This window comes from Lipophrys pholis (assembly GCF_963383615.2).
Source record: "Lipophrys pholis genome assembly, chromosome: 6".
In the NCBI taxonomy this organism is placed as follows: Eukaryota; Metazoa; Chordata; class Actinopteri; order Blenniiformes; family Blenniidae; genus Lipophrys; species Lipophrys pholis.
This window is the reverse complement of record NC_137629.1, coordinates 8,079,755-8,151,843: the sequence shown is the minus strand read 5'-3', so window position 1 is coordinate 8,151,843 and position 72,089 is coordinate 8,079,755. Positions and strand designations below refer to the sequence as shown.

Here is a 72,089-nt window from a genome sequence, read left to right as displayed (position 1 = left end):
TGAATAAGGTCCAGGAGGACGATAAATGATTACACTCTGGTGCGTCAGGATGGAGGAGCTAAGCTTTTAACTATGTTTCTAGATAAGAGGTACGCTCCATCCAACGTGGGATGGATGCCGTCCCTCCTGATGAGACCAGGCTTGCCCCAGAAGGACTTCCAATTATTAATGAAGCCTACCGAGTTACTGGGACACCACCCTGACAGCCAGCGGTTAAAAGATGACGTGCGGCTAAACATCTCGTCACTGATGAGATTTGGGAGGGGGCCAGAGAAAACTACTTCGTTTGAAATGGTCCGCGCGTATGTGCACACTGACTCTACGTTAGCTTTGAGGACCTCAGACTTCTTCAGGCGAATGTCGTTTCCACCGCAGTGGATTACAATCCGTTTAAATCTCCGTTTACTCTTGGTCATTAGCTTTAGCTGGGACTCAATGTCGCCTGCTCTGGCCCCAGGCAGGCAGCTAACTGTGGCCGCTGGTTGTCCTAGGTTAACGTGTCTCACTATTGAGGAGCCAATAACCAGCGTGTCCTTCTCAACCAGCGTGCTGCTGAGTGGGGCAAACATATTGGAGACACTGACGGAGGCCTGCGGGGTGTAGCGGGGGTGTCCGGTAGACTTCTTGCTGCTACGTTTACCCCTGGCAGTCACCCAACCGCCCTGTTCCCCCGGCTGCTCGGGGGCCGCTGAGGGGGGGCTAGAGTTAGCAGCTACCTGCGCTGCTAAGCTAGAACGCTCCGCTCCAGCTAAACCTGGCGGCTACTTACTAGCTACAGGGCTAGCCCTAAGCTCGACAGAAAGGAGACGTTCCTCAAGCTGACTCAGCCTCACCTCAAGTGCTACAATAAAGCTACACTTTTCACAGGTCCCTGAGTCAGTAACTGAGGTCGAGGTGTAGCTAAACATCTGACATTTGGAGCAGGAAAAAATAGGAGGAGAGGAGGGGGAAGCCATGGCTAAACAGGTGCTAATAGGAGCTAGAACAGAGCACAAACAGAGAGAAACTGGAAGGCAATCACCTTTTCGGTTTAGGAATCCGGTTCTTTCCGTGCGGTTCTTTCCGTTCAGTAGTTGGGTTTAGCCGCTCACCTGCTCTGAGCACCGCTCACCTGCTCTGAGCACCGCTCACCTGCTCTGAGCACCGCTCACCTGCTCTGAGCACCGCTCACCTGCTCTGAGCACCGCTCACCTGCTCTGAGCACCGCTCACCTGCTCTGAGCACAAACCTCCCCCCGGTGCGAGTCCCCACTGATCCAAAGGCAACGCCATCCTTTGTACACCAGTACAGATCTTTTCTAGCTGCATACGTGGGAACGCGGTTCTGGACCACGAAGGTGGACCCCGCTAACCAGTACCAGCTAGCTTCTTCCTTTGGCAACCGCCAGCCCGCCTGGAACCGCTGCCAGTTCGGCTACTTAGACCCACCATCGGCGTCTACCATCCTTCTCCACACAACGATGAGCAACACTGCCGCTCACGGCAATCTCATCTATGTGGACGACTTCCTCATGCGTCTCTGCACCTTTGAGGAATGTTTAGCCGAAACACGACACGTCCTTTATCAACTCCTGGTAGCTGGAACCAAACTTGCCCTCAGCAAAGTGCAGGGGTGCCGCACCAGAGTTGAACACATCGGGCTCATAGGTGGCACTGATGGGACTGAACCCCGAGCAGGGAGAGTTCACGCCATTCAAAACCTCAGAGCCCCGACTAACGTGTCAGGACTTAGAAGCCTCCATGTGGTCTGCAGCCACTCCTCACAGTCCACCAGGGACTGTGCAGTGAGTGCTGGACCCCCCAGAGAACTCCTTAGTGAAGACAAGCCCTTCGCCACGACTCAGACTGTTCCATCCAGTCATCATGATCATGATGAAAATGTCTGGCAGGGCCCGCTTAACATTTATGTCGACGACTTCCAGCTCCACCTTGACACAGCCACCATGGCTGCTGTCCTCCTTCTGAACCAAGCGTTCAGCCACTGGAGCCTCCCACCTTCCGTCGACTCAGACAGAAGCACTCATGTCACACCCAGTGTCATGGCTGCTCTGTACGACATTTTGGTAATGGAGACCAACCTCCATTCACCAAAACCACTCCCAGTCATCTTCTCAGGTTGACCAAGTCAACCACAGCACCACCAACATACTCAGGTATGGCAACAGCAGTGGTACAGATGAAGAGGTGAACCTCCAACAGGTGCTGGTGACCATTCGGTCCACCGTGCACCACCCCACAGGTTTCACTCCCATCAAAAGAATGACTGGTAGAGAAATGACCTTTCACTGCACCTTCTGGACCAACCAGAAGAGGGCAGTGTTGTCACGGCCTGCACAGCAGAGCCACTCAATCCATTTACTCCCTCGGAGTAAGGTTAACTCCTCCCATAGCGAGGGGGGAGAACCTCCACACCAGGAGCAGAGGAGATTTTTTTATCAGTAGGGTTTAGTGACATCATGCTCAGATCCCGTCAGGTGCATGTACTAACCCTGCCACCATCAGAAATCTAACTCCGCCTCCTTAGACAACCTGAGCAGTTACAAAGCTTGAGTTGAACCGTTCAGGGAAATATAGTCACTGTAAACTCATATCCAGCTCTATTAACACCACTTAGCATGGCTTAGCCTCTGTCGAGTATTGTTTAGGAGAAATAACCCCTGTGCCTAGTCAGAGATCTCTCAGGAGATCGTAGGGAGATGAGCTCCTCCGTTAGCAGCTTCAGTACAGGTAGAACCACCTTACTTAGCTCCACTAACCCGGGTTAAGCAATTTCTCAAGACTAACACCACCACGGTTATAAACCTTCACAGACACATCTGACGTTGTCTCTAAAGTGCTATTTTAACCTCTGTGAACCCACAGAGCCAAGAGTTGTGATTTCTTCAGAACTTAGCCATTATTGAAATAATGTGTACAGTTTGAAGTCTCGGTAGTGAATGTTGGGTTTTGGAAGGGAACACACACGTACACCTCCACACACCACACTTCACTCTCTCACTCCTAGCCGGAGCAGGTGCACCAAGACCCCCCAGACGGCTGGTGGCTCTTGGACGCTTGCTCACTGGTAAACCATCGCTGATGTCGTCGCACACGCCAAGTGCAACCACCTCCAAATTTTACAGATCAGACTCGACTCCCTGCATCCGGTACCTCCGCTTTTGTAAACTGGTCCACAAACAGGTCGCGAGCTAATCCCTATCCTCCGGGAGGTGTGGGAGGAGCCTACTAACTATTTTCTAACCACCTGTCCCAGTTTCCTTTCTTCAACTCTGGTACTTCAATTTCATTCATGATTGGCGAACTGTACGAAATGAGTATTGTGGTTGTAGGTAGTTAGAAAATAAGTTAAAAGTCTGCCCAGACTGGTCTCTCTGTCTGCCCAGACATTAGCCTCGCACATGAACTGTATGAACTGTTGGACTGTTGTGGACATGATGTTTTCCAGGACATTCGGACGTTCACATGGACTCCACGATCATATGGACGATATGGCCCAGGTTTGCTCCAAAGACTGCAATTAGCATCCCACTCTTCGGAACAAAGGGGGGATGTTGGGGCCGTAGATTCAGTGAACTGTTTCTCCAGGTTTCTCCCCCGAAAGGAAAACACCAGCGACAATGGATAGGCCATAAAACAGCAGGGGAGCGAGCCAGACCCCGGAAGTGGCCAATGAGGATGCTTGAATCCGACCCGAACACACCACAGGGGTCCAAACCCAAGTTGGTGAGACTCATTTTCTATCAAAGCTCTCGGCTGTTCACTCCGACCATCGAGGGAGAAACATCTTTCAGTCATCAGGATGGTATTAGAGAGCACCAAGCAGAAACAAAGAGACACCAGCACCAACCAACACCAGCCCGCTGGACGAGCAGGACCCAGTTTGGACTACATCTTCTGTTTTCTGCTATTTTTCCTGTTTTTGGGAGATTCTGGAGACCAGAGACATCGTCTCCTCCCCAAGATCATCCTCTCAGTTGCACTCCTGCAGCTGGAGCCAGGCCTCTGAACTCAGGACGCTGGATTAAGACCCGGTAACAACCAGTTACCACCGCCTCCCAGAACCAACAGCACCACGGACGGTGCTGCCCAGAACCGGAGGGTGAGAGCTTTTGTCTGGGCAGAGAATAGTTAGAATGATGTTCTGTTGAAAATGCAATATGTTTCCATGTGCCGCTCAGAAGGCCGCAGTATCTCATATGTTTGTGTAGGCGCATTCACGCGCACCAAGTCCAGAACTCTGGTTTTCCACCTCAGAACCAGAGGTCCAAGTGAGCTCCGGGCCCACTGGGAGCTCTGTGTGGAGGAACCAGGGTTCAGAACCGAGCCTCACAGAATTCTCTGTCTTTCTCTTGAACTTCATTCTCTCTCATCTCTCCCCCCTCTTTCACTAACCCGCAGATATGCGCCCCCCTTTCTCCATTCACTGCATGTAACACCTACATGTCAGCTGCTTCAGGGCAGATCTGCCGTGATCACAAGAGCCCTAACTGCCGGTCCCGACCTCCACTTAGGTGCTCAGAACCGGGCCAACGGAACCGCCCGTTCGTTACGCCCTCGGTAGACTAACTCACTCCGAGACCGCCCTCGCGCACGCGCGCTCGACAGACGTCTTGTATCTGGCCGCTAAGCAACCGCCGCGTCCCCAGAAAGAGCGAGTCAAACGCCTCTAGTGGTCGCGTGGGTCATCGCAATCCCTCTTGACATCCACCTGGTGGACACATCAAGTCATTGCGCTCTCCCTCTGCGCGCCGCCACACGCCCCTAGTGGTCGTCACAGTCACCGCATTGACCCGCCGACGTCTGCCTCCACCTGGTGGACGTTCGAGGTCATTACACCATCACCCTCATCTCTCCAGACCACCCACACACCCACACCCACACACACACTCTTTGTACATAGTGTTTGCTGTTTAATAGATTAGATCTCCGTGTTAGATGTCGTTTGCTATTTGAATGTGTTGATTTATGAGATGATTTCCGAATTATTTATGAATTAATACATTTTTATTAATAAACGCCTGTTAGCTGAATTGTACGCTTCTTGGTGATTATTGTGTATTTATTGTTGACAATTCACTGGTTTGTAACAGTCTGTGCTCGGATCTCACACCTTCCATTCTATTTAAGATTGTTATATTTTATGCAGAAATATTAACTCAATTAAATAAACTTTTTACAAACGAGACTGATATTTTGGTATTAGCTATTTCCAGTTTATCTGGTGGTGCCCCGATTTATTATTAATACATAAATAAGAAATTTATGCAAATTAATAATTTTTTTATTAAAAATTTTTTTTGATAGTTTTTCATTTTTTTTGTTTTTAAAGTAATTATTCAATTACTTTAGGAGTTTTTAATGAGTAAATGACCGTTTACTTCCATTAATAATTAAAATTTTTCATAAATTACTTCCAGTGATTTATTACTTTTAGTAATCTATTACTTACAGTAATTATATGCTAATAACCAACCATAAACCCCAACACACATAACCAAAAAACATCAGCCAATGGGCTCAAGCCACGATTCAGGGCTGGCACCAGATGTTGAGCTATCAGCTGCGAACCATTCATGATATGCATGTAAGTTCTTTCCTGTACTATTTGTCCGCATTGTAATTTGGATTTATTGGTTGTATTACAAATTCGAACAGTATTATTGTCACTAATGAGTATCAGATCTGATACCAGCACTTCCACCTCTCCATCTTCACATCTAATCCTATCATCTATACCATTACTGTGTATTACCTGTATTATGCCTGGATCTGCAGTAAAGCAGAAAGGATACACCGTGTCCTCAGCTCTCTCCACTACCGGAGGTATCCAAATACTTGATTCATCCATTACGGGAAGTGGGACATATCGCACGGGTCCTACTCCAGCCTCTATGTCCTGCTGCCATAAGTATAGTACAGTAAGCAAAACAGTTTGAAGAGATTTCACACGCATTAGCGTCAGTTCCTGGTACTGGGTACACTTGGGGTTTCTTCCTAGCATTGTAACAAGTCACGCAAGATCGTGTGCTCACCTGCTTGGCTGAGTACTCCATCCACTGATAAAACATGCTCTTTCCTGGCGTCGTTACACCAACCACAGATTGTTGGCTTCGTTTAATGCGGGTTTTGTCTAGACGCAATATCTCGTTTGCATACTTATCTGTAATTTGTATTCCGAATTCATCTTCAATACATTTGTTTGGTGTGCAACTGAGCTTTACTGTAACTATTCCATCAAAATTACATTTGGCAGTCTGAGCTTTGTATTTTGTTTTAGCATTATCCAGTCCTTTAGTAAACATTACATTATGTTCTGCAGACTTGACGTACATTAGCTCTACTTTAGTATTTAGTGGTATCATTCCTTGTTGGGCTGCTATCACTCCAGCAGCTGTCGCACATCGTTTTAGTTGTACTTTTGAATCAATCTCTATTCCCTGTGATACTCCTCCTCCCGCCAATAGTAGCAGTACTAATAGCAGCATTATGTTTATGTGGGTTGGGAGCTTGAGGGCCCCTCCCCCGTACCTAAGTCTTGGGTGCTTGGATGTTCCTGATCTTGTGCTGAGTCACTATCTGAGTCACTTCCTTGTCTACTTGGTAATGACCCACTACTTCTAGTTTCTCTGCTGGTTTGTCTGGTGATCAGCCTCTGGGATCTTCTTGTTTCTGCTTGTGCTGTTTCTGTTTGGGTGACGTCGCCTTCCCCTTCCTGTCGCCGGCCTAGTTCCTGCGGGGAGGTGTTACCTTCCCCTTCCGGCTCAGGCGTTGTCTGCTGAAGTTCCGAGGGCGGTCTGTCAGCCCTGCAGCAGTGGTTTAAATGGAACCAAACAGTCTTACCCTCGACCTTCAAGGCTGTAGGTGTGGTCAGGGCAACTTTGAATGGGCCTTCCCGTCTTGGTTGGTTCCACTTTCTTTTGAACACCTTTACATACACCCACTCTCCTGGTCGAACTCTTTCCACCGGTGGTGAGATTTCTGCCTCTATGTCCTCCGTGGCTCCTTTCACCTGTTGAATGATCACTTTATGAATACTCGACAGTTGTTGAACATAGCTGTCCAGTTCTCTGTCCAGCTGTTCGAGGGGTGGACCTTTGTAAGGTCCCCTTAAATATGGCACAGGCATAGGTCTTCCTGTGCACATTTCATGTGGTGTTAGATGGGTTACTCTGTTAGTTTGACAGCGCATAGCCATTAGTGCTATACGCAAAGCATCCACCCAGTTTAGTTTGTTCTCACTGTCAGCTATGATCTTAGCTAGTTTCGATTTAAGGATTCCATTTGCTCGTTCAACCGCTCCTTGTGACTGTGGGTTATATACACATCCAAACTTCTGCTTGATCCCAAGCATTTTTGTCATGCGCTTTATTACCTCTGCCACAAAATGGGATTCATTATCGGAGCTGATAGTATCAGGGAAACCAAAACTTGGGAAGACTTCTCGACACAGAAACTTTGCCACTGATCCGCTGTCTGGTGCTCTGGTTGGCACCGCTTCCACCCATCTGCTAAAACAACACATTACCACAAGAATATATCGCATGTGTCCTATCCTTTGAGTCATATCTAAAAAATCTATCATCAAATGACGAAATGGGCCGTCTGGCGGGGGAATGTGCGCAATAGGTGCTGAAAAGGCTTTTCTTGTGTTATATTGAGCACATACTTCACATTCATGTAATACACGATCTACCGTGGGTGCCAAAAATGGCGACCACCAAACAGCTCTTAAGCGTCTTAGCACTTCCCCACTTGCGCAATGGTCCTGACCATGCGCATTTCTAATAGCATAGCATAATAAAGACAGTGGCAGGACAAAATGACCAGTACAACTTCTCCACAAACTCTTCTGTGGCCCGTCCAAGATGTTCTTAATCGCACCTCATTTGAGCCACACCGTTTTCTCCTGTGGGACTGCTCTGTCCTGTGCTGTTATAAGAGAAGAGAGGGTGGTTAATGGTTCACAGTCTGCTGCAAACAGTATGGGACACATACTTACTCCTGCTGCTTTTTTCGCTAGTTCATCAGCTAAATGATTCCCTTTAGCTATGAGGTTATTGGGTTTCTGGTGGGTGGGGCATTTAATTACTGCAACAGCCGTTGGAAGTAATATTGCCTGTAAAAGGGCGGCAATCCCTTCTCCATGTGTTACTGGAGTTCCATCTGCTCGCAGAAAACCTTGTTGTCTCCAAGTATTACCATGCACATGACACACTCCATATGCATAGGCTGAATCAGTATATATATAGGATTTTACCTTTAGCGTACTCACATGCTGCTGTCAGGGCCTTTATTTCTGCCCGTTGGGCAGAACATGGTTGTGAGAGTTTGATGGCTTGCACCTCCCTAAAGGTGTTATCTGATTTTAGTTCAACTATGGCAAAACCTGCATGGTTTCCAGTGGCGTCTCTCAAACAAGATCCGTCAACAAACAGGGTTACATCAGCTACTATTGGTTGATTGTGCAAGTCATGACGTACACGCATGAACTTATCTGTTTGTTGTACATAGTCATGAGGGGTACCGTCATCAGGAGTTACCATTTTAGTGGCTGGATTCACCATTGAACAGCGTTGGATAGTCAGTTCAGGAGCTGCAAGAATCACCTCATATCCAGTGCGTCTGACCTGGGTCAAAACGAACCTTGGACTGGTTAGCAGAGCATGTAATTGATGGGATGTATACAACGTTACTGGGTGTCCCATGGTCACACTAGATACCTTTTTAAATGCAAAAACTGCAGCTGCCAATCCCTGATAGCATGGTGGCAGGCCATTTTCGATGTTATCTAGTTTGGTGCTGTAAAAAGCCAGTGGCTGCTTACCTGTAGGCGTGTCCTGCATTAGTACTGCATATGCGTAGCCCGATTTTTCTGCTACGTACAAATGAAAAGGTTTAGTGTAATCTGGATTACCTAAAGCTGGCGCAGACTGCAGGTCCCTCTTTAATGTCTGGAATGCGGTTTCTGCTTCTTCATTCCATGTCAATGTGGTGGTAACATTGGCTTGTCCTGCAGCTTTTATCAGAGGACGTAGTGGGGCAGTTTTAACAGCATAATTAATTATCCACGGACGACTGTATCCAGCCATTCCCAGAAAGGAAAGCATCTGTCCTGCAGTCTGCGGACGTGGAGCTCGTGCAATGGCTTCTATTTGAGATGGTGCTATTTTTCTTTTCCCCCCACTCAGCTGTCCTCCCAAGTACTCCACTCTGTCTTTACAGAATTGTAGCTTTTCTTTACTAACCTTATGGCCGCCAACAGCCAAAGCTGTTAACACAGCTATTGAGTCTTTTTTACACTGTTCTTTAGTTGGACTGCATATCAGTATGTCATCTACATACTATATTACTGTGCTGGCGACATCTAGATGTTGTAAATCCTGTGCCAACACTCTGTTGAACACCGATGGACTCTACATAACCTTCTGGAAGTCGGGTGGAGGTATACTGCTGATTCTGGTACGTGAAGTGCTGTGATTCTTCGTCTATTGGAACACTAAAAAATGCAGGACAGAGATCTATTACTGTATACCATTTAGCGTCTGGTGGGATGTTTGACAGTAATGTGTGTGGATTGGGGCCAACAGGAGTCTCAGCATCGACAATAGTATTGACTGCTCTTAAATCATAAACCAACCTGTAATCTGTAGAATTAGGTTTTTTGATTGGAAAGATTGGTGTATTACATTGACTGACTGTTTTAATAAGCACTCCTGCTTCTAGTAAGCCTTTTTATTGTTGGTTCAATGCCTTTGATTGCATGTTGCTTCAATGGATATTGCTTCCTGTATGGCAGTCGAGCATTTGGTTTTACTTTTATGTGGATGGGCTGTGCTGATTTTACTTTGCCCACATCAGTCTTATGTTGTGACCATACTTCTTTTGGCACTTGCTCCAGGATGAGTAGTGTTCAGCCGTAAGTAACATCTGCTTGGTTGGTCTTGGTTCCAACACAACCTTCTCTGCTATGCCTTCATCCACCTGCCGCAGCGTCGATATCCTCATCAGCTGCTTATCTGGTGATATGTGCACATACTTATTTTCTGTGGGTTGCCAGTCCTGTACCTGTAGTGCTGTTTTCATCATTGGTCCCAGTTCCTGGCATTCATATCCTGTGGCGACAGAGAGTGTAACATATGGGGTAGAGGATGGTACGTGAAACCACTCTTGCAGATCATCCGGGAGGGTGACTGCTGCTGCAGCTCCCGGAGGTCCTACATAAATGTCTTGGCTAGTGAGGTAGTATGGCCTTTTGTTGATCATTTCTTCCCAACAATTGTCATAGTCCTCATGTAGCTCTTCTGTGTACATCAGCGTGCAACGTAGTGGCAGTGCAAGGTCCTCCACACTTTCCACTCCTTCCATTTAGAGAGTAGACTTGAGTCTGTCATTAATCTGATCAAGTAGACCAGTGGTTGTTGCTTTATGTCGTCTGACGGTTGGAACATCATGGGGTTTGATTCTGTCATTTCCCGATCCGGGAAGTCAACGTATACTCCATCAGGTGTACACATTATACTAGCTTGTAGCTGGCATGGAATGTCTCTTCCCAACAGGTTCACCGGAGTGTCAGAAGAGTAGCACAATGATGCGGTGATGGTTTTTCCTCCAATTAACATGGGGACCGGCTGAGTTACTGGTATCACTTGGGCCTTCCCAGAGAAGCCTACAGTTCTTACTGAGGTGCAAGATAGGGGGATTGATGAGCCGGTTTTTCCAATACAAGAGTATGTGGCACCTGTGTCAACCATAAAAGGGTGTTCTTGATTTTGTATAACTACCGCTATGGTGGGCTCGTCATGAGGTCTTGCTGTGAAAGCCGGTGCCATTGTCTCCCCCCTTGGCTCCTCTGGGTACCCCTATTGCCACTGCGGGGCGGGGCCCTCCCATGGATTAGTAGGGCAGTCACGTCTCACATGACCTGTTTGATTGCATCCCCAGCAGGCAGCGTTCTGCTCGTTGTCAAGCTGAGGGTTGGATTGCGTTCTGCGGAGCCTCTCTGTTCCTCTTCCTCTGGCTCGACGCATTATGTCTCCCCTTGGTCTTGGTCTAGACCAACCTCTCCCTTGCGCTGGCCTACATGGCTCCTCTCTGGTGTTCACATGCACATGTATGGGTGGCAACGGTGGCATTATTGCATCAGTTGGTGGGGTCTGGCGTGGTCTTTGCACATTATGGGGTGACTGTGTCGTCGGTTGCGGTTGTTGTGTCGTTCCCTGACCCAACCCTTGTGTTTGATTGACTGTCACGCCTGGGGCTTGTACCTTGGCTTCGTCCTTCTTTTGCTTAGCTAGTTCTCCAAGCTGCAGCCGCGTCAGTTTATTTGATAGCTGTTTATTCATAGTTTCTTCCTTTTGTTTTTCTTTCCTGCATTGTTCCACAAAGTGCACCACATGCTCGGAAAATAGTGGCCACTCCATCTTCATGAGTCCTACCACTCCATCCAATCTTCTCTGGACCTCTGGTCGCATAGCTTTCTTCACCATTACTTTAAACAAACATTGGGTTGTTTTGTTGGCATTCCAGGCACTCTCTGTTTCATCCCTCCATTTCCTCTGGAATTCTCGCAGAAGTTTTGCTGGGCATTCAGTATCTGACAGCGTCTCTCCTTCCAGTTTGGATGGATCCATTTTCTCAGGATAGTGCTTTCTTTGTTCTGACCAGACCGTATTGCGATGTCTTCCAAAGCCCACGTGGTTAGCTGTGTTTCCCATCACCACTAGGGGTAGTTGTATTGACGTGAAGATTTCTTCTGTTATTTGTTTGCCTGCTACCTGCATGAGCAGGGCTTTGATGTCTCCTAGTGCCAGTTTCACACCTGCTGTGTTCTCTTCCAGTTTGGTGATCCACTTATTTGCTCCTTCTGTGAGATCAGGCAGATGTGAGGCCAGTCCTATCATGTCCATAAAGGACCACGGCACATACTGGGTCTGCCCTCCTGCCTTTGTCATGAGTGGGTTCATCATGGCTGGTGGTTCACTTCCTTGTTGCATCAACCTTGTCTTACTTCGGGTCATATGTAGCGGCGTCCAAGTCAATGGTGGTGGGCCCAGTGTTGTAACTTCAGGCGGATCTGGTGAGATCAGTTGGTCATTACCATCATTCTCATCTTCTGCCTCCTCTACTTTCTTCCTTGTTTGATTGAGGCGTTGTCCACTTTTAAAGACTTCTTCTCGCCACTGGTTTATGGCATCTTGCAGTTCCTGCCTCTGCTGATGCCTTTCCTCTCTTAGGTGTTGCAGTAGTTTGAAAGCTGGGTCTTTCTCCAACCTTCCTTCCATTTCCAGCTTTATGTTGTAAACATCTTCCAAGCTGTTTGATTTTTTGCCTGACCTGGCCTAGTTTTTTTTTGTTTAATGTGATGAACAACTGCTGTCCTCTTCCCAACTTGGAGCTCGGCTTCTGTTTTTAGATTGACATTCTCGAGATGACTCTCTTGATCTTACTTTCCCTTCAGAATCCGCAGTTCGTGTGGTGTGCGAGTTCACATTCCTTTGCCGTTGACTATCTCTCACATTCTGGTAAGCTCTCTTGTTTTCACTTCCAGTATGGCTTTGTTGATCCAGTTGTTCGTAATCCTCTTCATCGTCGCTCCTCATTTTCTTTTGATATGTCTTCCGGCCTCTGTCTCCGGTGGAACCGCATGGATCCCCTTGTCTGCTTCTGTTGTCATAGCGTCTCCGCTGTTCTTCCCCAGACACTGCGCTTATTTCTGACTCCTCCGCAGACACTCTCCTGCTCTTCGCCTGATTTTACGGCTTTGTCCCAGGAGACCTTAAACTTCCCCTTCAGCTGCCCGCTGCACACCCCCTCCTCTGAGTGTAATAGGGGTATTGTCCCTTGAAGGGATTTGTGTCCTTTTTTAGCAGCCGGACCTGATTTTGGAGAACATTGTGTTTTGAATACAGGTCTTGCAATGAATGAAACGCTGCTCGCGCTTCGACAGCTGTTTGTTGATTAGCATAGCAACGGCCACTAGTTTATCCTTAAACACACAGTCCTCTTGATCCTCCTAGGGAAATAATATGATTACGACAGTGTTGTAACATCACTACATAGGTTTTACATGCTGGTCTTGTAATGAATGGAAATGTTGTTGCTCTTTTCACCACGATGTTTCCTCGTTTGTTAGCTTGGCGTCGGTTAGCTCCTCTGCTCACAAGTCCGCAACGTCCGGAATACGGACCTGGTCTGTTGTAGCTGGCGTTCATAATTTATAGTGGGCTAACAGTGAGTATTTGGAAATTAATACTTACTGGGATCAGTGACGGTTGAGTACTGCGGTCGGTACACCACATGGGTCGTGGCGGAGTTCAGTGCCCCGGTGCAGTTGTTTGCCGGTCGGTCACCGAGCACGGAGTCCAGTACTGAAAAGTGTGGAGTAATCCGCAGTCGACCATTGCCGCTGAGTCCCAGCTCCCGTTTTTGGTCCCGGTAGTCCTTTTTTAATTTTTTTAGTTTATTTAGGAGCTGATTCACAGTCCTACTGTATCCTGCCACGGCCATGTCCCGTTGTATGTCATGGTACACCGGTTTCGTCCGCGTCGCACCATCCAGTTTGGCCTGCACTTCTGATGCAGACCACAATGAGAGGAAGCACTGCTTCTCTTTGTCGCTCCATTCCTGTTTTTTCCACTCCATTGTGCTCGCCGCTGTGGATTTCAAAAATGCCGGTACAGCGCGTCTCTTCCACCTTGTAGTTAGCGATAACTATGCCCACAGCTGATGACGCACCGGGCTCCACTCTGGCTCCTCTCTGGCCCAGCAACGAAGTGGGGCCAGCATAGCACCAGTTTAGCCCCTGTTTGGCCGGTGTTTTGGCAGTGGAAAGACAAAGAACTGGTGCTCAGTCTGGCCCCGGCTCCGAACTAGCACCTGGTTCTTTCCGGTGGAAAAGCCCCCACATGGGACTAGAAGGAAACGAACGAGCAGACACGTATGCAAAGAGGGCAACAGGGAAAGAGGGTCTAGGAATGAGTGCTGGGTACAGTAAAGCTGAAATAAAGAGCATTGTAAAGACAGAAATGAAAAAGAAGTGGCCGGCAAACTGGAAAAACAACAATATAGGCAGACACTATTTCAACATTCAAAATAAAGTGGGAGAGATGAGAGAAAGCAGCAGAAACAGCAAAGAAGAAGACATAATTTCTCGAATGAGATTTGGACATACAAGACTAAATGATTCACTACACCTCATCCAAAAACACCCAAAAGGCAACTGCGTATTCTGAGGAGTACAGGGATCAATTCAACACGTATTCACACAATGTCAACAGTACCATCACCACAGGCAAATACTCAAAGAAGCACTCCACAGACAGAAAATAACACTGAACAGAACAGAAATACTGAGGAGGAACTCGGACGACTTCATATACAAAGACATCTTCAAACTCTCCTCACACACCACACAACTCTCTCACCCACATCTTAAAACTTTCACAGCACACAACAAATAAAAGAATCAATTTAATTGTTGTGTTGCCTCCACAGATGGCCGGATCTACGGACGACAACAGAAAATTCAATAAATAAGTTAAAAACAACAATTGTGTGCAAACTTATTTATATGTGCAAATAGCATGATTTTAAAGAAAAATCCTATTTCTTGGGGGTGCTATGGCTATTAAAGGAAGAAACCAGTGTTATGAGTGATCAACACATTAGTTTGTATAGCAGTATAATCCGTTTGTATCTCTTCTGTTTAGAACTGTTATATATATGTAAGAACCATTTGGTGTGTGAGGCAGAATAATTGAACTATTGAGCCTTAGGAATAAGCAGACAACTGACCTTGGTTCACAGGCAGATAACGCCATGCTGGAAATGGGGAGTTCGGGACTCTTAGAAGAAAACCAGCAGGAGAAGGTCGTAAATCAAGAAGTCGCTAGTTTAAAGCCGGGAAGAGGTAAAGCCTGGTACCATTATAAGATCACAAATCTTCTCGGGACAGAACAATAGAGAGGTGTTCAGTTTCGGTAAAAACAACTCTGACATCATCCACATCATATATGAAAGAAAATGCTTTAAAAACCAATGTTTTGGGGAACTCGGGGCTCTTGCACTCTGACGCCTGATTCTCCCAGACGATCTGATGTTTGAGCCCGAGATCTCGCCGTATTTCCTGTACACTGCCTGAAGGTAAATATTAATAAACACATTGTGATGAATATTGTTTCTGTTCCTTCATCAATTTTAAGAACACATTAATGACTGCTTTTCCTTCACTATCCTAGGGGGAGCCGTAGCACCCTTAAGCCCCCCCCCCCCACTCCGGCGCCTCCTATGGATTACAACTCAGAGCTTTACAACTTTACGACATTTTCAGATGAGTGGATGGATGGATAGAAGCTCCAGGTATACTGATATATTTTGTCCAAAATAAAATGAACCTCTTCGTTTCAGGTGAACTGTTTGAGTTTAGAGTGAATTGTGAGTTTGACTCTCAATGTGTGAGAGCTAACAGATCTGTTTTACCACCATTTTCCTGATTTTTGCCCACTTCAACCACACTGCAGGTCTATAACTCCATCCTCTCCAGCAAATAGGACTCTGTGTCAGGATCCGGTGGGTCCGGTCGTGGCAGTTATATGTTTTATGTTTTGTGTTCCGTTTGTTTTGGTGAGTGTTGTCTTTCTGTTCTGTGTATAGTGTTCCTTCCTCCCCCTCGCATTGTGACAGCAGAGCAGGCGCAGCCGTGGGGGAGGATAACTCGTTCCACCTGTGGCTCATCAGCGGCTCCGCCCTTAAAAGCCTGGAGCTGCCAGTGGTCGTTGCCAGTCCGTACCTCCTATGAGAATAGTCGTCTGTGCCAGCTCTCTCTCTTCAGAGTTTTGTCCCCTGGTGATGATCCCTGAGCCCCCAACAGTTCCGGTTTTCCTGTGCACTCCCGGACCTCGCCATCCTCTCCCATCCGGCACCGTGGAGAAGCTTCTCTGCAGTCTTTTCTGGGAGCTGAAGGATCCCCCTTGTTTAATAAACTTTTGAGTTTTTCACCTCTCTATACAAACGTGGTCTCGTGTGTTCTGCATCTTGGGTCTGCCATCCCGGAACCATGACAGAACGGACTGGCCAGAACGCAGACACCGTCGGAACACCCACAGAGGTCGCCCAGCTCCGTCATGCCATTTCGCAGCAGGGAGCCCATCTGGGTCAAGTGGACCAGACACTTCAAGCCATGATGACTCGGATACAGGCCCAGTTCAACCGGTTGGAGCAGCAACTGGATCAGCTGCCGGCTGCTGCCTCCGACGCTCCAGCCTCATCCTTCCAGAACCCCTCTGCACCGGTAAGCCCACCCGAACGCCTTCAATCTCGGATTCCTGCGCCAGATTGTTTTTCCGGGGATCTGAACTGTTGCCGGGGATTTTTGCTGCAGTGCGAGCAGGTGTTTTCACTCCAGCCAGCTGTGTTTGGAGCCGACGCAGCAAAGATTCAGTTTATTTTAGGTCTTCTGCGGAACCGTGCCCTTTCATGGGCGGAGGCTAATAGTTCCCCCACACCACTAACCCACTTAAGTTATAATGACTTTCTAGAGGACTTTAAGTTGGTTTTTGATCATCCGGCTCGGGGCGGGGACGCAGCGCGCCGGCTACACGAGCTCCGCCAAGGGTCCCGGTCTGTGGCGGAGTATGCGGTGGAGTTTTGGACATTAGTCCCGGACGTCACTTGGAATGACTCCGCCCGCCGGGATGCTTTCCTACGAGGCTTAAATGACATTATAACAGACCGTTTAACCCTTGTTGAGTCACCAACAGAATTAAAAGCCTTGGTCCGCCTGGCTATCAGGGTGGACAACTGGATCCGGGAGCAACGGGCAGGACGGAGCCGCCCCCCCACACCAGCTTCCAACCAGCGGCCGCCGAGCTCGGAGTACCAGCGGGCCTTTCCCAGCCCCGCCTCTCGCAGTGAGGCCGCCGGAGATTCAGAGGAGCCCATGCAACTTGGTCGCTCCCGCCTCACCCCAGCAGAGCGGAACAGACGCTTAAAGAATGGTGACTGCCTCTACTGTGGTAAGCCAGGCCACTTCATCTCCAACTGTCCGGCCACGTTAAGACTAGACTCGTCCGGCCGTGTGGGGGTCCGGATGAGTCATAACTTAGACCCTGCCCAGGTAAAACGATTGTTGCTCCCTGCAAGACTACAAATTAGCCCAGCAGCCCTAAATTTGACAGTGTTCATAGATAGCGGAGCAGAGGACAACTTCCTCGACTATGAGTTTGCCCGTCAAGCTAACATCACGTTATTCCCACTGGAAAAGGCCTTGGTAGCTACTAACCTTAGCGGCCAGCCATTCGCCCAAGTGACCCATACTTCTGCTCCATTGGTGTTATCGGTCTCCGGAAATCATAATGAGACCCTCAAATTCAAAGTCATCAGCTCTCCGATATATCCAATTGTCCTTGGTTACCCCTGGCTCCTCCTCCACAACCCCCAATTAGACTGGCAGGCCGGCAGGGTGCTCAATTGGAGCCCTCATTGTCACACTCACTGTTTGAGCGCGGCATCCCATTCACCTCCGCAAAGACTTCCAGAGTTAACCCGCCCCGACTTAACATTGGTCCCGGCCGAATACCACGACCTGGGGGAGGTATTTCGCAAGGATCTGGCTCTCTCCTTACCTCCCCACAGGCCTTACGACTGCGCCATTGATCTGCTTCCTGGCGCGCCACTTCCCAGCAGTAAACTTTACAGCCTGTCACGTTCCGAGGCGGCGGCCATGGAAACATACATCTCGGAGTCCCTCGCAGCTGGCATCATCCGACCCTCAACTTCTCCCGTGGGAGCAGGGTTTTTCTTCGTGGAGAAAAAGGACGGATCCCTCCGACCCTGCATTGACTATTGAGGTTTGAACAACATTACTGTCAAGAACAAGTATCCCCTGCCGCTGCTCTCTTCTTCTTTTGAAGCCCTCCAAGGTTCGGTGATCTTCACGAAGCTGGATCTTCGCAACGCATACCATCTGGTGCGAATACGGGAGGGCGACGAATGGAAGACCGGATTCAACACCCCTCTGGGCCACTTCGAATATCAGGTTATGCCTTTTGGACTCACTAACGCTCCTGCAGTATTCCAGGCCTTGGTGAATGATGTTCTTCGTGACTTCCTCAACCGGTTCGTGTTTGTGTACCTGGACGATATTCTGATATTCTCCAAGTCCGTCCAGGAACACCCCTCCCATGTCTGCAGGGTCCTGCAGAGGTTATTGGAGAATAAACTATATGTCAAGGCGGAGAAGTGCTCCTTCCACACCACCTCGGTTCCTTTTCTGGGTTTCATCTTTGAGCAAGGAAGAGCCCGTACGGATCCTGAGAAGGTGAGAGCGGTGTTAGAGTGGCCTACCCCGTCCACCCGTAAGGAGTTGCAGCGATTCTTGGGCTTCGCCAATTTTTACCGCCGGTTCATACGGAACTACAGCCAAGTCGCTCTGCCTCTGACCCGGCTGACCTCCACCATCCGCACCTTCTGCTGGACCCCAGAAGCAGAATCAGCATTCCTCCAACTAAAGAAGCTGTTCACTTCTGCTCCGGTGTTGGTACAACCGGACCCGGAGGGACAGTTTGTGGTGGAGGTGGACGCCTCGGACTGCGGAGTGGGTGCAGTCCTGTCACAACGCCACGGCCCCAAGAACCTTCTCCATCCCTGTGCCTTTTTCTCCAGGAAGCTGTCTCCGGCTGAGTGTAATTATGATGTGGGAAATCGGGAACTTCTCGCCATCAAACTAGCCCTGGAGGAATGGAGGTACTGGCTGGAGGGAACCTCAACCCCCTTCATGGTTTGGACGGACCACAAGAACCTGGCCTATGTGCAGGACGCGAAACGGCTCAACGCCCGCCAGGCCAGGTGGTCCCTGTTCTTCAGCAGGTTCAGGTTCACCCTGACTTACCGCCCTGGGTCAAAGAACCTAAAGCCAGACGCCCTCTCTCGCCTGTTCACTCCCGCCGAGGTGGACAAGCATCCTGTACCGATACTACCAGCTTCTCTGGTGGTGGGAATCCTCCATTGGGACATCGAGGATAAAGTACGCCGGGACCACCAGGAGGAGGCTGATCCAGGTACGGGTCCTGCAAATCGTCTTTTTGTCCCCAGTTCTGTTCGGTCCCAGGTACTGCAGTGGGGTCACGACTCTCGGCTGTCAGGTCACCCAGGAACCCATCGCACGGCGGCATTAGTTCGGCGCAGGTTCTGGTGGCCCTCTCTCCTACCAGATGTTCGGGCCTACGTCCGAGCCTGTCCCATTTGCGCCCGTAGCAAATCCTCAAACCAACCTCCCGCTGGCCTCCTGCATCCCTTGCCAATTCCGTCCCGGCCATGGTCCCACATCGGAGTGGACTTTGTGACAGGTTTGCCCCCCTCTCGGGGAAACACAGTGATTCTCACAATCATTGACCGTTTTTCCAAAGCTGCCCACTTCGTCGCCCTACCCAAGTTACCATCGGCCTTGGAGACCGCTCGCATTCTGGTGGACCAAGTTTTCCGTCTCCACGGAGTCCCCTCGGATATAGTCTCTGACCGAGGTCCTCAGTTTGTGTCCCGGGTTTGGAGCTGTTTCGCCAAGGCGTTGGGCGCCACAGTCAGCCTATCTTCCGGATTCCACCCCCAGACCAATGGACAGTCGGAGCGGGCCAACCAAGTCCTGAAAACCACTCTCAGGTGTGTGGTTGAAAATAACCCTGCTTCTTGGTTCTCCCATCTGTCCTGGGTGGAATATGCCCATAATACACACGTTTGCTCTGCCACTGGACTGTCTCCGTTTGAAGCCTCCCTAGGATACCAGCCCCCGTTGTTCCCCGCTCAGGAGGCTGAGATCGCCGTCCCCTCTGTTCAGGACCATCTTCATCGGTGTCGGAGGCTGTGGCGCGAGACCCGCGCCACCCTTCTCCGCTCCTCCGAAGAAAATAAGCGCTTGGCAGATTGCCGACGTTCAGAGGCCCCTCCCTACGCACCAGGTCAGGCCGTCTGGCTCTCCGCTAAACATGTTCCCTTGCGTACAGACTGCCGCAAGCTCTCTCCCAAGTTCCTGGGTCCGTTTCTGGTGGAAAGGATCATCAATCCCACCGTGGTGAAGCTGAAACTCCCTCGGTCCATGCGGGTCCATCCGGCCTTTCACGTCTCCCAGCTCAAACCAGTGGAAACCTCGGAGCTTTGCCCCCCAGCCAAACCCCCACCACCCCCCCTGCTCACGGAAGGAGGGCCAGCGTACAAGGTGCGACGGCTCCTGGATGTTCGACGGCGGGGCCGGGGGCTCCAGTATCTGGTTGACTGGGAAGGGTATGGGCCCGAGGAGCGTACGTGGATACCTCGCTCCTTCATAATGGACCCCTCGCTCATTGGCGACTTCCATCGAGCCCATCCAGGGAAGCCTGGGTCGCCAGGAGTCTCCCATTGAGAGGGGGGTACTGTCAGGATCCGGTGGGTCCGGTCCTGGCAGTTATATGTTTTATGTTTTGTGTTCTGTTTGTTTTGGTGAGTGTTGTCTTTCTGTTCTGTGTATAGTGTTCCTTCCTCCCCCTCGCATTGTGACAGCAGAGCAGGCGCAGCCGTGGGGGAGGATAACTCGTTCCACCTGTGGCTCATCAGCGGCTCCGCCCTTAAAAGCCTGGAGCTGCCAGTGGTCGTTGCCAGTCCGTACCTCCTATGAGAATAGTCGTCTGTGCCAGCTCTCTCTCTTCAGAGTTTTGTCCCCTGGTGATGATCCCTGAGCCCCCAACAGTTCCGGTTTTCCTGTGCACTCCCGGACCTCGCCATCCTCTCCCATCCGGCACCGTGGAGAAGCTTCTCTGCAGTCTTTTCTGGGAGCTGAAGGATCCCCCTTGTTTAATAAACTTTTGAGTTTTTCACCTCTCTATACAAACGTGGTCTCGTGTGTTCTGCATCTTGGGTCTGCCCTCCCGGAACCATGACACTCTGCAACACACACTGGCCCAAATACTACATCATTGTATTACTAAATGCCTCCACTGCATAACTAAAATATTCAGTTACATAACAAAAGCTGTTTTCAAACTTTTATTAATTTCATGATATTATCATTAATTAATTAGCAAATGACTGCCAGAAATTCATTGAAACAAATCTGAAAGTGCGACAAGCCCACAGTAAAAAAAAAAAAAATTACAAATTAAAAGCCTTTTTAAAAAGTAAAGTCTTCCAGTGATTTTAAAACAGCCAGTCTGTGGGGTTCTGAGAAGGCTGGGTCGGGAGTTCTGTTTAAAAAGACAGTAATTTCTTCTACCGCTGTAGCTCTGTCATTCATTTCCTGCATGTCTGTGACGTTAAAATTCTATATATATAATGGCTTTTACCAGAGTAGATGGTTGGAGAGAAAGGTATAATAGGTCATCTAGGTAAACATTTTAAATGCTCTGAAAAGAGGTCTACTCCACCATTTCTTCAGTTTTGGTTTCAAACGGTATAAAAAGGTTCTGTTCTTCAGTTGGTCTCTTTGTGTTTACCATGTGAGCTTTACACAGATACAACCATACAGCCTGCTGTTGATGTTGTTTCATGTGTTTCAGGTGCATGGTTGGTATTACAAAGTATTTCCTGGACGTGTTTCTCATCACATCCTTCAGTGTGATGAGAAGCCAATCAGATGGTCGTGATGTCTGACCCTCCCACTTTATGAGATTACAAATAAAGTGGAGACGCTCTGATTGTAACAGTCAGTGGTGGACTCCTCAGAAAATGTTGCTCCTAGTTTGTTTCCTGTTGATGATCAGAGTCGCGAGTAAGTATTTGATGAAGTGTCAGATTCTGTAAATATACACTGAATGATGATGGTACATTTAAAATTCTGTTTCTTTTATTCACTGGCTGATTTTGCTTGTTTCTTTCAGGCTGTACAGGTGATGAGAAGGTTGAGATAAAGTCTGTTGCTGCTCAACAAAATGTGACTCTGACGTGTCCTCGAGAGAAAGACAAGAACGATGTGATGCTGTATTGGATCAGAATCATTTCTGGACAACAGTTTGAAGTCTTGGGAGGAACTTTGGGCATTCATTATGAAGAAGTCACTCAAACTCCTCATTTCACAACCCAACAAGGACCTGGAACTTTTATTCTGCACATTAATCAAGCTCAGATGATCGACACTGGACTTTACTACTGTGTACAAACCGCCTGGACTAACATGACATTATTGAGTGGAGTGTTTCTAAAAGTTAAAGGTAAAGTGAACTCATTTTATATGCAGGCTTTCATATTTATTCACACACATTTGAATTCTTTAATTACACATTTAAGTCCAGTAGGGCCTAGACCACCATGCTCAACCCCACTCCACACAAAGGAGGGGGGGGGCATTGGTCACGTGACCCCCACCAGGGGGCCCCCTGGCAACCACCTCAGACCTGCAGCTCACTACCAGGGGAATCCACCAACTCCGCCACACCCATGGTCTGGAAACCTGAGACCAGCCCAAGGAGATTGGCTGAGACGCAGCCAGAGCGCAGCATGGGTCGGACCATGACGCACGACTATAAAAGTCCAACACGCGAAAATTCAACCATCTCCAAGACGGACTTGCGTTGATCCAGACGCAGAACTTCGTATGGGGACACAAAGGGCCGCGTGTTGACTCACACGGACTGGGCCCGAACACTTCCAACTCTCAGGACGAGCTGGAAAAGCCGTGGAAACGTACTTTTGTTCTTTTTTTTTTCTTTTCCTTCAACGGGACCCACACAGCTGCAAGCCAACTTCGCTCTCCTCCAGCCGTGCAGCTTCCCCGTGCCGGCTAACCTGAAGCTCGCTTCTGCATCCAAGCAAGAAGTGCCTCAACTCACAGCACGTTTGCGGACCACCCACCCCCCCACCAGGTTCCAAGCCGCAAAAAGCAATTCAGGTCTTCCTTTCCCCAGAACTCGAAACCTGGCCGTGGCCACAAATCAAATGATTTTCTCCGGCAACGGAGGCTCGTTCTACCCACTTTCTGACCAAGTAAGAGGCTGTGTCTGGGCAGAATAGGTAGAATGATGTTGGGGCCTGAGGATTCCATGATCTCCTCCGTAGATTCAGTGAACTGTTTCTCCAACTTGCTCCCCCGAAGGAAAACACCACAACAATGGATAGGCCATAAAACAGCAGGGGAGCGAGCCAGACCCCGGAAGTGGCCAATGAGGACGCTTGAATCACCACAGGGGTCCAGGCCCAAGTTGGTGACAGTCACGTTCTATCAAAGCTCTCAGCCATTCTCAACTAGCCATGGAGGGAGAGACATCTTTCTCCCTCATCAGAAGGGTAAAGAGAGCACCAAGCAGGAACAAAGAGACAGAACCAACGCCAGCCCGCTGGACGAGCAGGACCCAGTTTGGACTACATCTTCTGTTTTCCGCTATTTTTCCTGTTTTTGGGAGATTCTGGAGACCAGAGCCAGTGTCGTCTCCTCCCAAGATCATCCTCTCAGTTGCACTCCTGCAGCTGGAGCCAGGCCTCTGAATTTCAGGACGCTGAAATTAAGACCCGGTAACAACCAGTTACCACCGCCTCCCAGAACCAACAGCACCACGGACGGTGCTGCAAAGAACTATCAGGGTGAGAGCGTTTGTCTGGGCAGAGAATAGTTAGAATGATGTTCTGTTGAAAATGCAATGTGTTTCCATGTGCCGCTCAGAAGGCAGCAGCCTTTCATGTTGTTTGTGTATGCGCATTCACGCGCACTAAGTCCAGAACGCTGGTTTTCCACCTCAGAACCAGCGGTCCGAGTGAGCTCCAGGCCCACTGGGAACTCTGTGTGGAGGAACCAGGGTTCAGAACCGAGCCGCGCAGAATTCTCTGTCTTTCTCTTGTCTTCATCCTCTCTCATCTCTCCCTCTCCACTAACCCGGATCTCCTCGCAGCAATGCGCCCCCCCTTACCTGATCCAGATAAGGTCTCACACACACCACTGCATGTAACACCTATCTGTTAGCTGCTGCAAGAGCAGATCTGCCGTGATCACAAGAGCCCTGACTGCCGGTCCCGACCTCCACTTAGGTGCTCAGAACCGGGCCAACGGAACCGCCCGTTCGTTACGCCCTCGGTAGACTAACTCGCTCCGAGACCGCCCTTGCGCACGCGCGCTCGACGGACGTCTTGTTTATCTGGCCGCTAAGCAACCGCCGCGTCCCCAGAAAGAGCGAGTCAAACGCCCCTAGTGGTCGCGTGGGTCATCGCAATCCCTCCTGACATCCACCGGGTGGACACATCAGGTTATTGCGCTCTCCCTCTGCGCGCCGCCGCACGCCCCTAGTGGTGGTCACAGTCACCGCATTGACCCGCCGACGTCTGCCTCCACCTGGTGGACGTTCGAGGTCATCACACCCCCTCGTCACGCACGCACGCACGCACGCACGCACACTTTGTACGTAGTGTTTGCTGTTTAATAGATTAGATCTCCGTGTTAGATGTCGTTTGCTATTTGAATGTGTTGATTTATGATATGATTTCCAAATTATTTATGAATTAATACATTTTTATTAATAAACGCCTGTTAGCTGAATTGTACGCTTCTTGGTGATTATTGTGTATTTATTGTTGACAATTCACTGGTTTGTAACAGTCTGTGCTCGGATCTCACACCTTCCAATCTATTTAAGATTGTTATATTTCATGCAGAAATATTAACTAACTTAAATAAACTTTTTACAAACGAGACGGATATTTTGGTATTAGCGATTTCCAGTTTATCTGGTGGTGCCCCGATTTATTATTAATACATAAATAAGAAATTTATGCAAATTAATAATTCTTTTTTATTAAAAAAAAATTGATAATTTTTTATTTTTTTTGTTTTTAAAGTAATTATTCAATTACTTTAGGAGTTGTTAATGAGTAAATGACCGTTTACTTCCATTAATAATTTCAATTTTTCATAAATTACTTCCAGTGATTTATTACTTTTAGTAATCTATTACTTACAGTAATTATATGCTAATAACCAACCATAAACCCCAACAATGATGTTCTGTTGATATCGCTGTGTGTTTCATTTTGTGCTTGTGAGACTCTGGGATGCTGACCCAGCTCCTGTTGATAACTGCTGGACTCTCGTGTTAGCAGAACTGCGCCAGAATTCTTCTCCTCCTCTCTCTCTCTCATTAACCCGTTCAGGCACGCCCCGTGCGTCCGCTGCCGCTCGTCTTATCTTCTCCAGATAAGCTCAACACACATAGCCGCCTTTAGCACCCGAACAGCTAATTTGTGCTCCTAACGACAGATCACGAGAGTTCTGACTGCATGTTCCGACATCCAGTTAGAACTCCGGCTCAGAACCGGACTGACAGCTTCGTCCGGTCGTCACGTGACCTCGAAAAGCGTCTCCCAATCGCCACAGTAACACTGCTCCGCAGAGCGCAACCTGGCCGCCATTTTGGCTCTGTGAAACCGCAACAGAGCAGCCATCTTGGATGAGGATCCCAACTCATCCACCGTGGTTCGAGGTCATTACACTCACTCACATTGACCCGCCGACGTCTGCCTCCACCTGGTGGACACTTGTGGTCATTACACCCATTCACTCTCATCACTACAGACTACAAAATACTTTCAGTCATCTATTATTTACAGTAATTTAATGCTAATAACCAACCAGAAATCCCAACACAGGTAAGATTTTCTCTTTTAACATCACACTAAAAACTTTTAACAATGGAGTTTGGAGGCAAATGTTTTAAAAAAATTCTACAGGATAGCGATCCGGGCCGGGTCGGGTAGTTTACCAGATTTTATTGTTTATTTTAATCAGGGTCACATCCACCTCCAACACATTTCTTTCTGAATCTTCCAAAGTGAACAGTGTGAGGTCAATAAAAAAGCTCTCCACCCGAGTCTCGTCACTGGCTTCAGATGTCATGTTGTGAAAAACTCACCACAAGTATCAAACTCAATTTCTTCAGCAGCTGCTGGAATGAAAAAAACTACAACAAAGGACAAGGCAGGGGTGAAACAAAAAGCACAGCAACCAGGCTGGAAAAACTGACCAAAATAAGGAGCAGAGTCAAAAGGAGTGTCTGGTTAAGTGAAAGCAAAAAAATCGGCTTCACACATAACATAATTCACAATAGTTCACACTTAATACGAAGACTATGATAAACTAGGCTTGACGAGCGGTCTCAACCGAGGCAGGTAAACTGACGATGGGGTGACTAGTGGAAGGCTGCCTGCAGCTTAAGTAGTGAGTGGGTTATTGGCAACAGGTGAGAGTACTGATGAGCTGGAGCCGCCACGCCTCTCCTGGGAAGAGCAGAAAGGAGGAAAAACACAGCAGGCAGACAAACACACATCAGAGGTGTAGAATTTCTCGTAGAACGACTTGAACTCGTTATTAATGTCCTTTTGGTCTGTAAGCACATGCCCATGTTGATCCTTATTTGCTGCTATAAAACCAACAGTTGCTGATTGTTGGAGTTGATGTGACAGTAGTTTATTAGCCCGCTCACCGTGTTCGTAATATGTGAGACGGGACCTTAGCTGAAGGTCTATGGCTTTAACATTGGTGATATTATTAAATTCAGTTTGTAACAGAATTCTTTCCTTATACAGGTCCTCAGAGGGTGAGGTCGAGTGTAACCGATCTATTTGTTTAATTCCATCAATTAACTCTGACATTCGTCTTGTCCCTCTTAGGTTTTCACCTGCAACAAAGGAAATCACCTGCCTTCTCAAATAAGCTTTCAAGGTTTCCCAGAGTGTAGAATAGCTTATCTCAGGGGATTCATTCAGCTCCATGAAGAAATCAATTTGTGTATTAATAAATTCAACAAACCTTGGATCGGATAATAATCTAGAATTAAGCCTCCATGAAATGGTGGAGGACACATTCTCTGGAAAACTCAATTTCAAAATAACTGGTGCATGATCAGATATTACAATACTGTCATATTCTACATGAGTAACCAAGGGTAATAATTTCTGATCAATTAGAAAGTAATCAATTCTTGAATAACTTTGGTGTACTGGGGAGAAGAAGGAAAATTGTTTGGCTGTTGGGTACCTGAATCTCCAGGGGTCCACCACTCCGTAAGCTTCAAGGAAGTCATTGATACGTCTGGCAGATTTGTGTAACCCATGTCTGCTACAGACGGCTGATGCACTCCAGCCCTCCGCCACAAGTGGCGCTAGCATAAAAATGTCCGACAGCCATCACTTCCAGTCGGCAAGTCGATGCTTCCGCTGCGACCACGTACTGACTCGAGCTACAAACAAACCTTCAGAAAGTTACCATAACTTTGAAACCACATCAGGACAGTTCACAAGATTTGACGGTGAGTGGTCGGAGCCCAGTCTCCACTGAACCAGTGCGTTAGATATCTGATCGCAGTGAGAGAAAAAAAGTTATTTTGAGTGAAAATCGCGACTTCCGGGTTAGCGGGAGCCGCGATCGCGGATATCACTATTTAAAGTGTATATATTTCAGATTGTTTTTGATTGTGTTGCGCAACTGTTTTGATGATTGATTCCGGAAAGAAATAATTTTTATTTATGAACATGAACTGTTAATTTTGTGAAACTTATAAGATTTTCTCCTGACCTTGTTTTCAGATCAGGTTTTTTTTCCGATCCGGTAGGACCGCCTTTATTCCTTTTTTTTGTTGCATCCACCGGATACCATTTTTTTTCGGATTATGATTCTTTTCCATTCTCTTTATGATCAATGAACTTTGTTTTTGGAAAAAGAATCGGATGAACTCTGAACTCTGTTTTTTTGGAACAAGATTCTGCTTTTCTTTTGACAGAAACACTAAAAGAAACACTGACTAAAGGTCATACGGGTTTTTGTTAACCGTATCTTCGTGTAGTTATTGTTGTCATTGTTGTGTTTGTTATTGTCATGTACACTTTAAAACGTTAATTTATATTTATATGTTCAATGTGTTTAAGTATTTTGTTTTCAATATAATTCACCTACAAAACCTTATTTCTGTGTCTCCGCTTTTCATTCACCCCAAGCTCCTATAAACGAATCTGGGTCCATTGCACTACTGAGCTTTAACCTTATAACTTAATTAAAGTAAGCATTACATTTGCTTGGCGCTGTCACTTTGGAGGTAGACCGGTCTAAGGCCGAATTCAAAGTGCAGTTTAGGTCTCCAGTCAGTACTAGGTCATGTGAAACAAGATCTGGTAAGAGGGTGAAAAGACTTGAGAAAAAAATATCAGCATTATCCCAATTAGGGGCACAAACATTAGCTAAAACCACAGGCCTATTATATAGTTTACCTTGAGTAATGACATAGCGGCCATTTTTGTCCCTCTAAGTCTTCATCTCCACATACTGCACATCCCTGTGTAATAGAAAAGCTACTCCTCTGCTCTTACTGTTAGTCTAAGTCTGAGTGAAAACACTGTGTGAACCCACCTCTGAGGAGTCTAGAGCAGTATTTGTTAAGCAATGTTGTCTCTTGTAGACAAACAATGTGACTGTGTAATTTACTCAAATGGGAAAATATTTTGTTACACTTTATAGGATGATTGAGCCCACGGACGTTCCAGGAGACCAATGTGGTAGATGTTCTAGCCTTATTAATAAATGGTATTATGGAGATTTAAAAAACGTACGGAAATGAAGTAAAACGATGTATATAAAGAAGGAGAGAGAAAAAAAAAGGCCTGCTGTATAACACACACTGTGGGGGAACAACACCCCAGAAAAACAACATGATGAAAAATAAAAGTAAATCACAAATCAAATTAAAAAAACTAGTCCCAAAAAGGGGGCCGTTGTACTTCTGGATCCCAAGTAACAATGCTTACCATGTCAGTCAACACAGGAACCAAAGTAGATGTTATATATATATATATATATATATGTTTAATACAAATTAAAATAAAAAATTTAATTGTTACAACAACTATCTCCTCATTAAACTGAAGATCAGATTAAAGTAGAATTACTGAAAACCTTTGAGGATTTTGGGGAATATTTGGGTCACTAAGAGTAAGAAAAAATAACAATGTTCACACATTTAGGAGTGTTCGTAACAGGAACAACAAAACGTTACCTCAACAGACTGTGGAATCTACTGTAGCGAAAGAAGAGAGAGAGAAGAGACATTTTGTCACACTTACAGCCTTTATTTCCTTCAGAACAAACTCCTTAGCAGACTTGGGGTCTTTAAACGTGGTCTCGCGTCCATCTGCTGTGGTGATCCTCAGCGTGGCCGGGTACCTGAGTCCGTAGCGGACCCCGTCGCAGCCGCGCAGCAGACCCCTCACCTCCGTGAACGCGGCACACTGTTTACTCACAGCCTGGGTGAAGTCAGGCAGGACACGAATGCGATCCTCATCAGTGGTAGTCATCACGCCGGCTTCCACAGCCGTCTTCCAAAGCTTCTCCTTTTCCGTGAAATAGTGACATTTTTCCACAAACGCCCATGGCGGCAGGTCATCTTGTGTCGGTCCGAGCACGGCAGTTTATCCAAACCAAGTGTTTCTTTCAGCATGTTTGCTACATACTGGGAAGGCTGTTTACCATGCTCTCGTCCCTCTTTCACCCCGGTACTGCGGACATTGCAGCGGCGTGATCGCACCTCCAAGTCCTCACACCGAGCCTTCAGTGTTGCCAGCTCCTTCTTCATACCCGACACATCCGACTCCAAGGTAACAATAGTGTCCGAGTGGGCGCTAACTTGGTGCGACTTGGTGTGTCATCCAGCCTCTTATTAATCTTCCCAATGGCGTCGCGGAGTTCCGTTTGCGTCTGAGTTACTTTCTCATCGATTTTTTCAAACAACTCCTGTTTAAGTGTGTCGATTGCATCGAGAACTTCCCCGGTGGAGCCACCAGCCGCTGGGTCCTTGGTACCGGCTGGACCAGGTGAGCTAGCGGTAGCATCATCCTGGAGCTCAGCTCCCATATCCAGTTGATCGGCTTTATTAACGTGTTTTCTTGGCATTTTGGAAGTGTCCCAACAAAAGTACAGTTCAAAATAGACGAGTGAGACGATGTTGCTTATTTTCAAAGCGAAGTATTATAAAGAGAATGGTTCCCGTGTGGAGCTCAAGGAGACACGTCCTCACATGACGCTGCCTGACCCGGAAAAATTTGAAATGTATTAACCGAAATGCTTTTTCAATTTCAGATTAAACTGCATTTTTTGACTCAAATTTGAAAATTTCAAGGATATAGCTGCATTATCTGACTCATAAATGAAATTAATAATAGTTCACTCAAACTGCATTTTTATTTACTTTTTCAGGTTGCACATTTTATGGCAGAACTGAAAAGAAAACCTAAAGAGGGAATCACATTTTCGTTTTCATGTCCGACCTGCAAAAAAAGGATCAAAATTCAATTCAACTCAGCATTTCCTAGCAGCGCAGGAGAGTGACGTCAGAGGCCGCTTTACTTCTGATTGTGCTGCGCATCTAATACGCCAGGAGGCGCTGTGCATATTTGAGCATGAGCAAGAGAAGAGACATGAGGGGCAAAGCAGCTCTTCAGATGTTACTGAATGACTAGAATCAGTTTAATAAAAAGACGTGTTCACCGAATCGTTCAATGCTTTTCGGGAAGAGCCCCGACTGTGTACCACAGTACGTTCAGCCGCCGCAGTGCGTTTAGTGGCCGCGGTACATTCAACAACGACCGTACGTTCAACGGCTGCGGTGCGTTAAATGACAATCGTACGTTCAGTGACTGCAAAACCTCCCAGTACGTGAGCAGATCACTGAACAAGCACCGTTCCCTCGCTATGAGAGAATCGGACAATATGCCTCTGCCACGCTGTTTTCTCAGTTTCCTGGTTTCACCATTCAGACGCGAGGCAGTCAGAGGAAGGAGAGTGGCGACTGACGTCACTCCCCTCTGCCGTTTGGAAATGCAAAGTCAAATTGAATTTTTAGCCTTTTTTTGCGCGGCGGACATGAAAGCGAAAAAGCAATTCCTTCTTTAGGTTTTCTTTTGAGTTCTGTTACAAAATGTGCAACCTGAATAAGAAAATGAAAATGCAGTTTGGATGATGCATTAATAATTTTATTTATGAGTCAAACTATGCAGCCAGAACCTTGAAATGAAAAAGCGTTTCTGCTAATGCATTTTAATTTTCAAATTTGACATTTCAAAATGAATTTTGGTCACTATTTCCTGAGACATCTTTTAAAAATTAAAACTTAAACGTCATTTTCTTTTTCATTTTAATTCAAGCACAGAATAAGCAGTCTTGTATTAGAGGATTACATTTTTCCGAGAGCCCTGGAAATTCGCCCTGATTTTGCACCCAAGGGGGTTGCTGCCTGCTGCATCCTCCACAACATCTGTGCTGCAGCAGGTGACATCATTGAGGCAGAGGATGGTCCAGGGACGGAGGATGGAAACGGCCCAGGTGATGCTGAGGACGACCAGAGGGACCTGGCAGGAAGACACACGCGAGCGAGACTCTCTGCCCAGCTGTCCGCTCCTGAAGGGCGTCCTGCATGCCTCAGTGAGCATGACTACATCTAGACAGGAAGCAGTTGTAGTCATGCTCACTACTGTAAATATATGTAGATAGGGATAGATAGATAGATAGATAGATAGATAGATAGATAGATAGATAGATAGATAGATAGATAGATAGATAGATAGATAGATAGATAGATAGATAGATAGATGTAAACATTGTTATTGTTATTCATCTTTTGCCATATTTTACTTCTTGTTTTCACAAATTAAACCATAACTGTAAATAATTGTCTCGGACTGTAAAATATAGGATTTTCTATAACTAATACACAGTTGCATTCAAGAACAAATTGCCTCGGGTGGATTTCATAAATCAAAATTTATAAAGTTTTTCAAACAGAGAAAGATATCTCTCAGCTCTTTCGTCAGCTGCTCTCTCTCTCTCTCTCTCTCTCTCTCTCCTGAACCCTGGCCATGGCCTGTCTCTCCCTGTCCTCCTCTCTCTCCGCCTGCTCCTTCAGCAATTGGAGGACAGCATCGCGGGCGGAAGAGGTAGAGGCTGCAGTGCTGACCTGTAGTGACAGTAAGGTTTGCAGTAACAACCAGAGGCAGACTGATGGAGTGTTGCCCCCGGAGTGCAGCATCCATATCACCATACCACTGTCAGGTGGCAGCAGAACCACTACCAGCCTCGACCCCTTTTCCCGTTGGCGGGTCCCTAAGCTCCTGAAAATAGGATTAAAAAAGTAATAGTTCATATATTAATTAATACATTGAGAAGTTAAAGGTGCGTTTACACATAAACAAAGACAAGTTACAAAATGCACCGTCTCAATTCTTGACCCCAGATCATGATTTGCACCTAAATTTCTGAATCAGAGCAGAGGAATCACGGACAGTTATCATGCGTGACATTTAATATCACGAAATGAAGGCGAATCATCGTGGGTCATCATGCACGGACACCTATATTGTTCTGTGTCATTGGGCATCGTCACTTTCTCTCCTTAATCTGTCAGGAATGTTGCAAATTGGGAGAATTTGAAAATTATATTCATAACTCATAGTGCCAATGTGTAAACGTACATTCAGTGAGTAAACATACTCACTCTGCTAAAGCTCACTTCTTTTCAGGGCCACTGCATCTGTTCTGTGGTACGTTTCATATATGATTACTTTGTATTTGGCCTTCAAACTATCCCACTTATTCTTGGCCTGTTTGAACGTCACGTCAGACCCAGACGCCGTCACAAACTCTCTGATGCGGACATAAAAACAAAAAGAATTACACACGACCCCTCCAACAAGTTATTTATACATGGATGAATATATATGCATGCAATAATTCAAGCATTCAAAAACAACACTCACTCCCATCCACATCTGGATGAGTTCCTCTTTCCTGTGAAGAGGAACTCATTGTCAGTTTGCCGATCAGGGCTTTGGTTTCCTCAGTTGTCCTTTGATTAAAATAGTACATGGTGTTAGTTTGAATCTACAGCATCCTCCAGTGTAATGAGTCAAAGATATTTGCACAGTTAAGACAAAACAATGTGGTCAACAATACCTTCACCTCTCATTTTAATTGTCAAGTTTAATAGCTTCAACCATGATCTTTCCCCTCAGCCAAGCAGATTTGCTCGGTAACTAATTTAAATTTACACAGACACCATTAAGATTCACACAAAACGATTTATATCTCATGTTTAACCATCGTAAAAAAAATGACAGCCAGTGTCATGATCCCTGTCAGTTCCGGTCATGCCCAGGGCGCGCCGCTGTTTCTCCGGCTCATTCCTGCTGCTCTGCCCTGCCCTGCACTCAGCCTCGCACACCTGCTCTGCATTAGTGATTACTCTGCTTTAAATCACAGGAAGCTCTCACCACCTTCGTCAGTCCGTCTGATCTCCACAGTCACGTCAACTCCTCACTCTGAACACTTCAAGCCATCGTGGACCCAACTCTGCCTGTTCTTCGACAACGTCTCTGCCTGCTCCCTCTCGGTACCTCTGCCAGCGGTTATTGGACTTCTTTTGTTTGCCTTTTTTCCAAGATTAAAGTTCCTAAGTTTTTTCCTCGCAACCTGTCTCTGCGTCTGCATTCTGGGTCCAGCCCTATCTCTTGGTGGGAAGTCCAGAGCTCTTGACAGCCAGCATCATCTCAGCCGGCCGTCTGGATGCACAATCTCCGAAAATGTCGGAACAAATGTTCAATTAAGTGTGATTTAGAAATATCGACCTCATTTCAACATTTTAAAAAACTATATTGGCACGTAAAACACTCATAAAACTACACTCTGTTAAACAATGACACTAATATTTCACATTCTTTACTCACAGATGTGCATTTTTTCCTCTGCCATCTCTTTCCAAATGCATTATGGGTAAATTGGCTTCCCAAGGCTGCACAGGTCCGTGTTGATGCATTCTCGAAAAAGTGGGTGGAGCGAGGACACATCTGGGTATTCCATGTGTACTTGGTGAGAAACGGCCAAAGAATTGGATCAGTACTTGGTCACCCACTCATGACGTTTCACGGGTACACGAGTATGAGTATTTGAAAACGGCCACAATCTCTACTGGAAAGGAAGGGGCACAAGTCCGGAGGTGACCCGGAAGTGATAACGGGAGCGGGTAAATCCAACTTGTTAATGGACCGAGATAGAAAGCGACCGAGTCATGTTTTGCCCGGTTTGTGGACAACATAAGGACCAATTAAAGCGGTTTTGTTGTTCGTGTGGTCGGTCTCTACAATGTTTGAGGGGCATTTTGTTTTCCATCTTCAACCAAATGTATGAACAACTTGCAATATTGTGCCAGAAAATATTAACTTTCACTTACATAATTTGTCAAAGGACAGCATCTTTAGTTTAACCAAATTAAGTTGCATCCACTGCATAAAATTCCAAAGTAACTAAAGTAACTATCTCGTTCAAAGGTGGGGGAGGTGCATGTGGCCCATGTTTGATTCAGACATTGTTCACTTTGGAGGTTACAGATGACATCTTGTCTTGTTGTTATATCCTGCTGCAAATTATGTTCAGGCCAAACAATATTTCAAATGTTTTTGTTTCAAATGAATTCATATCTGCAACTGACCACACTTTGCATTTCATGAAAAGAAAAAAAAACATTTTAAACTCTTCAACTACTTATAATTGTCACATAAATGTAATATTGGTTAAGAGAGTGATATGAAATGCGGTGAATTATTATTCAAGGGTTCATTGACATATTTAAATACACTCAAAAGGCTAATAACACAACTTATTACTGCAGACATTAACTTTCATTCACATCGTGGTGATTATTTCATAGTGCACTTTAAAATCTCTGTAGGTGTTTATTTTGGAAATTTGCAGATTGGAAACAACAAAACATCTGCCTTGAAGGTTAATTATAGAAGTGACTCACACTGACACACGCCATCAGTTGTGTTGCTTGGTTGAAACTATAAAGCCAGATGTAGAAACCAATCAAATCTTCTAAAATAGTTCCCTCCCATTTCATTGTTTGGTTCTTTTTCGAGTCCTGCACTCAGATTCAGATTAACAGCCGTCTCAGGTTGATGGAACAGAAAATGGTTTTCACTCTTTGTTTGGCTCTATTTTTCTCAACTGTGCGTAAGTATGCATGACAACTTCACTCTCACTTTATGTAAATTGTTGTTGTCTCTTTATACTTTTTTCTGTGAATGTGTCATATTATATTTATTTCTCAGGATGCAGAGACGTCCAAGACTTTACAACAAAGACCCTTAATGTTGGAGAAGATGTGACTCTTAAATGCAAACGGACTGCAGAAGGAGGATATTTATTCTGGAAGAAACTTGTTCCTGGAAACTTTCCTGAAGTCTTAGGAGCGACTTACACTTTTGAGCACGTCGGTGTTCATAGACGTCCTCGAACTGAAACCAAACAAGAGTCTGGAGCCTTTGTTCTCCGTATTACCCAAACAGAGCTGAGTGATACTGCATTTTACTACTGTGAAGAAGTAACTGAACTGAAAACAACATTGTGGAATATCACTCTTCTGAGAATCAAAGGTAAATGGGCAAATCATTTACTCCGACTAAAATCAGGACACGTTTATGTTTCTTCTTGATGTGATGCATTTTCACTTATAAGTTAATTGTCCTCATTTCCCAGGACCAGAGACTGAAGTCACGGCCATTATTCAGTATTTTGGAGCTGATCCGGTTGGAGCAGAAAACTCAGTGACGCTGCAGTTTTTAATCCTCTCTGATGTCCAGAAGAACAAAACATGTCCAGGAGGTCACAAGGTGCTCTGGTTCACTCCTGAATCCAACAAAAGTCACCCCAGTGTGGTTTATGTTCATGGAAACAGTGATGAGGAATGGGACATGGGTCCTGAAGCCGACCCTCCACAGAAATGTGTCCACCACCTGTCACGGTTGGATATCAACTCCTCCAATGCCGGGACATTTTACTGTGCTGTGGCGACATGTGGCGAGATACCATTTAGAAATGGAGTGACAGTGGAAAAGGACAATATAGGTAAATACCTGATTCTCACATATATCCTAGTATTTTCCATGTGATTTTCCCACATGATAAATCTTAGAACATAAACTAATACGTTCAGTCGTCAAAGTTAAAGAGTCATGATGAGGAATGGTGGCATATCAGTTAGTTTTCACAAGTCACACAGGGAATATCCTCTGTTCAAGTCTGGGCTGGTGGTTATGTTAAGTCTAAAGAACCTTGAGTTGCTTGTTAAGTCAAGTCGAGCTCATGAATGTCTTCAGGCATGTTAGAGCCCCGTATATAACAACGACTCGAATTGTTATAAGATAAAATGTAATAAAACCCAAAATGTAATAACTGGTTGATAATGTAACAAAAGTGCTGAGTCCGAAATGTAAAAAAAAAAAAATCTGTGATAAAATCCAAAATATATTAACTGGTCATAAATGAGCCCAAAACTTAAACAATAATTATATTACATTATGGGGCAGGCCAAAATATTTTTCTTCGAATAGTGTAATCATTTTGAACTTGATTTGAAGTGCTTCAAACTGAATAACACTAAAAGAATGGGTTCTAAAAGTTTGGACTATTTGTTTGTACATATATCTATATACAGTTTATGGTCTTTATGTATGATTGCTGTTGCCCAAGTCATTTAGAGTTCTCTGTTCTCTATAATCTGTAATCTATTTCTCCAATCATCAGTAGAAAATAATGTATAAGAATTAAACATATTAAGATCACATTTAAATTCCTGTTAAATCTTTTTACATTATTGACCAATTATTATATTTCAGGTTATATTACATTTTAGATTATAATAATTCAGGTCGGTGTTCCATATCGGGCTCTAACAGGACAGCAAGTTGTTGGTTATTGAATGTCTCAGACCAGACAATGTGAGATAGATTAGATTCCTTTTTATGGGTTCTTTTGAACATTTTCCACTTTAGAAAAATGTATTTTATTATCTTCTGATCATCATGTTTATGTGGTAGTTAGTGTTTTCAGCTGTTGTTAGGATTATCCCCGGTCAGGGTCCGGTTGTTCTGTGTAACATTTGCATATTCTCTCACGGGGCTTCTCGTCATTCATGAAGGTTAATCCATTAATCAGTCTTAAAGAGCATTCGAGGTTATTGGTGTCTTTTGATGTCCGTAGGTGTGGATGAGACTTTGGTGTGAATGTTTCCGAGTGTTTGCCTTATGATGGGCTGACGACCTGTGCTGGGTATCTAACCTCTCTCGTCAGTTGGATGGGGTTTGTTCCACCAAGAGCGTAGAAAACAGATGGAAGATGTTTGGATATTCCTCTGCTGGTCATAAACTTCTGTTTGGTACTTTTTGTCATTTCAGTCATGAACAAAAGCGCCTCTGCAGCCGTGGCCCTGCTGTCTGCAGCTTTGGCTCTGAGTTTGATTGTCATCATCTTACTGCTTCATACCATGAAAAAGAACAAGTATGAATGTTTTAAAGGTCAGTCAATAAATAATATATTAAACTTATAGTCTAGAGTGATTCCCAGCTGATTATGATTCTCTCAATATCAGCAGCTGCTGCTGCTGCCCCACAAGAAGATGTTGGAATTTCGGCCGTTCATCAGCAAAGTAATCAAGTAGGTTTGTTTCAAAGAAGAAATGTTGTCTTTCTCTGTTTATGTTTGCACCTGCCTTTTAGTCACGCTATCACATGTATCCCCAGACGAATGAAGAAGGCTTGGTATATTCCGTGGCAAATTTCACAAAGAAGAAACAAAGCCGCAGTGAAAGGAGAGACGCCAATTCTGCTGAAGATCAGAGCTTCTATGCTGAAGTCAGGAATCAGGAGTAACAAGGTGCTGAAGGTTCTGATTGTTGTCAAGCTTCTTGCCTGAACGGTCAAATGTTCAATGTGGGAAATCATGTTACAGCTTTCAGTGTGTCTTTTTTTATGAGACACAGGCGGACATTCTTAGCTCTCCTTCTATTTATGATTCTTTACAGCACTTTGTTAAGGCTGTGGTTGTTTTTAAAGTTTTATTAAAATAATGTTGAGCTGATGTTTAATCTGCAGGACATCAAGAACAATATCAACTTACTTTGTTTCTTCTACGTTGTCTTCAACTGTGGAATGTTTTTTTCTTTTTCTTACCTTTTTCTTTCCTGAATATTGTGTCATGAATAAATAATATTTGCAGAAATGTGTATGTGGAGCCTACATTTGAAAAATTAAGTTTCTGTCACAATGTAAACGTCAGGAAATATTTGGTTTGATATCACACTTTGTCCAGGGTGTAATGGATGGAGGGATGGATGGAGGGAGGGATGGATGGCAATTTCTAATATGTCGAGCCTGGATCTCAAAGTCAAAGTAGTTAAGTTGTCACTGCCAATATATCTTTAAAACTGACTTGGGGATTTATTCTGCTTGTTTTTACGATGATAAAGACCAGCAGAGGTGGAGGAAGAGATGGAAATACGTTGGAGAGAGAGAGGAGCGATGCTGCTGTCCAGACTCTTGCTATTATTAGAAAGTCAACACCTGGCATTATTTTCTATTGTATTTGTTGGTCGCATCTTGATAAAGTTGTTCATGTGTTCATCATCTTAATTTCACATCCTGCTCCGTCATTTGAAACCAGCTTCATATTAATTCATCACGTTGCCTTTTATATTTGTTGAAACTTGTTAAATTCAGCGTTAAATAAAGTGTATCTGTAGCTATATGTCATGCTTTATTATTTTCTGACAGTTGCTGACGTTGACGTCAGGATAGTTTATTGAGGTGAAAGTTATTGCTCCATTGAATCAATCTTTGTTTTGTTGACAGAGGTGGTTGTTATAAAACAATAAAATAAACTTACAGAGCTGTGGTATTACTATTCCTGAATTTATAAAGGTGACTATGAAGCAGAATAACAAAATTCTTACATGGAGATAAATTATGTGCACACACACACGTCTTTGTGGTTTCAAAAAGCTTTTAATAAATGAGTTCAATACTTCATGTTTACACTACAAGTCCAAAAATAGCAGGATCCAGAATTCTACTGTAAAATTACAAAGCTTGCTGCGTTAGCCTGAATCCATGGATTTTATTGATTGAATTCCAGACCTTCAGTTATATTTGACCACAGCTACTTTTTCTAAGTATTAATCTGACAGGAAAAGAGTCCCAATATTGGACCGAGGTGCAGATCCCAATCATCTGTGGCGTCTTTTTTCCTTCCAAAATGCTTTCAATGCTCAGTGTTTTGAGAAAATAAGGATTGCAATAACAATCAAGCACAGAGCCAACAGGGTTCCGAGCACAATGACGACGGGATCCAACTCTGGTCCTGAAGCAGAAAAACAAAAGCAGATATTTCTTCTGTTATCCAACCATCTGTGTTCTGCAATTCTGTGTTGCTGGGCAGAAGGGCTGATCCCTGCTGAATAAAAATGGATCAATCAATCAATCAGAGAGTGAAACAAATGAGTACAAAGCAGTGCAAAGTATCATCCTTCCTCTGAAGGTTTCACTTCAAAGTCATTCTGGTGGGACTGATTTAAATCTCCAGGGTTTTGCCCGGTGGTATAAAACTGTTGTTCGGCCATTCATGAAAACAAGTAATTGATTGTAGAATTTGATGTCTCATTTTGCCCAAATCAGCATATTTTCATTAATCTGAAGACTCAGTGTTTGTGGAGCAGGAAAACACACAGCTGAGCATGTTTTACTGGAGACTTTTAAAATAAAATCTGAAAACTGGACGTACTTGTCCCCACGTTAGTTCCTTCTCCAAACAGGATATGTCAACATGCCACCGCTGCACAGTAGTAGATCCCAGCGTCAGAGGAGCCCTGGATGGTTTTAGACAGACGGGAGACACGTCTCCGCTCCTCGTCTTCACCACTGGTGATGCTGTCGGTGTAAATGAAGCCTCGACGGGACTCGGACCCGGCTCTGAACCAGAGCACACTGCCTTCACTTGGACATGTTGCAGGTTTCCATTGCAGGTGGAGTGAAGTGAGCACTGCAGAGTCACCAAGCCACCCGGCTGGACCGGCTCCACGGCCGGACCGGCTCCACGGACGAAGTCTGTCTGACGTTAACAGCTTTCCTCTGGCATTCAGGAGCTGTGTGATTAGTTCTTTAAAAAGATTCTATGACTTGTGTGTTTAAGATCAAGAATTGCTTTATGATTTGACATGAGGTACACTAATCAGCCAGAACATTATGTCCACCTTCTCGATATTATGTACACAGGTGCTCCCAAAGCCAAACGGAGACTGCAAGTAAAATTAAATAAAACAAGTAACAGCACCTACTAGTGGCCCCACAGGAAAACTACTTTGTTTTCAGCATTTCTGCCCGATAAAGGTGAAACAAATCTGGAATGAAAATACAAAAACAATGTGATTTTACTTGAAACATTGTCTTGTAAATTAAGTATTTTTGTCTACATTATATAATTTGATTTAATTGTTTTTTTTTACAAAACTTGAAGTTGTTTATAAAGCTTTGTTTGAATTGAAATAGTTCCACAATTATTTATTGCATTTATCTGATGTCCTTTCAATGTTTTAACCTCCCTCTTTTCCACATTATCAAAGTCACACACACTTCTGTTCTTTATAACAAAGTGCATCCTGAATATAGTCAACTCTGCGCCATAACAAGATAGTCACTCCACCCATCGGTGATCATAATATTATGGCTCATGAGTGTACGTTGAGCAGATTATTGTGAATTGATTAGTTATATTTTACCATTCACAGCGACCAGTGTGCCAGAAATGAATCTCTCTCCGAATCCTGCTTGACAGAAATATGTTGCTTCATCTTCTTTGCTCACCTTTCTGATTTTCAGAGAATAAACATGACCGACACGTTCAGAAACATATCTTGAGTTGTTAAATGGCCCAAATGGTTTGAAGTTCTCGAAAGCTGCCAACAAAACTTTCTCGACTAAATGCCCTCATTTCATTTTCTGCCAGTAACTCAATACGGAGTCATCTTTAGGGACTGTACATGTCAGCGTCAAACCATCACCAGCTTCAACCTCAGTCAGAGAAACATGTTTGGTGTCAAGGGCTTCAATCAAACCTGAGGAGGAAACAAAAACAGCTGCATTATCATACAATTGCCACCTGAACATTGCATGGACAAATACAGTGTAAAACATCAATCGTCTAAAGATCAACATGCACCTTTTTTCACACTTTACAAACTTTGACGATTTGACCTCTTGAAAGCACAAAAACTGCAATGAACTTACAAAGTGGATTGAAAAGAATGAAAGCAGCCAGGCTCCAAACTATTGTTGTACAATTAGCCTCTTTTGCTCAACTGCCCTCCTTTTGATGTGAAAACTAGAGTGACAAGACGATCAAATTCAACAAAGGAGACGTCGTCATGATTCGCTGATTCGTAAACTCAAAACTGGCACTACCCTGCAAAGTCAGCAATTCAGATGTTTCTTTCAGACAAGCTTTTTGGTTTGTTTGAGTCACTTCTTTTCCTCACAACACAAAAACATCCCATTAGATAGATAGATAGATAGATAGATAGATAGATAGATAGATAGATAGATAGATAGATAGATAGATAGATAGATAGATAGATAGATAGATAGATAGATAGATAGATAGATAAATAGACAACTTTTATTGTCATTCTGACCATTTACATCAGAGTTGCACTGCACAACATTTATACAAGCTTAACAACAGTGAAATACACAGATTAAATAAAATACCAACAATGAAAAAGAAAATGATGTCAAATGTAAGAGTCACACACCTTAACTGAGGCGGTTCAGTCAAGTAGACAAGCACCTGAGACATGCTGGGGAATCCACAATTCTGACTGTGTGGAAGGAGAGGCTGACTTCAAGTTCCTGGATGTCACCTTCAAACACCCCAATGTTTGTTGTGAAGAACAAAAAAAATTAGCAAATAAATATTGGCATAATGTGTAAAATCAGATCAGTATTAGATCAAAATTCACTCAACCTATTATATAACTCCCTCATTCTTACATATCTGAGTTATGGTGTGAAAATACGAGGACATTATAATACAAAAACAAACATTGATCCTATTTTTTTTTACTTCAGAAGAAGTTTGCCATTAGAGATCCAACAATAGAGATTTTACAGCATGGGCTGATTATTATTAAGCTCCAATAAATCCTCTGTTTGCCATATCAAAGATGCTAAAAATACATGATATCGTCGACTTTAATGCACAAGCAAGTTTTTGTGTCAAATATACTTAATAATCCTTCCAAATGTGTTAAACACACTTTGAAATCCAATTCTTCAAATCAATAATGTTGAAAAAATTACTCGTGGACGAGTTGTCCAGAACTACATGGACGAGTTGTCCGTTGTCCAGAACCACATGGACGAGTTGTCCAGAACCACATGGACGAGTTGTCCAGAACCACATGGACGAGTTGTCCGTAAGATACGACACCAATTAGCATTTTTAAAAGGGAGAAATAATTCACAAAAATATTGTTTCCAAACTTTTCTTGAGGAGTTTGAATGCTTTAAAAAAAGTTAAGATTATGGTGAGAGACTTTTCTCATCCTGGTTCCACGATGTTTGATCGACAGGAGGAACAGGATTCCCAAGTCTAGAACCTAAAAGAGTTCTAATGTTGGAGCCACTGCTGCTCTAAATGAAGCTGAACTGACACTGACACTGACACTGACACTGACACTGACACACACACACACACACACACACACACACACACACACACACACACACACACACACACACACACACACACACACACACACACACACACACACACACACACACACACTTCTCGTCCTCAGTCCCGCCCATTTTTGTCCCTCTAATGTTTTGTTTCAAGCTCTCGACCCTTCAGTTGCAGCAGGGCGTTGTACAGCAGCACTACTGCCATGGACCCAGAGCGCCTGCAGAGGACTCCACTGCCCTCCGTGCAGAGCACAATCCACCGCAGAGTCCACCGCAGAGCTGCCTCCATCCTCTAGGACTCCACCCACCCCCAGCATGGGCCGCTCACACTGAAGTGTACACAAGTGTGAAATACAGGACTTCCACATTCAAAAACTCCCTCTTCCCCGCTGCCACCCAACTCTTAATCTGGTTCTTCCAGACATGACTTAAAAACACTACACAGAACAGATTGCACGTATTCACGCTGCTCTAATTACTCCTGTTTCATTTACATAAACATACACATACATGAACTCTTCCCTACATAATGTTGCTCTACTCTTTCTTTACACACTGTAAGGAATTGTAAACCTTTCTCCAAAACATATGTTACATGAACTATGTCTTCAATTAGAGCATCACAGGATCACACATCAGTCACAAGTTTTGATGATTTCTCACTGAGTAAAAGTCACATGTCACATACTAACTAGCATTTAATCCAACAATAGAGATTTTACAGTTCACAATGATCCCAATGGTCCAGTTTTTTAAACAAATGGACCTTTTAGAATCACTTCTTGAACTGGATTCCCACAAGAGAAAAACTAGTCAAAAACACAAAAACCCTGGACCTTAAACAATGCAATAAAAGCAATCAAAACATATTTAAAACTGCAGTCACTTGAGTACAAGTGGATTTTTAAACACCTTTGACCACAGAACAAACTTTGCAGTTGGTTGTCACCACGCACTGTGTATTGGTCTGCTACATGCACCGAGCATCACAGTGCAAACAAAAGGAAAAGAGCCGTCTATTGAGTGAACGCGGTCCACCACATAGTGGAAATGTGGTTGAGGATGTTTCCACTGGGCCCTGCTGGCACGTCTCCTGAAACAAAGGTCAGTTCTCTCTGTAACTGCTCATTGAGCTGAAGGTTTTAGTACGGAAATCCTTTTGATGCATTTGTGTGTTTAAAGATGGATATAAAACCAGATTAAAACACTTATGTTACTGCAGGTTTTAATCACTCCAGACAAAGATAAAGATGAATTTGGAGTGTTTTGGGAGAGTTTGTGTTGAGTTTGTGAGAAGACCTCAGTGCTGACATCAAGATCTTGTTCAGTAGAAAAACCCAGTCAGAGAACACAGCAGGGTTTAAGTGAAGCTTTCAAACCAAAGTGTTGAATAAACATGTGGGTTTTCAGTTTAGAGTGGGAGCCCGTTTACACATCAACATATCAAGTGAAAACACATCGCTTTTAATGTTTTGTTCAGAAAAATTGTTTTCAAGGCAACATTTTGAAAACAATGCCCATTTACATGAAATGGCAGAAATCCTGAAAACACACACACACACACACACACACACACACACACACACACACACACACACACACACACACACACACACACACACACACACACACACACACACACACACACACACACACACACACACAGAACAATATGCTCTAAACATTAACGATTACAAGTACATCTGATGTCCCAGGAGAATATGGACGGGGCGTCTCCACACTCTGGAGGCTTTCGTTTCCTACAGTCTGCACACAGCAAACTTCATGTCTTGGCTTAGTTTATGTTGTACAGTGTTGCGGGCTGTGTCTTATAAGATTGTTAAAATCAACACAACGTTTCTGAAACGCTGCTATATGTGCACCACAGTTTAGGAATAGTTCTGCACACGCACGAGTGTCATCACCCTCAGTCCATATTCTCCTGGGACTTGGTAGTTTTATAGTTGAGAGTCTCCAGTAATAGTAATCCAACTTGGTCATCTGTCCACTAGAATGTCCGTGTACTTCAGTCAGTAACGACATTTCATAGTCTAAGTGTGTGACCTTTTGTTTCTGCTTCATAAGTTGAAGATCCATGATAAAAGATTCATGTACAGTCGTCAAGAAATGAAACTGAGAGAAGTTGTCATTAACTACCTTTCCTAACGTCTGTGAACGCACAGCGCCTTCAGGTAGACGATGCAAGTCAAAGCCACATTGAACATCCGCGCTGGCAGGCACACTGTGGTGAGCTATTTCTGCACCGTTTGACCAACCACTCAAGTTGTTTACTCAGAACTGACATGGCTCTGGGCTTCCACAGGATATGGTGTCAGGAGGAAACTGACAAGAAGAGAAGAGCCACGGAAACCTCTTCAGAAGGCTGAGTTTAATATAGACTGAAAGGGCTGGCACTTTTTCTATGTTGTTGTTGTTGTTGTTGTTGTTCATTTGGTAAATAAACTGTACACATCTCATTTACAAGGTGGCCGATCAATCAGACAGTCACACTGATACAGTCATTCAAAGTTTCACATTTAGTTGCCTGTTTTCCACTGTGGGAGGGATTCAAGGTCAAGAGCAACAAACAAACTTCCCCCAACATGATGCCAGATTTTAATCACACTGATACAGGCAGTATAATCTCATCATGGGGTTTTGGTGGATTAACTCAAATGAAAAATTGGCCAGATTGAATCTTTCCTAAGTTGTTAAAATAGCTGGTTTCTCAATGGCATCAATTGAGTAAAATGTATTCCATGTTCTCTTGTTGTCATTTTCTATTCCACACAACTACAAGAGAAATAGGAAGGTTGAGTTTGCAGCCATGTGGTCTGGTTATACTTAAAGCAGAGGGTAAACCTCACTGTGGTCGAGGGCCCAATCAATGCTTTCCTCACTCTTTTGTTTTTGCAGACACAATAACATTTGGAAAGTTTACATTTGATATATTTTTTACAAAACCTGAACCAGTTGAAATTAACTGAACAAAACAAGAGCAATTTCAGGATTATGACATTTTTAACAATTTTTCATGGATTATTTTGCAACATTAAATATGCATTTTTTTTCATCACAAAGAGCTTCATAGTTTGATTTGACTCCTCCTCAAGCAAAGACATCCAGCATTTACTGATCGCTCAGCAAATCTCCAGTACATGAAGTAAATGAAAAAGTAAACATTTCTGTCAATATTTTCTTTGTCATTATTACACTTTAGATGATTATTATGCCGGCTGGATTCAATCAGCTGCCGGGCCTCAGATTTAGAGAATTTCCCGTTAGTCAGAATACAATTGATTTGATTTTTATCTGAGAAGCAAACGTTTGTCAGATGTCAGATGTATGTGTTCAACTCTGACTTCACTCTCTGTCCTGAGCTGTATTCATAGAAGCTGTCAAAGTTTGGTGGTTGGTCCCTGGCTTTAGTGAGGGCGTAGAACCACACTTTCTTTGTTTGTTACTTTTTTCAGGCCTGAGACGACAGCGAGAGAGTGAGACAGGAAGAGGACCTCACTTTGAATTCACACCTTTTTAGAAGCACAGTCACAACTTAACTTTCCACACATCTACACAGCTGAGAAACTACAAGGCACCAAAAAGTGATTCCTTTCTGTTATCACCCACCTCTCTCTCTCTCTCTCTCTCTCTCTCTCTCGCTCTCTCTCTCTCTCGCTCTCTCTCTCGCTCTTAAAGAACCTCAAAGTTCAAATGTAAACGTTATTATGGCAGTACTTTATCAGTCCGGCCCAGTCAAGATGAAATTGGGCTGTTTGTGGCCCCTGAACTAAAATGTGTTTGACACCCCTGCGTTAGAGGTTTTAGAAGAAAGAGTGACTGGATGCAATGAATATGTTTTTTTAATTATTAGAACAGATTGGCTTTGGATATACAAGCAGATTTTTCACTCAAAGTACAAAACAATTCATACTGTGAGTGACTTGAAGTATGGAGCAGCAGGTAAATGCAGAAGATTTTAAACAGTACAACGTTTTCATACCTAAATCTATAAGATTGAACTGACGCATTAATCTTCATTTCAAGCAAAGAAAAACAAAAAACTAACGATAATTTCCCATTTTCACACTGTGATGACAGTGGTTATTCACAGAGGCCTTTTACCTGCAGCAGCTCAACTCTTTATGTCATTATTGCCTCTGTGTTTTAACTGATCTCATCTCTGTTTTATCTTTCAGTTTTTAGTGCTGCCAAGCACCTTGTGATCCATATCTGGGAAAGGTGCTATATAAATAAAGTTTACTTTACTTACTTTACAATGTCAGTAATATGAAGATATCACAGACAATTAAAGCTCCAAAAGAACCCGTGTTCTCTTGAAATGTGTGATTCAGAGGTTTTGGAGAGAATAGCTTTGGGGGAGAGGTGTTTCATACAATACAGCATGAAGAGAAGTAACAGAATTAAGTGACAGAATTAAACTTTAAAAAGATCTTTGGAGGCCAGTGAAGGCTGGAATATATCTGTAGACTGTTGGTTTTGTAGTTAATTGGATTGTAAATGGATTGATAGAGAAAACTAAATATATGCAATGTCATAAAATACAACAAATTGCATAAATTGCAATTGCACAGGTGAATAAAGTGAACATTTGGATATTTTTAAATGGAAGGAATCCAGATATATTTAAAATCAGAAGTAGCAACATTTCTGAAGAAAATCAGGTGTAAACAATCAGATGAAGAAGCTTCAACACATCAGATGATAAGAAAATGTGGCGACATCCTTTAACTCATTTGTTCTTCATCATTCACCAGTTTTACTCAAGTGAGAGTCGCAGCGAGCCGGACTTCACCCAAGCTGACCCCTGGGCAAAAGGTAAGTTATTCTCATAGATCTTTCACCTACCCAGGAGAGAAATCTCCTTTAGGGTGAACACTGGCTTCATCTTGATGTTCAGTATGAATACAGACTGAGAAAGCGGGGCCTCCTTTTGACCTTGTTGTTTTTAAGCAGGATGTGTCAGAAACGTTACCACAGGGAAACATTTAGATTCCTTGTCAGCAGCACTTCTGATCATTGAGAAGCAGAATTCACAAAACGTTGCATTGTTTCCCCACAAATAGGGAATATGAGCTGGGCTTCGGCCATTGGTGGACAGATTAGTTTCAACCTATTGACGAAATATTGATGGGGACGAGTGAACACTTAATATAAGTCAGGTAAAGTTCGCAAACGTGGAAAAACAAAACATAAGGTACAACACCATCAAAAAGGAATGAATAAATGAAAAATAGGTGAATTCCGGTCATGACCACAGAAACACACAAGTCACTTTGTCAGAGTCAAAAGAGTGAAGACGACCACACCTCCAACAGTGAAAAGCAGTCCAGGACAAAGTGTGACAGGAAATGTTCTGTGAAGGAAACGCTCTGTAATGTCCAATCAGATGTGTTCAGCTCAACTCCTTCAGTCTCTGAAAAGTCTTCAAGGTTCCTCACAAGAGACGAAGTCAAGATGATCACGTTGTGGCTCGCACTGCTTTTTCTCCATCCTGGACGTGAGTGTTTACTTTCTGCAATGTTTCTCTAAATCGCACACTTTCTAAATAATTCCACGTGCTTTGTTTGTCTTGATGAAAAGCAGATGCTCTGGCTCCAGTGACTTGGGTTGGTCTTGGTGAACCAGCCACCATTTCCTGTGCTTTAGCCACTGCAGAGGTCAGCCGGATGGAGCTCCACTGGTACAGGCAGCGTGTCGGGGAAACTCTGGAGAACATTGTGACGCTGTGGCAATCCACCACACCCATGTATGCACCCGGGTTTTCAAACTCCAGATGGGAGGTTACGATCGGCAAAAGTCTTAGCAACTTGACCATAGTGAAGACCGTTGAAGAGGATGAAGGGATGTATCACTGTGGGTCCGTGGAGTGGATTAAAACTGAGTGGAGTGCCACATATTTGCTAGTGAAAGGTAATTATGTGAGTAGTCATGAGCTTGCGTGTCTCAATTTTCTTTTCCAAAAATGTCCAAACTCATACCTTTTACAAATCTGACATCAAGCAGGCCACAGTCAGAGGACACCGGACTTCACCGTTCAGCAGTCAACCGTGTCAGAATCAGTCGTCCTTGGAGAACCAGTGACGTTTCAGTGTTCGGTCTTCTCTGAGAACAAAGCGTGTTCAGGAGATGTCAGGGTGTTCTGGCTCTGAGGCGGCTCGCAAACGTCTCATCCAGACCTCGTCTACACCGACGCAAACAGCTGGGATGAATGTGAGAGAAGATCTGACGCTCAGAGAAGATGCCTTTATCACTTCTCTAAAAGCGTCACCTCCTCCGACGCTGGGACTTACTACTGTGCTGTGGCCACATGTGGGCAGATATTATTTGGAAATGGGACTGAACTGGATTTCAACGGTGATGAAATATTGAGAAAAACAAATCCAAAAAATATTATTTGTGCAGTTTGTAATTTATATTTTGAATTGTTTCAGGAAGCAGTTTGTGTTCACAGCAAGTCTATACAGTTGTTTTCCTGCTGTGTGGCGTCTTGGCTGTAAGTCTGATGGTCACGGCCTTCCTCGTCTACACCGTCATCAAAAGCACATGTGATCACTGCAAAGGTAACTGTGTGTGTGTGTGTGTGTGTGTGTGTGTGTGTGTGTGTGTGTGTGTGTGTGTGTGTGTGTGTGTGTGTGTGTGTGTGTGTGTGTGTGTGTGTGTGACTACCATTGCTTGTGTTTTGTTCTAATCCAGCATCCCATGACCTACAGAAGCACAGCGGTGGTTGGAGGAGTCATCAGGTAAATTACAAGTAATTTAAGTGACAGTTAACCTTTGAAAAAGTAAAACTATTGAAAGCATTTTCTTTCCACAGAAACACCAGAACATGTGGGTTTATTCTGCAGTTGTCTTTACCGTCATGAAGCCCAGAAAAGGTTCAAACAGGGTCCAAAAAGCAGCAGAGAGAGAGAGAATCTATACTGCTGTCAAGGCCTTTGGGCTGGATTAGTGAGTTATACTAATGATGTAAATATAGTAACTGAAGTTTCAATACTGAAGGATTTTGTACAGATATTTTCTAAACTACACATATACTTTGAATAAAAATGAATGTATTACCACTGAATTCTTGTTGTGTTTGTCAAACGTGTCCAGATGTGTTGAGTTGATGAATCCTGCTCTGTAACATCCTCCATCATTCTGCTCTGCTCTGCATGACTGGCCTCCGTGAAACATGCAAACATCCTGAACAGGATTTACGGTGTTAGTTTAGAATTTATTGCATGAACTTCATTCTCAGGCCCTGTTCACACAATAAAGTCATAACTAAAAACTTTTGTTGAGTTTTGGGCTCAGAGCCACTGAAAACACAACTTTTCAAAAAGACTCTGTCTCCATATAGACGGAGGAAAACACAACTTCTCTGAAATGCTACTACACCATATGTGTATGTACTGTAGTAGAACTATAGTTTCCTGCACATGCTCAGTAGCAGGACAATCAGAACAATGTTTCCTCCATGGTGTCATGACTCCCAGTCCATATTCTCCTGGGACTTGGTACTTTTATTTTGACAGTCACAGTAATAACAATCCAACTTGGTCGTCTGTCCACTAGAATGTCCGTGTTCTATCATTATTAATGTTTATAGCGTATATAAGTGCATATGCATCTTACAAAACAGCACCCACTCGTGGCCCATAATGAAATCATATCATTTTCAACATTGCTGCCCTTACTGTGTAAATAAACCTCATTTTCAAAAAGTTGCTGTCTAAATACTAAACGTTTGGGAAATGAAAACGATTCATTTCTCCTCAGGGTGTCAGAGCTGCTGTTCAAAGTAAAAAATAATTGATTCGTTTTGTTTGAGTTACTTGTAAAAGTATCTTATCCAATCGAGATCAATAACAATCTTTAGATATTCTTATTTTATCACCTTGTGGTAAAATATTCCAGCTGAATGAAGCAGAGCGATACGTGCTTGGACCTCACAAGTTATATTTCTAACTGCACTTTTGGAGGAAGCCCATTAAAGCGTCATCTTAAACAAGATTGAATAGAATCCTGAGCAAGTGTAAACTAACCGCTGGCTGGGCCTCGACGCACAAGTCATGTGTCTGTGTGAGGTTCTCATGCATTGTGTGGCTCCGTGTCTCGAGATGAGAGATTGAACAGAAACTCTCAGATTAAAAGACGACTTCCCCAACGCAGCCGCAGTCACCCCAGGAATCTGGGTCATGTGTTCACTGCTTCCTGATAAAGTTTACTGAAGTAGTGAAGCTGCCATAGGACCGACACTGAGCTTCTTTCCTTTCTCACTCACCGTGTGTCACTATAGGCGTGTTTCCACCACACAAAAAGGGCGGGAATGGACTGATATAGTCCGTTATGGTTCGGGTTTCCACCGCAAGAATTTGGGATTTCCCTGAAAATACCGCTCCAAAGGTGGACGCTTTTCCGCTCTGTCTCCGTCGGGGTACTCAGGACCATGGAACAGGTCCGGTTTTGAGGAGCCATTTGCTGATTGGCAGTGATTTACTACACGCCTTCAATATTTTAATTTGTCAGTTGTATGAATCCTCTGTTTTTACCATATTCAGCTTTGCACTGGTTGTTTTTTTGTTTAGTTTTTTGCTGCGCAACTTTCATGTTGGTCCCGAAAGAGCAGACGCGAGGCAGGACGGAGACCGGGATTCGGGAGCAGACGCTACGGCCGTGATCGATGCGCTACCGAGTCCGCTCGTCACGTCACATCGCTGGACGGTGCTCCATTGCATAAACCGCCGTGTGCTGTCCCGGAGCTCCGGCTCTCCGACGCTGGAATCTGCCAGCGTGCCCGGACACCGGAGCCGGTCCGAGCCCCGAGCCCCGAGCCCCGAGCCCCGAGCCCCGAGCCCCGAGCCCCAAGCCCCGAGCCCCGAGCCCCGGTGTCTGTCCTCGCATTGCGTCTGCAATCTCTGCCTCCATGCGGAAGTTGCAGCCGTCACAACCAGCAGCGCAACACCAGAACCGACCGGCCGCACTCCGGTGTCACAAAGCCGGGGCGACGTTCGCTCTCTCGGAACCAACAAGGAAGTTGCGACTGCAGCTCTGTGGCTGCAAAAAATTTCATTAAAATAACTGAACAACTCGTGCAAAGCGGAGGATGTAAACAACAACAGAGGATTCATAAGGTCCAGATCTGTCGCCCCGGCTGAGATTACTGTTGCAACGTCACATATTTGCGGAGCTCTAAACCCCCCCTACATTTTAACCCTCCCCTCTGCGGTGGAAACGCGACCCAAATTTCGGTCGGGGTCTGCTTTGCCGTACTGCTCCGAACCGCTCCGTTCCTTCCCTGCACAAGAAAATAGCAAACAGCCTCAGGTGTCTGAAAATGCATGATGACCTTTTCCACTTGGTAGTTTTCAGAAATGGCAGCTCGGCAAAGATTGGAAAAATTACACATATTACCACATATGACACATTTCCTGAAAGCCCATAGCCTTGCCTTCAAGATTATATTACTGTTGGAGCTATAAAATATATGTGGTGGTATCTCGAGCATGTTAAATGAAGTCATATCCTTAATTTTGCATGTTTTTTGACATTGCCCTTGACCTTTGAGCATGACCTTGACCGTTAATTAAATAAACGAATTCCCCATATCAAATAACCTATAAGTCGGCATATATTGCAAATGTATATCACTTTTGTATGCTGAGCTATTCCAATTTTACATTTTCACAGTTTGCCATATTGTTTCACAATTTCCGATCTTTGCCGAGCTGTAATTTCTAAAAACTACCAAGTTGATAAGGTTATCATGCATTTTCAGACACCTGAGACTGTCGGCTTTCATAAAATATATGATAGCCTTTGCCCACACAGACGGATCCATATTGGCCTCTGGCCCATGGAGTACTATGGTGTCACATAGATTGATTGATTGCTGACTGATGAATGTTTTGTAGTGTGTGTATAAGTATCACTGTAGATACTTGGGTGTAGTTCTATGATGATATTGAAGATAAATTAAGATACAATAATATTGCGTGACTAAAAACACAAATAATGACTGTACAAAGGGGTAGCATTAAATATGTCTGTACTTCTTCCTACCTGCTTTCGAGCATGTAAAGTTAGTGCCAAATATGAAAAAAGGAGTGTGCTATGGCTAAAAAATGAATATTTTTGCTTTACTTATTCGGATGTTTTTCTTTATAGTTTGTTTGTTTTCTTTCTTCTGTTTTTACATGTTCAGAATTCATTCACTCGCTCACTCGCTCACTCACTCACTCACTCACTCACTCACTCACTCACTCACTCACTCACTCACTCACTCACTCACTCACTCACTCACTGTCAGGTCTCTGAGTCTGCCTCTGTGTGTCTCACCTCGTGTTTCCAATTAACCAATGTTCCACTTGTGGCCACCCCTTCCTTGTGGATTTAAACTCCTCTCCCTCTGTTGTCGTTGTCGAATCGTCTTGTCAACATATCTTGTCTCCTTGTCACTTGTCTTGCCTTGCCTCTGGTCATCCCATCGCTCCTCTCGTCTCGTCGCCCTTGTGTCTCCTTGTGTTCCATGGATTTTTGTTTGCAATAAACTTGGTTTTCAATAACTGGCTGAGTCTGCGTTTGGGTTCACCCTGTAAAACCATGACACTCACTCACTGTTTGCTCATGTGGATTTGTTGGGTTTTCTCTGTAAAAGTGCCCGGAAATAACTTTGTTGTATTCAGCGCTGTATAAATAAAGTTGAATTGAACTCAAAGCTTTTTTTAAACGCACAAACAAGTCACACCTTCATAGTTAAAGTTGTGTTTCATTGAAACTATCACGTTTATGACAGTGTGGCTTTACAATGTGTGTCCACCACAGCGTGTAGGAGAAACAGCAGAGAGGACTGAATAATAAAAAACACCAAACAAACATGTTGTGCCTCAGATATAATTATCTGTCAGAAAGAAAAGTTATTACATGTTTTTAGGAGTAATTAATTTTGTTTTCCTGGTGTCACAGGACTCTGTGTTTCGTTGGAACACTGAGCAGCAGAGCCACATGCAGCTGCTTCACGCTCACACCAGAGTTGTGGTTGGACATTTCTGCAGCTTCTAACCATCACTGGAGCTGTTTACTGAGAACAAGCTTGGTGATTCAACCACATATAAAGTGAGTGGGCTGCAAAGAGGTTCAGCTTAGCAGGTTTAGAAACAGTAATGGCTGTTTAAATTGGACATGTTTGTTAACGTGTTGATACACAGCTAAATAACAGAGTTATTTTTAAAGCCATTGATGGAAAATAAAACACGACTAGTCACTTGAAAAGCGAACTCCAGTGTCTTAAAAATGGGCACAGACCTATATTAATATATACTGCTATTACACAAAAGCTGAACGGTGGGTCACTCTAATGACTGAGTCACTCAGTAAGTTCAGCTGAAGTAACATCAGCCAGTTGAAAATCAACTTGTGGGGTACACATATTATTTTAGACAGCTCTAATCAATCATTCATTAATAAAATACACTATTTTCAAGCATTTCATAACAAGCTGCCACAAGGGTTACGTCAAGTTCTGCATGATTGTTGAAAATGCCATAATGCCTGTTCTTCACAGAAATGGAATTATGAACTTAAAACAAAAGAAAAGCATCAACAATACAGTAGAGATAAATTACCTTTATATACAGACAGTGGCTTCTTTCTGTGTGGAGTTTGCATGTTGTCCTTGTGTGTGCATCGGTTTCCTTTCACTATATCTTTATTCTTCTCATCCCAAAGTGGTTGCCTTCCAGTAACACGTTAAATTATTGACACAGGAAGTAAAAGTGGTGCCTGGTGAGTTTTTGGTTTTGTTGCTATAAACAGGATGGTACTCCCTCCCTCTGTCAAATACTGCACACTAAATTATGGTTTCAAGTCCTGGTTTGTGCAGATAAGCTCATGATAGAACAAGTGAAAGATGAAGACATCCCCTCCATGTGTCAGGAGCTACCAATGAAAACCCAAATAAGCAGGAATATATGTTAAAAAAAAGAAAAAAGAAAACATTCAACTCAGTAGGTTTGGATTGTGCAGCCCTGACTCAAGTGCATTTACTTCAACTCCTATAATTACTGTAGTTTAGTTTTAGTTGAATTATCATTGATTATAGTCATTCAAATGTATATGTGTCTTTGAAAGAATGCTGCATGTTCAACTTCCTGAAATGTAAGCAGAGGGTGAGACAGGAAGAAAAGCCGTCCGCACTAAATGAGTGCAAAGTGCTTCTCTAAAAGCTCAACCACAACAAAGTTCTGCTTCAGTCTGGCTGAGTTTCAGGTTCAAGCAACACTGTTAACACACAACAACTGGATGAAAAGAAGCACAAATGACAAGTACAATAAACTAAATAGAAATTGTTTCTCCATCAATCTTTTATACTGCTTTAACCACGAGTGCTGAAGCGATGGCAAGTAATATGCTTAACTGAGCTACAATGCTACTCGAAGTTTGAACAACAGAAAACTGCCTGAACCAGGGAGTCATCAGGACGTCCGTACCAGTTAAGTAAAACCCCTGCAGGAAGCTCTTGCTGGGGAGTCACGGTGTCCTTGAGATAAGAACGACTAAAGATTTGTAGACTCATTAGTTTGCCTCAATAGCTTCTCCGGGCAAAACAACTCACACACACACTTTCATCAAACATGCGACGTCTGATTTCGCTTGGAAACAGACGTCAAAAAGACCAACCCAATGTCGGGGCGAGGCCTACGCCCAGAAGAAAACTGTCAGTCCCTGGAAGTTCGAGACACACTCTGGGTGTGCTCCTGCGTGAGTTCACTTGGTGTCCAGCGCTGCTCATTGCATTTGGCTTCATTTACTCAAATAAATGGTCAAACGTATCTTGCTGTCTTGAGACTTTTTTAGACAACCAAGGATCAACGGACCGGGAGGGACCAGCAGGCCCAAGGCCGGGTTCCAACAGTGCTGAAGCTCATCCCAGGTGAAGACAGGTTATTCCATGGACAGGTCAGCAGTCCATCACAGGACAAACACAGACTCTCTCTGAGAAAAAAACATCATCCAATAACCTGGTCTTGCCCTCATTATTTCCCATTATAAATCAAGACACATTAAAATGTATTTCATTCACAAGAACAGTAGGATTTAGCTTTGACCCACAATCCACATGATGACAGAGCTGTCAGTACAAAAACTGAAACTCCAAGAGGTAGTACTATTAAACTATAAAACACCATTTATACAACATGTCTCACTACACAGAAACATTAATCACTAAACTTTTCTTGAACATGGAGAAAGTATTTATTATTTAAACTCTGCAATACTGAAAGCTGTTTGGGTTTCTAAAGTCTAATAATAATATGCACTGAGATGTGTCAACCAAATTGTGTTAAAAGAAATTCTCTTATTGCACAAACTAAAAAAACTATCAGGGCACATCATTTTGGTGAGTTCTGGATCATGTCAGCTGAAGGAGTCATACTGTCATACAGTGTTGGCTTTACTCATCACATTTGCTGATGACACCATCATGAGAGGATAGAAAACAGATGGAACATTCTAGTACTGAAGCATTTTACTAGATTATCATATAACCAAAACACCACAAAGACCAAGAAAACTTACTGAGAAGATGGAACCAGAATGAACCCTGTGCTGTCCGTGTTCCATCCCCCTGCATGTCCAAACCTCAGCTGACCTCACCTGGAACACATAAACATCCAATCAGAGGCCTGTACTACGAACCCTGATCAACATATCCAGGATGTCTCTGTTTCCTGGGTTGACTGATCCAGACGGGCACGATCCTGATCACCGTTACTACGAAGCAGGTTATCAACTCACTAGTTCTACTCAGACCTACGTGTACACATTCACATGAAAGGGGCGGAGTTTGCAGCGTCTGACCAATCACACATGGAGAAATCCTGCAGAGCAGTTTACAGATTACTGAAGGAGCAGTTATTCTCTGAGAATATGACTAATTAAAACACATCCTGCAGCTAAAAGCAACACTGCTGCTGTGTTCAAAGCCAGACCATTCCTTAATGCGTGACTTCATGAGATTATACAATATTAATTCACTGGCAATATAAACGAACGGCACTGTGATCACTCAGTTTCACTTCATTACAGTAGAAACGTTTCATGCTGAACTTCCTCACTGACCTTCTTTTAGTTTATATTTTTCATCCAGTTGTTTTCTTGAGTTTCTCTTGTGTGAATGTTTTTTGTGTTGGAATATTATTCATCACCGTGATGGCACGAGTAGCTCTGTGTTCCATAAATTCATGTTTCTGCAGTTCTGTCAGGTGTGATCATTAACCTCACTATGACAGATCAACCCTCATGGAGATAAACAGACTTGGAACAATTCAAGAACAAAAACATCCTTCAAAGCCTCAGTGACCAGGATTTATTTTATCATGTCAAAAAGATTGCTCTAAATTAATTTCTCATTTCCGCTCAGCTGCAGCTCAGCTCAGAACCCGAGCACCAATCACCATCATTAAGAATGAGCAGCTCATTTTCCAAGAGAGGCGGAGCGCTGACCTCTTATCCAGAACTTGACCTCTGGAGCAGGTTAGACATTCAGCCTAAGTTGTCAGGGTGAATTATCCCAGTGAGAAGTGAGCGAGCGTCGTAGTACGGAAAACCAGGGTTAATCCTTGAAGTTATCTTGATAAGAAAAAATCCAGTGTCGTAGTCCAGACCTCTGGTGAAGAAGCTCCAGCACAGACTGAACTTACTGAGAAGGTTAAAGCAAGCTCTCCTCCCTCATCCCCTGGCATGTGGCTCTTTGACCCTTCCGTAGTGGCACCTTTCAGAAAATTATACCAAAACAAATATTTGATCTTGTTTTCATTTTATTTACACACAAAGTCATTTTCAAAAATACTTTTAACTCTTAACTAAAAAGAAACTTTTAAAAAAGACAAGAAAAATGCTAAAATAAGGAAAATTAGTTAAAACCACAAGAAATTATGAACAAAACATTAAATGACAAGCATTTTTAAAAGAAAAATATCTTAAAAATGAAGAAAGAAATAAAACGACAAAACTGCTTAAATAAGTGCCAAAATGGTTTAAACAGCTAAAATGTCAAAGTTGTCTAAAAATGCTGAAAAAGAAGGTCGAAACCTTTAAAATCAGGTACAGAAACAGCTGAACATGTAATGAAATGTTTCTAAATTTTAATGGAAACTTCAAAAATGCAACATAAGACACACAGTTTATGTTTATATATCAAAACTCTATAGGTGGCGCTCTCACCTCACAGCGAGAAGGCCCAGGTTGAAATCAAGCAAGGGCCTTTCGATGTGGAGTTTGTGTGTTCTCCCTGTGTGTGTGTGGGTTTCCTCCACAGTCCCAAAAACTTGTAGTGAACAAGACCCTGGACCCCCCAGCTCTCTGTATGGCTGCTACCGATGGGTCATTCAGTCAAAAACTGTCCCAAGGGGATCGATAGTTGTTAAAATGAAATGAAATGAAATTTAAAAAAGAAACTTTAAGAGTTATTTGAGCTTAAAGGTTAAAAATGTTTGGCGGCTCCACTTAACTTTGATTTGGTGGCAGCAGCAGCATTACTGGCAGTCACTCAAATCACACGAGTCCTGGGGTGGCTGTGTTCTGGTGGAGTTTGGACGGGAGAAGCGGTGGTGCACGGTGGCAATGGAACCTTTTCTTTAGTCTATTTTGTGACTTTGTCTCTGTATTACAGCCGACTTCCTTTTCATGAGCTGCTGCTTCTTTACGTATAATTTCTGTCCAAAAATACCTGTTCATTGGTCTTGCTGTTGTCGGTCTTGATGTCGTCCAATGCAGCACTTCTTTTCCCACCAGGGACTATTTGACCTTTCGTAGGTAGAATATCTGTTTTGATAGAGGTGTGATCAGCATGTGTGGCTGGTGTTCAGAGTTAGTGCTTTCTAATTATAGTGGATGTGCAGCTCTTGTGTCATGTGCGATAAGAAAAGGATGTGTGTCGATGAGTTTGATCAGTACTTCAGTTGTAATTCTTGGTGCAGGGTTTTCTCAGTGAGCTCTACTAAAGTCAGCGCATCAAGAGCCACTACGCACAGACCAATCCTAGACATGGGATCCTAATGTGGCTTCCTGGTGTAAAGCCACTCCTGAACAAGAGACAAGGTCAGAAGCGTCTTACCTGGGCTGTGGAGAAAAAGAACTGGACTGTTGCTCAGTGGTCCAAAGTCCTTTCTTCAGATGAAAGTACATTTTGCTTTCATTTGGAAGTCAAGGTCCCAGAGTCTGGAGGAAGAGTGGAGAGGCTCAGAATCCAGGTTGCTTGAAGTCCAGTGTGAAGTTTCCACAGTCTGAGATGATTTGTGCTGCCATGTCCTCTGCTGGTGTCGGTCCACTGTGTCTCCTGAAGTCCACAGTCAACGCAGCCATCTAGCAGGAAACTTTAGAGCACTTCATGTTTCCTTCTGCTGACGAGCTTTATGGAGATGCTGATTTCATTTTGCAGCAGGACTTGGCACCTGCCCACACTGCCAAAGGTACCAGAAGCTGCTTCAATGACCTTGGTGTTTCTGGGCTTGATAATGAAGAAGAGCTAAAAGCTAAAAGAGCTTGTAGCCTGGCAAGTAAGCGAGTTTTCAATGTTTTTGACAGTTTTGACAGAATCTGTATGTAAATGTAAAATTCTGAAAATCAGTTGTTTTGTTTTAAATAGAGGAGCTTTTACTGTATGTGTGCGACGTGCGCGGTGCAGCGTGCGCATATTGTCGATGCGACAGTAGAAAATAAACTGAAGATCCCTAAATTCCCCAGAACCGTCACTGAAAGATCGAGCTTCCCCAAAGAACCAACAGAAACAAATCTCTGACACTGCCACTGTTGTAATCATTATTTTGATCATGGCTTTTTTATGTCATACTGCTCCTCGTCTGGTTTTATTACTAATCACATTGTGGTGACAGAACACCTTGTGTTCATATCTACTTTAACACATACAATGAATTTAAAAGAGGTTTTATATCATAATGAAAATGTTTTATCAACATAGAAAATTCTTAATTTGAAATTGATCAAACATCACATTTTTAAATAAAAGGAAAGTCGATATAAAAATAAATAAATGTAACAAAAGAAAACCGGTTAGAATAATTGTGTTCTATTTGACTGAAGCAGATTAACAAGATGTGTAAAGAAACTTTAGTTTTGATTTGTTTAATTTGTACGGAAGAGTATTGAAGAAAAATTAAATGGGAGGTTAAAAAAATAACAACCTTTATGCACTTCAGAAAAAGTCAAAAATCAAAGTCGATATTTATTTATTTATTTTCACGGAGAGACGTCTGTCCATCCCTCACCATTTGCCCATGGATATGAAATTACATTAAATCACTTAATTCTGACTATATAGTGTTGCTTACTGCTTATGGACATGTGATTTTACACAGAATTTCCTTGATTGATAATAACACATGTTATAAGCACCCTGGAACCCCTGCCTTTGTCCTTCGTACTCGACGAACGTCCGCAACAGAACAGCACTGCAGTCGGCACCGCCTCTGCAAAGTCCTGATACTGATTATAACTTCACCGTGTTTATGAGCAAAATCCTGATCTGAAGCACCTTTTCACTACTTCATTAAACCGCCTGTGATGCATTGTGAAGCAGTCACACGAGCTGGCATGTAGATGGACAGATTTTGTAGAAAGAATTCTGGAAAAGAAATTGTGGCGTTGATTTTCGACTTTCTTTCTGAAGCGCATGAGGTTTTTGTTTTTTTAGCCTTCTCTTTTTTTTTTTCTTCAGTGGCCCTAATACTCTTCCGTAAAATTGAACTGATACATACAAGGGAAATTTAAATGGTAAAACTTTGACGAGATAAAAATATGCAGGATACCTTCAACACGCTGTCACAATCAAGAAACAAAATATTAAATATAAAAACACACTAGTCCAGAGCAATAGAGAATATTTTCAAAACTTCATGGTGGATTACATTTTCTGAAGAAATTACATCATAATCTGCATAATGAGAGTAAAATGAGCAGAAAATATTTATATTTTCAATAAACTAACTGAAGTAAAGTTTAATGTGATTTGCTTTATTATCAGAGACATGAAATTCAAGTCGTATACTGGGTTACTTATCAGAGGTGGAAAATAAGTGATGAACACTGAAGTACAGCTGCTGTTACTTTTTATACATTTTAATTGATCACAATGCATCAAAATATCAGTTGATTTTCCTGGACTTTTATTTTCTTTGGTTAATAGCAGGCAATCATTTCATTTTACTGTATATTCATGTAATAATGAAGTTCAACATCATTTCTGTTTGAGGAAATTTCTTCTCTTTAAAAAATATATATTTTGTAAAACTTACTATCCAAAAGTTGGCATATTAATTTTAACTGTGGCCTTGTTTAGTTGCAATTTACATTGAATATAAAAAGTACATAACATGGTATAAACTGTACTTGAGTATAACACAAGTAACCCAAATTACTACTTGATTACAAAAATGCAAATACAGTCCACATGATCTGTTACTTGCACCCTGGTAACTATATTTGCAATCAGGTTTTGTATAAAAGGAAAATCACATCACCGTCATTTATCAGATTGAGATTAAATGATTTAGTGGTGAAAACGCACGTCAGTGTAGATCGTCTCTTTCTGAGCCGAGTTTGTGTTTCCTCTTTCTGCTTTGGGGACTTTTCTCCTGCTGAAGGTTGGTGCAGAATAGGTCAATGAAGCTTCTTCTCTCTGAGGAAATAGAAGAAAATGTACAAATGTTACAACTTTATTTACATGAAAATAACTGAAATTAGATTTCCAGTTATTTCATCCTGAGACTTTACCTGCTGATCACTGCTGACCGGTTCAGCATCTGTTTCAACAGAGACATTTAGTGTAATATGTGATTAGTTAATTCAACACTGCACTGAGATTTAGCATTATATTCATGAAACTTGTATTACCACAGTTACAATCCTTCTTCTTCTTGGTCCAGATGAGATAAACTGAAACAGTCACACTCGCAGCCAAAGCAACACAGACAACACAAAGAGCTATTTCTGTTTTATTCAAAGCTCTCGTGTTGGGATCTGAGAAAATAAAACATTCAATGATAATGATTATTTAGTTTTTGAAATTTAAAAACCATTTTCCTAGTAAACTAGTCTGAACTGACCTTTACTGTCCAGTTTTGCTCCATTTCCAAACATGATCTCTCCACATGCAGCCACAGCACAGTAATAAGTAGCAGCATCAGAGACACTGACCTTCTTAGAGAAGTTATAGAAACATTTCTGTGAAGCGTTTCCACACTCTGCACCGTCTCCAGCAGTATAAATGAAACTGGGGTGAGATTGATCTGATCCGGCTCTGAACCAGTAAACTCTGGAATGTTCTGGACATGTTTTCTTCTCAGAGTCAGAGAGAACCGAACACTGCAGAGACACCGACTCTCCTGGATGGACCCACTCAGACGGAGGAGCTTGACTGATGCCAGAGAAGACAGACTGGGGTCCTGGGAAGTACCAAATAAAAAGTAAGAAACCAGTATAAAAAAAATATATAAATGAATAAATAAATAAGTTGGTAAGTATATCCCTTAGTCAATATGGAAGTAAGAACATATTTGTAAATAAATAACTTCTTATATGGAATTATGGAGTTAAGTGTGTAATTAAAGAATTCAAATTCATGTGAATAAATATGAAAGCCCGCATATAAAATGAGTTCACTTTACCTTTAACTTTTAGAAACACTCCTCTCAATAATGTCATGTTAGTCAACCAGGTTTGTACACAGTAGTAAAGTCCAGTGTCGATCATCTGAGTTTGATTAATGTGCAGAATAAAAGTTCCAGGTCCTTGTTGGGTTGTGAAATGAGGAGTTTGAGTGACTTCTTCGTAATGAATGCCCAATGTTCCTCCCAAGACTTCAAACTGTTGTCCAGAAATGATTCTGATCCAATACAGCCTCACACCGTTGTTGTTTAACTCTCGAGGACACGTCAGAGTCACATTTTGTTGAGCAGCAACAGACTTTATCTCAACCTTCTCATCACCTGTACAGCCTGAAAGAAACAAGCAAAATCAGCCAGTGAATAAAAGAAACAGAATTTTAAATGTACCATCATCATTCAGTGTATATTTACAGAATCTGACACTTCATCAAATACTTACTCGCGACTCTGATCATCAACAGGAAACAAACTAGGAGCAACATTTTCTGAGGAGTCCACCACTGACTGTTACAATCAGAGCGTCTCCACTTTATTTGTAATCTCATAAAGTGGGAGGGTCAGACATCACGACCATCTGATTGGCTTCTCATCACACTGAAGGATGTGATGAGAAACACGTCCAGGAAATACTTTGTAATACCAACCATGCACCTGAAACACATGAAACAACATCAACAGCAGGCTGTATGGTTGTATCTGTGTAAAGCTCACATGGTAAACACAAAGAGACCAACCGAAGAAGAACAGAACCTTTTTATACTGTTTGAAACCAAAACTCAGGGTTTTTGAATTTCACGTACATGACCTCTTCTACTCTTCTGTCAAATCTCATCTTTGTACAAAATGTGTAGAGTACTGTAATTAAAGGAGTGTTTCTGTTCCTTGAGGTGTAAATAAGACAAATGAGTCTGGACCTGAGGAGCAGAAGGTCAAAAGGCTCCATATGGCTGAGAGATAGAAGTGAATCAGCAGGGAGAGGGAAGAGACAAGCGTCAGTAGTTGCTGGGCCTTCGTCACCTGCTGGGAAATGTTTGTATTGAAGGTGAGGTCAGCTGATATGTGGACAACAATGAATTTAGAACTTTGCACCCTCTTTCCTTCATGATTCTCAGTGTGATTCCATCTTCACAGTCGAGTCTCATTTCCGTGGTGTTCATGTCCTTGTTGTGTGAGAGCATCATCTTGTCCAATGCTCTTTCTTTTCTACTTCCTGTTTCAAAGTTGCCTGATATCAGTCCTATTACAGGGATGTCATCAGCAAATGAGACAACTTGATTTAAAACACTTTCATGTCCTCTCTGAATGCCATTACCTCACTAGAAGTCACCAATATGTCAGACCAGTAAATCCATGATGTTTTACTTTCCTTGGACCTCGGAAACTCGCTGCTTCATTGGATACAACTCATTAAATGTACTGATGAATGTGTGAATCAATAGAAAAGTGTGTTAATTTGTTTCTCCTGCTGGCCATGTGTTCTTGTGAGTGTTAATAATGTTGCTTTTGCCTGAATCACAAAAAGACAAAAGTCCAGCTTTGTTGTGGTTTTGCTTTATGAGAGCAGGAGGGCAGCTTTTCTTCCTCACTCGCTCTCTGGGTGAATTTCAAACGCTTCACAGAAATGTTTCTATAACTTCTCTAAGAAGGTCAGTGTCTCTGATGCTGCTACTTATTACTGTGCTGTGGCTGCATGTGGAGAGATCATGTTTGGAAATGGAGCAAAACTGGACAGTAAAGGTCAGTTCAGACTAGTTTACTAGGAAAATGGTTTTTAAATTTCAAAAACTAAATAATCATTATCATTGAATGTTTTATTTTCTCAGATCCCAACACGAGAGCTTTGAATAAAACAGAAATAGCTCTTTGTGTTGTCTGTGTTGCTTTGGCTGCGAGTGTGACTGTTTCAGTTTATCTCATCTGGACCAAGAAGAAGAAGGATTGTAACTGTGGTAATACAAGTTTCATGAATATAATGCTAAATCTCAGTGCAGTGTTGAATTAACTAATCACATATTACACTAAATGTCTCTGTTGAAACAGATGCTGAACCGGTCAGCAGTGATCAGCAGGTAAAGTCTCAGGATGAAATAACTGGAAATCTAATTTCAGTTATTTTCATGTAAATAAAGTTGTAACATTTGTACATTTTCTTCTATTTCCTCAGAGAGAAGAAGCTTCATTGACCTATTCTGCACCAACCTTCAGCAGGAGAAAAGTCCCCAAAGCAGAAAGAGGAAACACAAACTCGGCTCAGAAAGAGACGATCTACACTCACGTCGTTTTCACCACTAAATCATTTAATCTCAATCTGATAAATGACGGTGATGTGATTTTCCTTTTATACAAAACCTGATTGCAAATATAGTTACCAGGGTGCAAGTAACAGATCATGTGGACTGTATTTGCATTTTTGTAATCAAGTAGTAATTTGGGTTACTTGTGTTATACTCAAGTACAGTTTATACCATGTTATGTACTTTTTATATTCAATGTAAATTGCAACTAAACAAGGCCACAGTTAAAATTAATATGCCAACTTTTGGATAGTAAGTTTTACAAAATATATATTTTTTAAAGAGAAGAAATTTCCTCAAACAGAAATGATGTTGAACTTCATTATTACATGAATATACAGTAAAATGAAATGATTGCCTGCTATTAACCAAAGAAAATAAAAGTCCAGGAAAATCAACTGATATTTTGATGCATTGTGATCAATTCAAATGTATAAAAAGTAACAGCAGCTGCACTTCAGTTAGTTTATTGAAAATATAAATATTTTCTGCTCATTTTACTCTCATTATGCAGATTATGATGTCATTTCTTCAGAAAATGTAATCCACCATGAAGTTTTGAAAATATTCTCTATTGTTCTGGACTAGTTTGTTTTTTTATTCATTGTTTTTTTTCTTGTTTGTGACAGCGTGTTGAAGGTATCCTGCATATTTTTTATCTATTCAAAGTTTTTACCATTTAAATTTCCCTTGTATGTATCAGTTCAATTTAAACAAATCAAAATAAATTTCTTTACACATCTTGTTTATCTGCTTCAGTCAAATAAAACACAATTATTCAAACCGGTTTTCTTTTGTTACATTTATTTGTTTTTATATCGACTTTCTTTTTATTCAAAATGTGATGTTTGATCAATTTCGAATGAAGAATTTTCTATGTTCATAAAAGTTTGTCGTTTTGATATAAAATCTCTTTTAAATTCATTGTATGTGTTGAACTAGATATGAATATACAGTGCTATGTCGCTATTCACCACGATGTGATTAGTGATAAAACCAGACGGGAAGCAGCATGACATAAAAAAAAAGCCATGATCAAAATAGTGATTACAACTCAGTGTTAAGAATACTCCAAGTTATAGTGGATTGTGACTTCCCGCTTTTATTCTGAAGTGGGCGCTTTTATTGTTAAAGGCCGACTCTGCACTTCCTTCCTCCTATGCATGTTCTGAAGCTAACGTGTTTACGGTGGTGAAGCCGTGACGATGTAAGCTATGTTAATATTGCTGGGAAAAGAATGTGTATATGTCTCCTACAGTTTGTAGTAGTGTTGTTGAGTTCCTGGAGTGATTTGTTTTCTCTGCAATGTTCGTTTAGTGCGTTAGCATTATCACGATTAGCATTGAGCTAACCAGGTTGGCTTGATGACTCAAGTTGCTCTCAGTTTACGTTTCAATGTATGGTAACGTGAAGTCACACAATGATTATAGACGTTGAGTGTTTATGGACATGATTAGATGTTACAGTGAATGTTTGTTTACTGCATTTGATTTACAGTGTGCATCATGGTCATTTAGTTATTTATTTCTCGTGTCTTTTCAGAAACTTCTAAATCGTAGTACACTCACCAGGGCAAACTCTTATTAGTTAATTCTTCATGCTCAAACTTGTGAGCCGTTCTCTGCGTTGTATGCAGACTGCATCATCGTTCATATGATTCCCTCACTAAAGGACTGAAATTCACCTGATGTCTCGTGTGCTTTCTGACCGGAGCCCTGCAGTGGTCAGTTAGGCAAGTTAACCAGGAACAGAGGTCGTATTCCTCAATACAGAGCTTTACAACTTTATGACAATTTCATGTTTTAATAAAAGTCAAACTGAAAAAAGTAATGTTATAAAGGAAACAAAATATAATTTAATGACTAAGTATTTCCAGTGTCGGTTACAGGGTCTCACGATGGGTTCTACTTGTTTGTTTTTGTGAAAGCATTTAAATATCACCTGTCATCAAATGTATTAAATTATAAATTGATGTCCCAAAAACAACAATATATTTTGTACTGTGTGGAGGCTGGGAAAGATGAGACGGACGAAGGAGTCGAGTCGGCTTTCTTTATTGCCTCCAGCCACATGACAGTTCACCTGTCAAACATCTCTACCTGTGTGTCACAGCACTTCCTCTTTTGACACCTCCCCATCACCAACACACCCCCGCACGTCACCGACACACCCACTTCATTCTGCTTGGGAGAACCTCCCTCAAGGTGCACACCACACAGGCCCCCCCCGAACAATCAGAATGGTGCTACTATCAAAAAAACAAAAATACGCAACAAAAAAAATGTTTGCTTGTTTGTTTGTTTTTTCTCTTTTTTTAGTCCCTTTTGGGAGGTCTTAGCACCCGACCATAACAGCTGCGTTGCACCTCCAATGGAGTAGGTGCAAGTACCGGCACCGGGGTTAAGGCAGGTGCAGGGGACATTTCAGGAGCTGATGACTTAGGGGGGCGCCCACGTCTCGGGGGTTGCGCCACCTCCACTGGCTGCTCTGGCATGACATAGGCAGGTTTCAGACGGTCCACTGAAACCCGGACATGCCTACCCCCCATGTCCACCACAAAGTTCTTCGGCCCTGCCTCGAGGACGTGAAACGGGCCGTCATATGGCGGCTGAAGTGGGGAACGATGAGCGTCATGTCGAATGAATACATATTCGGCTGCCATCAGGTTCTTCGGGACATAGGACCGGGGCAGGCAGTGATGAGCTGGAACCGGGTCAAACATGCGGGCCGGCTCCTTGAAGACTGGCCGCCTTGCTGTAACCAACCAGGATTCTGATGGTTCTGGCAGGAACTCTCCGGGGACCCGCAGAGGCTGACCAAACACCAGCTCTGCAGATGACGAGTGGAGATCTTCCTTCGGGGTAGATCGCAGGCCCAACATGACCCACGGCAGTCGGTCGACCCAGTTGCTGTCAGTGAGGGTGGCTCGGAGAGCGGCCTTCATCGTGCGATGGAAACGCTCACACAGTCCATTGGCTTGAGGGTTGAAAGCCGTCGTCCGGTGTAGCTGCACCCCCAGGCCTTTAGCCACCTCTGTCCACAGCTCCGAGGTGAACTGGGAGCCTCTGTCCGAAGTGACGTCCAACGGCGTGCCGAACCGGGCCACCCAGGTGGATATGAAGGCGCGTGCCACCTCCGCAGACGTCGTCGATGCCAGAGGAACCAGCTCCGGCCACCTAGTGGTCCTGTCCACCATAGTGAGGAGGTGAGTGAAGCCTTGAGAGGGAGGAAGTGGACCCACCAAGTCCAGATGCACATGATCGAACCTCCTCTCAGGGATAAGGAACGGCTCAAGGGGGGCTTTGGTGTGACGGTGTACCTTGGACCGTTGACACGCCACACAGGAGGCCGCCCAGCTCCTGACGTCCTTCTTGAGGCCCGGCCAGACGAACTTTGCCCCCACCAGCTTCACGGATGCTCTTACACCCGGATGCGATAGAGCATGAACCGCATCAAAAACCTGCCGTCGCCAGCCAGCAGGTACCATGGGGCGGGGCTGTCCGGTAGACACGTCACAGAGGAGTGTGGTCCCACTATCATGGAAGACCACATCCTGCAGGTCTTGGACATGGCGAAGGTGAGGGGCTTATGGTCCACAAAAGCAGTAAACTGCCGGCCTTCCAACAGAAACCTAAAGTGACGTATGGCGAGGAAAAGAGCCAAGAGTTCTCTGTCAAACGTGCTGTACTTCCTCTCATTGTCACGCAGTTGTTTGCTGAAGAATGCCAGAGGCTGCCAGGCTCCAGCCACCCACTGTTCACATACTGCCCCCACTGCGTAGTCCGAGGCATCGGTGGTGAGCGCTACCGGTGCGGTTGGAGATGGGTGGGCGAGCATGGCAGTGTTGGAGAGCGCAACCTTGGCCTTCTGGAAAGCCAGGATCCTATCTGGGGACCAGTCCACGTCCTGCTTGGCCTTCTTGCCCCTCAGAACTTCATACAAGGGACGCATCAGGTGAGCTGCGTGTGCGATGAAGCGGTTATAAAAGTTCACCATGCCCAGGAATTCCTGCAGTGACTTTATGGTTCTCGGACGTGGAAAGGCAGTGATCGCTTCCACCTTAGCCGGTAAGGGCACCACTCCCCGTGAGGATACATGGTGGCCCAGAAACTCAATTTCTGGTAGTCCAAAGCAACACTTAGCTGGGTTCACAATCAGCCCATGTTCATCAAGTCTCTCAAAGAGCTGCCGCAGGTGTAACAGGTGCTCTGCAGGTGAGGCGCTGGCCACTAGGATGTCATCCAGATATATGAACAGGAAAGGCAGTCCCCTTAACACGGAGTCCATCAAGCGCTGGAATGTTTGTGCTGCACCTTTTAGTCCAAACGGCATCCGCAAAAACTCAAAAAGTCCAAATGGCGTGATCACTGCAGTTTTGGGCACATGCTGCGGATGAACTGGTACCTGGTGGTAGCCTCTTACCAAATCCACCTTGGAAAAAATCACTTTTCCTGTCAGGTGGACGGAAAAGTCTTGGATGTGTGGAACGGGGTACCAATCATGTGCGCTCATGTCGTGGTCTTTGTTGTAGGAAGTTGTCCTGGGCCAGATGCGTCGTCGAAAGACCATACGAACATTTAACACTACTTGTTATAGCTATACTGGTACTAAGCTATCCTTAATGGTACAAAAAAGACTGAGAGAGTGGAGCTGGATGCAAAATAGAGTTTTATTGCTAAAACCCGGTGCACAGATCAGATCCAGGCAGACACAACGGACAGACACGATTGCTAGGCACGATCGAACACAAGTTGAGTCTTTTAGACTTCCTCTTTATATACAGTGAAGAAGGTCCACCTTCCCTTATTAGGTGCGACCCCTTTTCTGCTCATAAAATCATCGTTTGTGCAAACATAACCGTGTCTTATTAAGGCATGTTTGGGATGCCCCTCCCATCGTCACTTCGTCCTTTTTACGAGTCTACTGGTGTCTCCTTTTTAGGCGATGAAGCTATCAGCATCTCCTTTTTTGGGTGACGAAGCTACTGGTGTCTCCTTCTTGGGCTCTGCCTGGTTTATGTGAGGCGACATTTTAGCGTTTACAGTGGACACAGTTAGAATTGCCCAGAGCTGCATTCCAATTTTTAAAAAACATTTAAGAGTTTAATACATTGTTTTAACTCAGTTGGCATGCATAATATGTTTGTGTTCACACAGCGATATCTGAATAATTATTCAACACTCACCAACACACCCCCGCACGTCACCGACACACCCACTTCATTCTGCTTGGGAGAACCTCCCTCAAGGTGCACACCACAACTGATAAGTTCAAGTTGTACTGATGTATAGGGGTGGGAATTGATAAGATTTGATCAATATCAATGCCATTGTCAATTCTGCTTTTCAATCCAATTCCTTATCAATTCTAACGATTCCTAAATATTTTTTGAAGGGAAAAAAAGTAGTTTTACACAGTTTTCTGTACCAAAAGGAACAATTTTATGTTTTCCAAACATGAAACTTGAATTATAATTTTCCCTAAAAAAACAAACAGTTAAATGTGTATTTGTGTTCATTGGATGCCCCCTGGAATTTACACTTATTTGAATTTTGCACTGTTGACAAGATAACCCTCTCTGGGAGGTTGGAGACTGGAGAGGAATATGGAAGTGATGTAGGAGGAGGAACAAGATCTGGGAATGCTGTGTTTTCATATTAAGTTAGTGCTTTTTTTGAGAGGATTTTCAACACAGAATGATATAATACATAGATATACAGTAGTAGTCCCTCATTAGTCCTCAGACAGGACATTTCTTCACCAAATGGACCGTCTTCAGCAGCCACACAGTGTGGTGCTCTGAGGAGGTGATGGAGGCCGGGGGTGTAGCTCAGGGAGTCATGGTGCAGGTTGTTTTGACTATCAGGATAAACCGGAGTACCGGAAGAAAACAAGCACACACGGATTTGCACCAAGACTTTTTATTTTTTCAACTGGGACCTTCTGGCTGTGAGACGAGAGGCTGTGGACTCTGTGGATTCAGGACGTGGTGAGTGGAACATGTATTAATGTATCGTATTATTTGGTCGTTTATAGTCTCCCACTTTAGACCTTCCTCCATGTTTTCTTGTTAGCGTGTTGAGGGCAGGATATGACCTGCGCAACATTACAGGTAGACTGTCATTTATAAAAGAAAGTGTGTGAAGATGTGCGTACGCACAGTTTTATCGATCCAAATATTTGGGGGCACACGTCATTTTCTGCTTTTGGGCGCATGTACATTTTTAGTAGGAATCGTACGGAAGGTTTTATAAATGAGGGCCCAAGTGTCCCTGACCTGGAATCTGGTCTTACCTCATATGCTAATCTGCTAAGCTAACGAGCCTAGCATTAGCATTAAAAAGCCAACTCACCTCCAACCTAGCTAATCCCTAAATATCAATCTTTTAGGGTTGTGGTGTCATTTTTAATAAACAAGGACTTTTATTTTGGAAGAAAATGGGGTTTTATATTTTGAAAGCCAGCTCACCCCCAGCCTAGCTAAACACTTAATATCCAATTGGAAGGTTTACATTGTCATTATAAAAACAAATGACTTTTATTTTGAAGGATTTGGGCTCTTTAACATATTAGCATGTTAACAAGTCCACAAACCCCTTGTTAGCATGTTAGCTCTTCCACTAGCTGCATGTTAGCTAGACCACGAACTGCATGTTAGCTACTCCACTAACTGCATGTTAGCTAGTCCACAAACTGCATGTTAGCTAGTCCACAAACTGCATGTTAGCTAGTCCACTAAATGCATGTTGGCAAGACCACAAAGTGCACATTATCATGTTAGCTAGTTTATGTAGCACATGTTAGCATGTTAGCTAGTTCACTAGTCCACAAACCACACATTAGCATGTTAGCTTGTTTATGTCACAGTTAGGGTTGCCAACCGTCCCTTGAAAAACGGAATTGTCCCGCATTTTCAAACAAAAGTACGCGTCCCGTATTGAGCTGAAAAGGGACGCCCTTTGTCCCGTATTACCGTGAGAATTAAAAATAGTCTGTAAAATGTCAATGGAATTTATGAGCAGCAGGGCGCTTTATATCAAAACTTACGGTAAACTTATTCCACCGCCTCTCCTGCTCTGTGACCAATGAGCTGAGAGCATACTCACACATGATAATATAGAATCCCAATTATCTCATTGGATGAGGTACAGTTGCTCGAGAACAAGTTACCGGAAGACAACAGACGAGCAGACAAAGCAGCATGGTGACGAATTTGGATATTACACCTTCGACCAGCAATGCTCCTCCGGAAAAACCTAAAAAAAAAGGCTACAGGAAACATCGAGGAGGAAAAAGTGCGCGATAACAATTATAAAGTGCACTGCACTCTGCACTTTTTGAGCCTCGCCGCTCTGCATGAGGGAAGATTTCCTTCAGTGACATGGAGAAGATCATTGAGCAGCTTTGCCTGGTTGACAGGTAAGAATGAAACAACTGCCAGTGTAGTGATAAACCATGTTTAATATTAGTGATTGTTAGAAACAAAGAAATACAACTGTTAGATAATATATATAAATAATAAATACAGAATAGACTGAACACAGGCAGTATTTTAGCTGCCGGAG

The 72,089-nt window shown here is 43.6% G+C and overlaps 1 protein-coding gene and 1 long non-coding RNA gene across 3 annotated transcripts; both read left to right on the top strand.

Moving 5' to 3' along the window:
• Window positions 1-34,901: 34,901 nt before the first annotated feature.
• LOC308111208 (uncharacterized protein) lies at window positions 34,902-38,705 on the top strand. Of its 2 annotated transcripts, none has more exons than XM_080466023.1 (6): window positions 34,902-34,983; window positions 35,082-35,405; window positions 35,509-35,877; window positions 37,206-37,325; window positions 37,403-37,464; window positions 37,551-38,552. In XM_080466023.1, exons 1-6 carry the CDS (start codon window positions 34,929-34,931, stop codon window positions 37,677-37,679), a joined length of 1,059 nt encoding a protein of 352 aa, XP_080322149.1. In that variant the 5' UTR covers window positions 34,902-34,928; the 3' UTR covers window positions 37,680-38,552. The 2 variants fall into 2 exon arrangements, with proteins under 2 accessions (XP_080322149.1, XP_080322148.1); XM_080466022.1 differs by having other exon boundaries at window positions 34,905-34,983; window positions 37,400-37,464; window positions 37,551-38,705.
• A 9,171-nt stretch (window positions 38,706-47,876) lies between these two features.
• LOC308110702 lies at window positions 47,877-49,831 on the top strand. Its single transcript, XR_013935404.1, has 6 exons — window positions 47,877-48,060; window positions 48,147-48,473; window positions 48,564-48,917; window positions 48,995-49,123; window positions 49,257-49,303; window positions 49,378-49,831. It is a non-coding gene; the product is annotated as an uncharacterized lncRNA (long non-coding RNA).
• Window positions 49,832-72,089: the final 22,258 nt, after the last annotated feature.

Excerpts from the sequence above, each read along its gene's own strand:
- LOC308111208 (XM_080466022.1), top strand. The coding sequence starts at position 34,929 with ATGGAACAGAAAATGGTTTTCACTCTTTGTTTGGCTCTATTTTTCTCA. Across the intron at positions 35,878-37,205 it reads AGTGGAAAAGGACAATATAG|TCATGAACAAAAGCGCCTCT; the intron begins GTAAATACCTGA and ends TTGTCATTTCAG. Across the intron at positions 37,465-37,550 it reads TTCATCAGCAAAGTAATCAA|ACGAATGAAGAAGGCTTGGT; the intron begins GTAGGTTTGTTT and ends ATGTATCCCCAG.